This window comes from Poecilia mexicana, unplaced genomic scaffold, assembly GCF_051168715.1.
Source record: "Poecilia mexicana isolate PSO_F unplaced genomic scaffold, ASM5116871v1 scaffold_10, whole genome shotgun sequence".
NCBI lineage: Eukaryota > Metazoa > Chordata > Actinopteri > Cyprinodontiformes > Poeciliidae > Poecilia > Poecilia mexicana.
Window position 1 is genome coordinate 28,205,561 of NW_028263379.1, and position 60,948 is coordinate 28,266,508.

Sequence of the window (60,948 nt, forward strand, 5' to 3'; positions counted from 1 at the left end):
TACACATGTGTACCAAGTTTCATAATTCTAGGTTAAAGCATGGCTTGGGGCTGATCATTTAAAAATTTCTAGGGGGCGCTGTAGAGAAATTAGGCCACGCCCATCAACGACTGTTATGGATTCCTGTTCGGGGATGGATAAGGATGCATCCTAGTGAGTTTGGTGCAGCTGGGCTGAACGATGTGGAATCTAGAGCCAAACGTATGGCGGCGGCGTTACCTCTGCTTCGCCGCGGTCCCACGGCCACGCCCTCTACAGAAGACTCTTGGCGCTTTAAAGCAAGTGACACTAACATGTTATCTGTCATCCAACACAGAATCATGTTGATTAGGTGCAGTGAGCCAGAAAGGCAGCTTTCCATGGAATAAAAAGCACTTCATGTTCTGAGGGGGCGGGGCTTAGATGACGTCAGACTATGACAACATAGGATCGGCAGGCATCCCACCAGGATCAGTCATGTCAAGTTTGGTGCAGCTGGCCTCAAAATTGTGGAATCCACAGCCAAACGTAAGGACACGGCGTTTAGGGTCACTTCGCCACGCCGCCACGCCCACCTGCTGGATTCAAATGAGCTTGGCTTGGAATCCTCAACACACCAACATGTTTTCTGTCTGTGGACACAGTTTCACCTCGATTAGGTCAAAGGGGTCAGATAGCGACCGTTCAGCGTAAAAAATGACACTTCCTGTTCTCAGGGGGCGTGGCCTAAGTAACGTCATCATTTGACCGTTGGGTATTGTAGAGCATCCCATGATGATCAATCACTGAAAGTTTGGTGCTTCTATGAGTTTTTTTCAAAGAGTTATAACAGTTTGATGTTTCATGGCGAATCGGTGACCTTTGACCCCCAGAAAGACCCCTTCAGCAAGCCCGAAAACGCAAACCTACGATAACTTTGGATCGGCCATGCCTTTTGAACGATCTGACCGAGTTTCAAGCCGATCGATCGAAATCCCTAGGAGGAGTTAGATCAAATGCGAACCCTGTAAACGGCCAAAATCGGGTCAAAATCGGAGCTTCAATCCAAAATGGCCGACATTCTGTGATACTTGCACTATGACATTAATTGTAAATTCAGAGTGTCTTGGGGAGCTCTACAAGTGTACCAAGTTTCAAGTCTCTACGATAAAGTAAGTGAATAGGAAAGGGTCCTTTGAAAGTTGGTAGGTGGCGCCATTGAGACGTTTCTCTTGCGATTTTTCCGGGGACCTTAAAATACGTAATTTTCACGCAGACCTGATGCGTCCGCCAAGTTTGGTGAGTTTTTGAATATGATAAAGCCCCCTAAAAGCCAATTTATTTGGCGGAAGCATAATAATAATAATAATTAAAGCTCCGCGGAGCCTCAAGCGGCCCTCGCAGCCAAGCGCCGCTCAAGCCTAGCCACCGCGGATGTTCCAGCACCGCCTCCCCCCAGCCACCGCCTCCCCTCAGCACCACCTCCCCCCAGCCACTGCCTCCCCTCAGCACCATGTCACCCCAGCCACCGCCTACCCCCAGCCACTTCCTTGCTCTCACGGAGCTGCCAAACCCGCCCTGAAGATAGTCACCCTGTCATGTTCGACATTGCTCCCAGACAATGCACAAAAATCTGGTGTAGATCAGCTAATATCGCAAGGAGACACAGGTGTTTGATTAACCTTGGTGCGCAGTGGAGTCAAATCGCAATTAAACTCTATTGGGCTCCTTAGAGGTTCACAAGTGTCACTCATACAATGTCTGGTGCAAATCGGATGATGCGTTTGTGAATACGAGACGAACGTATGCATATTACGAGGGACAGCCATTTTGCCACGCCCCCACGGGTCAGTAGAGTACATCATCAATGAGTTCATCATCAATAAGTTCATCATCATTTCATTTTATGTCAGTCAGGACAGGATGAAACCCATAAGAATTAGAGAGAAAAAGTAAGACATACAGTAGAAAAAACAGGTGACTTCCTGTCGGAAGTGGGCGGGGCTAATGTTATGTCATCAATCGACCACCTAACTGTCATGATGGCTGGTCTATAATGACACATAGAAAGTCTGATGCAGCTGTGACCTGGCATTAGGAAGTAATTTCACATTCATGTTTCATGATGTATATTCAAAGTTTGGGACTTAGCCACGCCCCCACGGGTCAGTAGAGTTCATCACGGCAGAGTTCATCATCATTTCATTTCATGTCAGCCTGCACAGGATGAAACCCATAAGAATTAGAGAGTAAAAGTAAGACATACAATTGAAGAAAGAGGTTAGTTCCTGTCGGAAGTGGGCGGGGCTAGGGTGATGTCATCAATCGACCACCTAACTATGATGAAGGCTGGTCTATAATGAGACATAGGAAGTCTGATGCAGCTGTGACCTTCTATGTGGAAGTTATTGCATCTTGATGTTTCATGGCGAATAGTCAAAGTTTGGGACTTAGCCACGCCCACATGCTTTGACATAGAAAAATTCCTACGATAACTTTTCATCTTTAATGTCTCAAGTCTCTGCTGACTGAGTTTGAAGTCTCTATCTCAAAAGCTGCAGGAGGAGATAGATCAGATGCGATGTCTATGAAAAAGAGGAAATGGCTGATTTTGATCCAAAATGGCCGACTTCCTGTTGGGTTTGCACCATGGCTCCAAGAGACTTTTTTGTAGGTCCTGATATGATACACATGTGTACCAAGTTTCATAATTCTAGGTTAAAGCATGGCTTGGGGCTGATCATTTAAAAATTTCTAGGGGGCGCTGTAGAGAAATTAGGCCACGCCCATCAACGACTGTTATGGATTCCTGTTCGGGGATGGATAAGGATGCATCCTAGTGAGTTTGGTGCAGCTGGGCTGAACGATGTGGAATCTAGAGCCAAACGTATGGCGGCGGCGTTACCTCTGCTTCGCCGCGGTCCCACGGCCACGCCCTCTACAGAAGACTCTTGGCGCTTTAAAGCAAGTGAGACTAACATGTTATCTGTCATCCAACACAGAATCATGTTGATTAGGTGCAGTGAGCCAGAAAGGCAGCTTTCCATGGAAAAAAAAGCACTTCCTGTTCTGAGGGGGCGGGGCTTAGATGACGTCAGACTATGACAACATAGGATCGTAGGGGACCCTACCAGGATCACTCATGTCAAGTTTGGTGCAGCTGGCCTCAAAATTGTGGAATCCACAGCCAAACGTAAGGACACGGCGTTTAGGGTCACTTCGCCACGCCGCCACGCCCACCTGCTGGATTCAAATGAGCTTGGCTTGGAATCCTCAACACACCAACATGTTTTCTGTCTGTGGACACAGTTTCACCTCGATTAGGTCAAAGGGGTCAGATAGCGACCGTTCAGCGTAAAAAATGACACTTCCTGTTCTCAGGGGGCGTGGCCTAAGTGACGTCATCATTTGACCGTTGGGTATTGTAGAGCATCCCATGATGATCAATCACTGAAAGTTTGGTGCTTCTATGAGTTTTTTTCAAAGAGTTATAACAGTTTGATGTTTCATGGCGAATCGGTGACCTTTGACCCCCGGAAAGACCCCTTCAGCAAGCCCGAAAACGCAAACCTACGATAACTTTGGATCGGCCATGCCTTTTGAACGATCTGACCGAGTTTCAAGCCGATCGATCGAAATCCCTAGGTCAAGTTCGATCAAATGCGAACCCTGTAAACGCCCAAAATCGGGTCAAAATCGGAACTTTAATCCAAAATGGCCGACAATCTGTGATACTTGCACTATGACATTAATTGTAAATTCAGAGTGTTTTGGGGAGCTGTACAAGTGTACCAAGTTTCAAGTCTCTACGATAAAGTAAGTGAATAGGAAAGGGTCTTTTGAAAGTTGCTAGGTGGCGCCCTTGAGCCGTTTCTTTTGCGATTTTTTCAACGACCATAAAATACGAAATTTTTCACCGGGCTCTATGCCCCCGCCACGTTTGGTGAGTTTTTGAATATGATAAAGCCCCCAAAAAGCCCCCTAAAAAGGGTGGCAGAATCGTAATAATAATTAAAGCTCCGCGGAGCCTCAAGCGGCCCTCGCAGCCAAGCGCCGCTCAAGCCTATAGCCACCGCGTATGTTCCAGCACCACCTCCCCCCAGCCACCGCCTCCCCTCAGCACCACCTCCCCCCAGCCACTGCCTCCCCTCAGCACCATGTCACCCCAGCCACCGCCTACCCCCAGCCACCGCCTTGCTCTCAAGGAGCTGCCAAACCCGCCCTGAAGATAGTCACCTGTCATGTTCGACATTGCTCCCAGACAATGCACAAAAATCTGGTGTAGATCAGCTGATATCGCAAGGAGACACAGGTGTTTGATTAACCTGGGTGCGCAGTGGAGTCAAATTGCAATTAAACTCTATTGGGCTCCTTAGAGGTTCACAAGTGTCACTCATAAAAAGTCTGGAGCAAATGGGATGATGCGTGTGTGAATAAGAGATGATCGTTTGCATATGGCGAGGGACTGCCATCTGGCCACGCCTCCACGGGTCAGTAGGCATTTACAGAGTTCATCTTCATGTCATTTTATGTCAGTCTGCAAAGCATGAAACCCATATGACTTAGAGAGTAAAAGTCAGACATACAGTAGAAAAAACAGGTGACTTCCTGTCGGAAGTGGGCGTGGCTAAGGTGATGTCATCAATCGACCACCTAACTGTGATGAGGTCTGGTCTATAATGAGACATAGAAAGTCTGATGCAGCTCTGACCTGGCATTTGGAAGTTATTTCACATTCATGTTTCATGGTGTATAGTCAAAGTTTGGGACTTAGCCACGCCCCCACGGGTCAGTAGAGTTCATCATGGGAGAGTTCATCATCATGTCATTTCATGTCAGCCTGCACAGGATGAAACCCATAAGAATTAGAGAGTAAAAGTAAGACATACAATTGAAGAAAGAGGTTACTTCCTGTCGGAAGTGGGCGGGGCTAGGGTGATGTCATCAATCGACCACCTAACTATGATGAAGGCTGGTCTATAATGAGACATAGAAAGTCTGATGCAGCTGTGACCTGGCATTTGGAAGTTATTTCACATTCATGTTTCATGCTGTATAGTCAAAGTTTGGGACTTAGCCACGCCCCCACGGGTCAGTCGAGTTCATCATGGGAGAGTTCATCATCATATCATGTCATGTCAGCCTACACCGGATGAAACCCATATGACTTAGAGAGTAAAAGTAAGACATACAATAGAAAAAACAGGTGACTTCCTGTCGGAAGTGGGCGGGGTTAAGGTGATGTCATCAACTGACCATCTCAATGTGATGAGGGGTGGTCTGTAGTCAGATATAGGAAGTCTGATGCAGCTGTGACCTTCTATGTGGAAGTTATTGCATCTTGATGTTTCATGGCGAATAGTCAAAGTTTGGGACTTAGCCACGCCCACATGCTTTGACATAGAAAAATTCCTACGATAACTTTTCATCTTTAATGTCTCAAGTCTCTGCTGACTGAGTTTGAAGTCTCTATCTCAAAAGCTGCAGGAGGAGATAGATCAGATGCGATGTCTATGAAAAAGAGGAAATGGCTGATTTTGATCCAAAATGGCCGACTTCCTGTTGGGTTTGCACCATGGCTCCAAGAGACTTTTTTGTAGGTCCTGACATGATACACATGTGTACCAAGTTTCATAATTCTAGGTTAAAGCATGGCTTGGGGCTGATCATTTAAAAATTTCTAGGGGGCGCTGTAGAGAAATTAGGCCACGCCCATCAACGACTGTTATGGATTCCTGTTCGTGGATGAATAAGGATGCATCCTAGTGAGTTTGGTGCAGCTGGTCTGAATGATGTGGAATCTAGAGCCAAACGTATGGCGGCGGCGTTCCCTCTGCTTCGCCGCGCTGCCACGGCCACGCCCTCTACTGAAAACTCTTGGCGCTTTAAAGCAAGTGAGACCAACATGTTATCTGTCATCCAACACAGAATCATCTTGATTAGGTCGAGAGAGCCAGAGATGGAGCTGTACAAGTCAATAAAAGGCACTTCCTGTTCTGAGGGGGCGGGGCTTAGATGACGTCAGACTATGACGACATAGGATCGTCAGGCATCCCACCAGGATCACTCATGTCAAGTTTGGTGCAGCTGGGCACAAGATTGAGGAATCTACAGCCAAACGTATGGCGACGGCGTTACAGGTCACTTCGCCATGCCGCCACGCCCACCTGGTCCATCAAAGCCAAACAGGGTTGGAATCCATGACACACCAACATGTTTTCTGTCTGTGGACACAGTTTCATGTTTATTAGGTCAAAGGGGTCAGATAAGGACCGTTCACAGTAAAACATGACACTTCCTGTTGTCAGGGGGCGTGGCCTAAGTGATGTCATCATTTGACCATTGGGTGTTGTAGGGGACCCGTTGATGATCAATCACTGAAAGTTTGGTGCTGCTGTGAGTTTTGTTGTAAAAGTTATAACCCTTTTATTTTTCATGGCGACAAGGTGAACTTTGACCCCAGGTAACTCCATTTAGAAGAAAAAAAAACGCAAAACTCTGATAACTTTGGATCGGCCATGCCTTATGAACGATCTGACTGAGTTTGAAGCCGATCGATCGAAGTCCCTAGGACTAGTTCGAAAAAATGCGAACCCTGTGAACGGCCAAAATCGGAACTTCAATCCAAAATGGCCGACATTCTGTGATACTTGCACTATGACATTAATTGTAAATTCTGAGTGTCTTGGGGAGCTGTACAAGTGTACCAAGTTTCAAGTCTGTACGATAAAGTAAGTGAATAGGAAAGGGTCTTTTGAAATTTGCTAGGTGGCGCCCTTGAGCCGTTTCTTGTGCGATTTTTCTGGGGACCTTAAAATACGTAAATTTTCACCGGGCTCTATGCCCCCGCCAAGTTTGGTGAGTTTTTGAATATGATAAAGCCCCCAAAAAGCCAATTTATTTTACGGAAGAATAAGAATAATAATAATAATAATAATTTACAGCACAGTTTCAATAGGCTCTCGCAGCGCTTAGCTGCTCGGGCCTAATAAGAAACAGTACAGGAACAATAGGCTCTCGCAGCGCTTAGCTGCTCGGGCCTAATTAAAGCTCCGCGGAGCCTCAAGCGGCCCTCGCAGCTAGCGCTGCTCCGGCCTATAGCCACCGCGGGGGTACCAGCACCGCCACCCGCCCGCCACCGCCGACGCTCGCGCGCCCTCATCCACGCTATCCGCTTTTACGGCTTCGGCAGAGCTCCCTGGCGATGAACCAAAAATCTGGAGCACATCGGGCCATGTAGAGAGGAGATACAGCTGTTTGATTAACCTAGGGGGCGCAGTGGAGTCAAATCACAATTAAACTCTATTGGGCTCCTTAGAGGTTCACAAGTGTCAGTCATACAATGTCTGGTGCAAATCGGATGATGCGTTTGTGAATACGAGACGAACGTATGCATATTACGAGGGACAGCCATTTTGCCACGCCCCCACGGGTCAGTAGAGTTCATCATCAATGAGTTCATCATCAATAAGTTCATCATCATTTCATTTTATGTCAGTCTGCACAGGATTAAACCCATATGAATTAGACTGTAAGACATACATTTGAAAAAACATGTTACTTCCTTTCGGAAGTGTGCGGGGCAAAGGTGACGTCATCAATCGACCACCTAACTGTGATGAGGGCTTATCTATAATGAGACATAGAAAGTCTGATGCAGCTGTGACCTGGCATTTGGAAGTTATTTCACATTCATGTTTCATGGTGTATAGTCAAAGTTTGGGACTTAGCCACGCCCCCACGGGTCAGTAGAGTTCATCACGGCAGAGTTCATCATCATTTAATTTCATGTCAGTCTGCACAGGATGAAACCCATAAGAATTAGAGAGAAAAAGTAAGACATACAGTAGAAAAAACAGGTCACTTCCTGTCGGAAGTGGGCGGGGCAAGGGTGATGTCATCAATCGACCACATAACTGTGATGAGGGCTTATCTATAATGAGACATAGAAAGTCTGATGCAGCTCTGACCTTCTATGTGGAAGTTATTGCATCTTGATGTTTCATGGCGAATAGTCAAAGTTTGGGACTTAGCCACGCCCACATGCTTTGACATAGAAAAATTCCTACGATAACTTTTCATCTTTAATGTCTCAAGTCTCTGCTGACTGAGTTTGAAGTCTCTATGTCAAAAGCTGCAGGAGGAGATAGATCAGATGCGATGTCTATGAAAAAGAGGAAATGGCTGATTTTGATCCAAAATGGCCGACTTCCTGTTGGGTTTGCACCATGGCTCCAAGAGACTTTTTTGTAGGTCCTGACATGATACACATGTGTACCAAGTTTCATAATTCTAGGTTAAAGCATGGCTTGGGGCTGATCATTTAAAAATTTCTAGGGGGCGCTGTAGAGAAATTAGGCCACGCCCATCAACGACTGTTATGGATTCCTGTTCGGGGATGGATAAGGATGCATCCTAGTGAGTTTGGTGCAGCTGGGCTGAACGATGTGGAATCTAGAGCCAAACGTATGGCGGCGGCGTTACCTCTGCTTCGCCGCGGTCCCACGGCCACGCCCTCTACAGAAGACTCTTGGCGCTTTAAAGCAAGTGACACTAACATGTTATCTGTCATCCAACACAGAATCATGTTGATTAGGTGCAGTGAGCCAGAAAGGCAGCTTTCCATGGAATAAAAAGCACTTCCTGTTCTGAGGGGGCGGGGCTTAGATGACGTGAGACTATGACAACATAGGATCGTAGGGGACCCTACCAGGATCACTCATGTCAAGTTTGGTGCAGCTGGCCTCAAAATTGTGGAATCCACAGCCAAACGTAAGGACACGGCGTTTAGGGTCACTTCGCCACGCCGCCACGCCCACCTGCTGGATTCAAATGAGCTTGGCTTGGAATCCTCAACACACCAACATGTTTTCTGTCTGTGGACACAGTTTCACCTCGATTAGGTCAAAGGGGTCAGATAGTGACCGTTCAGCGTAAAAAATGACACTTCCTGTTCTCAGGGGGCGTGGCCTAAGTGATGTCATCATTTGACCGTTGGGTATTGTAGAGCATCCCATGATGATCAATCACTGAAAGTTTGGTGCTTCTATGAGTTTTTTTCAAAGAGTTATAACAGTTTGATGTTTCATGGCGAATCGGTGACCTTTGACCCCCGGAAAGACCCCTTCAGCAAGCCCGAAAACGCAAACCTACGATAACTTTGGATCGGCCATGCCTTTTGAACGATCTGACCGATTTTCAAGCCGATCGATCGAAATCCCTAGGTCAAGTTCGATCAAATGCGAACCCTGTAAACGCCCAAAATCGGGTCAAAATCGGAACTTTAATCCAAAATGGCCGACAATCTGTGATACTTGCACTATGACATTAATTGTAAATTCAGAGTGTTTTGGGGAGCTGTACAAGTGTACCAAGTTTCAAGTCTCTACGATAAAGTAAGTGAATAGGAAAGGGTCTTTTGAAAGTTGCTAGGTGGCGCCCTTGAGCCGTTTCTTTTGCGATTTTTTCAACGACCATAAAATACGAAATTTTTCACCGGGCTCTATGCCCCCGCCACGTTTGGTGAGTTTTTGAATATGATAAAGCCCCCAAAAAGCCCCCTAAAAAGGGTGGCAGAATCGTAATAATAATTAAAGCTCCGCGGAGCCTCAAGCGGCCCTCGCAGCCAAGCGCCGCTCAAGCCTATAGCCACCGCGGATGTTCCAGCACCGCCTCCCCTCAGCCACCGCCTCCCCTCAGCACCACCTCCCCCCAGCCACTGCCTCCCCTCAGCACCATGTCACCCCAGCCACCGCCTACCCCCAGCCACCGCCTTGCTCTCACGGAGCTGCCAAACCCGCCCTGAAGATAGTCACCCTTTCATGTTCGACATTGCTCCCAGTCAATGCACAAAAATCTGGTGTAGATCAGCTGATATCGCAAGGAGACACAGGTGTTTGATTAACCTGGGTGCGCAGTAGAGTCAAATTGCAATTAAACTCTATTGGGCTCCTTAGAGGTTCACAAGTGTCACTCATAAAAAGTCTGGAGCAAATGGGATGATGCGTTTGTCAATAAGAGACGATCGTATGCATATGGCGAGGGACAGCCATTTTTGCCACACCCACAAGGGTCAGATGCCATTGACAGAGTTCATCTTCATGGCATTTTATGTCAGTCTGCACAGGATGAAACCCATATGACTTAGAGAGTAAAAGTCAGACATACAGTAGAAAAAACAGGTGACTTCCTGTCGGAAGTGGGCGGGGCTAAGGTGATGTCATCAATCGACCACCTAACTGTGATGAGGACTGGTCTATAATGAGACATAGAAAGTCTGATGCAGCTGTGACCTGGCATTAGGAAGTTATTTCACATTCATGTTTCATGGTGAATAGTCAAAGTTTGGGACTAAGCCACGCTTAGTCCCAAACTTAGCAGTAGGCATTTACAGAGTTCATCATCATCTCATTTTATGTCAGCCTGCACAGGGTTGGAATCCATGACACACCAACATTACTTAGAGAGTAAAAGTCAGACATACAGTAGAAAATAGGGGTGACTTCCTGTCGGAAGTGGGCGGGGCAAGGGTGATGTCATCAATCGACCACATAACTGTGATGAGGGCTTATCTATAATGAGACATAGAAAGTCTGATGAAGCTGTGACCTGGCATTTGGAAGTTATTTCACATTCATGTTTCATGGTGTATAGTCAAAGTTTGGGACTTAGCCACGCCCCCACGGGTCAGTAGAGTTCATCATGGGAGAGTTCATCATCATGTCATTTCATGTCAGCCTGCACAGGATGAAACCCATAAGAATTAGAGAGTAAAAGTAAGACATACAATTGAAGAAAGAGGTTACTTCCTGTCGGAAGTGGGCGGGGCTAGGGTGATGTCATCAATCGACCACCTAACTATGATGAAGGCTGGTCTATAATGAGACATAGAAAGTGTGATGCAGCTGTGACCTGGCATTTGGAAGTTATTTCACATTCATGTTTCATGCTGTATAGTCAAAGTTTGGGACTTAGCCACGCCCACATGCTTTGACATAGAAAAATTCCTACGATAACTTTTCATCTTTAATGTCTCAAGTCACTGCTGACTGAGTTTGAAGTCTCTATCTCAAAAGCTGCAGGAGGAGATAGATCAGATGCGATGTCTATGAAAAAGAGGAAATGGCTGATTTTGATCCAAAATGGCCGACTTCCTGTTGGGTTTGCACCATGGCTCCAAGAGACTTTTTTGTAGGTCCTGACATCATACACATGTGTACCAAGTTTCATAATTCTAGGTTAAAGCATGGCTTGGGGCTGATCATTTAAAAATTTCTAGGGGGCGCTGTAGAGAAATTAGGCCACGCCCATCAACGACTGTTATGGATTCCTGTTCGGGGATGGATAAGGATGCATCCTAGTGAGTTTGGTGCAGCTGGGCTGAACGATGTGGAATCTAGAGCCAAACGTATGGCGGCGGCGTTACCTCTGCTTCGCCGCGGTCCCACGGCCACGCCCTCTACAGAAGACTCTTGGCGCTTTAAAGCAAGTGACACTAACATGTTATCTGTCATCCAACACAGAATCATGTTGATTAGGTGCAGTGAGCCAGAAAGGCAGCTTTCCATGGAAAAAAAAGCACTTCCTGTTCTGAGGGGGCGGGGCTTAGATGACGTCAGACTATGACAACATAGGATCGTAGGGGACCCTACCAGGATCACTCATGTCAAGTTTGGTGCAGCTGGCCTCAAAATTGTGGAATCCACAGCCAAACGTAAGGACACGGCGTTTAGGGTCACTTCGCCACGCCGCCACGCCCACCTGCTGGATTCAAATGAGCTTGGCTTGGAATCCTCAACACACCAACATGTTTTCTGTCTGTGGACACAGTTTCACCTCGATTAGGTGAAAGGGGTCAGATAGCGACCGTTCAGCGTAAAAAATGACACTTCCTGTTCTCAGGGGGCGTGGCCTAAGTGACGTCATCATTTGACCGTTGGGTATTGTAGAGCATCCCATGATGATCAATCACTGAAAGTTTGGTGCTTCTATGAGTTTTTTTCAAAGAGTTATAACAGTTTGATGTTTCATGGCGAATCGGTGACCTTTGACCCCCGGAAAGACCCCTTCAGCAAGCCCGAAAACGCAAACCTACGATAACTTTGGATCGGCCATGCCTTATGAACGATCTGACCGAGTTTGAAGCCGATCGATCGAAATCCCTAGGACAAGTTCGATCAAATGCGAACCCTGCAAACGCCCAAAATCGGGTCAAAATCGGAACTTTAATCCAAAATGGCCGACAATCTGTGATACTTGCACTATGACATTAATTGTAAATTCTGAGTGTCTTGGGGAGCTCTACAAGTGTACCAAATTTCAAGTCTCTACTATAAAGTAAGTGAATAGGAAAGGGTCTTTCGAAAGTTGCTAGGTGGCGCCCTTGAGCCGTTTCTTGTGCGATTTTTGCAGGTACCTTAAAATACGTAAATTTTACACGGGCTCTATGCCCCCGCCAAGTTTGGTGAGTTTTTGAATATGATAAAGCCCCCAAAAAGCCAATTCATTTGGCTGAAGAACTATAATAATAAGAAACAGCAAGGTTTCAATAGGCTCTCGCAGCGCTTAGCTGCTCGGGCCTAATTAAAGCTCCGCGGAGCCTCAAGCGGCCCTCGCAGCCAAGCGCCGCTCAAGCCTATAGCCACCGCGGATGTTCCAGCACCGCCTCCCGCCGGCCACCGCCGACGCTCGCGCGCCGTCCTCCATGCGATCCGCTTCGATGTCTTCGGCAGCGTTCACTGGCCATGCACCCAAAATCTGGAGCAGATTGGGCCATGTGGCAAGGAGATACAGCTGTTTGATTAACCTAGGGGGCGCAGTGGAGTCAAATTGCAATTAAACTGTATTGGGCTCCTCAGAGGTTCACAAGTTTCACTCATAAAAAGTCTGGTGCAAATAGGATGATGCGTTTGTGAATAAGAGACGATCGTATGCATATGGCGAGGGACAGCCATTTTGCCACTCCCCCACGGGTCTGTAGGCATTGACAGAGTTCATCATCATCTCATGTTATGTCAGTGTGCACAGGGTTGGAATCCATGACACACCAACATGTTTTAGAGTGTAAAAGTAAGACATACAGTATAAAAAACAGGTGACTTCCTGTCGGAAGTGGGCGGGGCTAAGGTGATGTCATCAATCGACCACCTAACTGTGATGAGGTCTGGTCTATAATGAGACATAGAAAGTCTGTTGCAGCTGTGACCTCGTATCTCCCTGTTATCTCACTTTCATGATTTATGGCGAATACTCAAAGTTTGGGATGATCATATGCATATGGCGAGGGACAGGGGACAGCCATTTTGCCACGCCCCCAAGGGTCAGTAGAGTTCATCATGACAGAGGTCATTATCATTTCATTTTATGTCAGTCTGCAAAGGATGAAACCCATATGACTTAGAGAGTAAAAGTAAGACATACAGTAGAAAAAACAGGTGACTTCCTGTCGGAAGTGTGCGGGGCTAGGGTGACGTCATCAATCGACCACCTAACTGTGATGATTGCTGATCTATAATGAGACACAGAAAGTCTGATGCAGCTGTGACCTGGCATTTGGAAGTTATTTCACATTCATGTTTCATGGTGTATAGTCAAAGTTTGGGACTTAGCCACGCCCCCACGGGTCAGTCGAGTTCATCATGGGAGAGTTCATCATCATTTAATTTCATGTCAGTCAGGACAGGATGAAACCCATAAGAATTAGAGAGAAAAAGTAAGACATACAGTAGAAAAAACAGGTGACTTCCTGTCGGAAGTGGGCGGGGTTAAGGTGATGTCATCAACTGACCATCTCAATGTGATGAGGGGTGGTCTGTAGTCAGATATAGGAAGTCTGATGCAGCTGTGACCTTCTATGTGGAAGTTATTGCATCTTGATGTTTCATGGCGAATAGTCAAAGTTTGGGACTTAGCCACGCCCACATGCTTTGACATAGAAAAATTCCTACGATAACTTTTCATCTTTAATGTCTCAAGTCTCTGCTGACTGAGTTTGAAGTCTCTATCTCAAAAGCTGCAGGAGGAGATAGATCAGATGTGATGTCTATGAAAAAGAGGAAATGGCGGATTTTGATCCAAAATGGCCGACTTCCTGTTGGGTTTGCACCATGGCTCCAAGAGACTTTTTTGTAGGTCCTGACATTATACACATGTGTACCAAGTTTCATAATTGTAAGTTAAAGAATGGCTTGGGGCAGCTTATTTAAAATATTCTAGGGGGCGCTGTAGAGAAATTAGGCCACGCCCATCAACGACTGTTATGGATTCCTGTTCGGGGATGGATAAGGATGCATCCTAGTGAGTTTGGTACAGCTGGGCTGAACCATGTGGAATCTAGAGCCAAACGTATGGCGGCGGCGTTCCCTCTGCTTCGCCGCGCTGCCACGTCCACGCCCTCTACTGAAAACTCTTTGCGCTTTAAAGCGAGTGAGACCAACATGTTATCTGTCATCCAACACAGAATCATCTTGATTAGGTTGAGAGAGCCATAGATGGAGCTTTACAAGTCAAAAAAAGGCACTTCCTGTTCTGAGGGGGCGGGGCTTAGATGACGTCAGACTATGACGACATAGGATCGTCAGGCATCCCACCAGGATCAGTCATGTCAAGTTTGGTGCAGCTGGCCTCAAAATTGTGGAATCTGCAGCCAAACGTATGGACACGGCGTTACAGGTCACTTTGCCTCGCCGCCACGCCCACCTGCTCCATCAAAACCAAGCAGGGGTGGAATCCATGACACACCAACATGTTTTCTGTCTGTGGACACTGTTTCATGTTGATTAGGTCAAAGGGGTCAGATAGCGACCGTTCACAGTAAAAAATGACACTTCCTGTTCTCAGGGGGCGTGGCCTAAGTGACGTCATCATTTGACCGTTGGGTATTGTAGAGCATCCCATGATGATCAATCACTGAAAGTTTGGTGCTTCTATGAGTTTTTTTCAAAGAGTTATAACAGTTTGATGTTTCATGGCGAATCGGTGACCTTTGACCCCCGGAAAGACCCCTTCAGCAAGCCCGAAAACGCAAACCTACGATAACTTTGGATCGGCCATGCCTTTTGAACGATCTGACCGAGTTTCAAGCCGATCGATCGAAATCCCTAGGACAAGTTCGATCAAATGCGAACCCTGTAAACGGCCAAAATCGGGTCAAAATCGGAACTTCAATCCAAAATGGCCGACAATCTGTGATACTTGCACTATGACATTAATTGTAAATTCAGAGTGTCTTGGGGAGCTCTACAAGTGTACCGAATTTCAAGTCTGTACGATGAAGGAAGTGAATAGGAAAGGGTCTTTTGAAATTTGCTAGGTGGCGCCCTTGAGCCGTTTCTTGTGCGATTTTTCCAGGTACCTTAAAATACGTAAATTTTACACGTGCTCTATGCCCCCGCCCAGTATGGTGAGTTTTTGAATATGATAAAGCCCCCAAAAAGCCAATTCATTTGGGAAGATAAAAAAAATAATAATAATTAAAGCTCCGCGGAGCCTCAAGCGGCCCTCGCAGCCAAGCGCCGCTCAAGCCTATAGCCACCGCGGATGTTCCAGCACCGCCTCCCGCCGGCCACCGCCGACGCTCGCGCGCCGTCCTCCATGCGATCCGCTTCGATGTCTTCGGCAGCGTTCACTGGCCATGCACCCAAAATCTGGAGCAGATTGGGCCATGTGGCAAGGAGATACAGCTAGTGGAGTGAAATTGCAATTAAACTGTATTGGCCTCCTCAGAGGTTCACAAGTGTCACTCATAAAAAGTCTGGTGCAAATAGGATGATGCGTTTGTGAATAAGAGACGATCGTATGCATATGGCGAGGGACAGCCATTTTGCCACTCCCCCACGGGTCAGTAGGCATTGACAGAGTTCATCATCATCTCATGTTATGTCAGTCTGCACAGGGTTGGAATCCATGACACACCAACATGTTTTAGAGTGTAAAAGTAAGACATACAGTAGAAAAAACAGGTGACTTCCTGTCGGAAGTGGGCGGGGCTAAGGTGATGTCATCAATCGACCACCTAACTGTGATGAGGTCTGGTCTATAATGAGACATAGAAAGTCTGATGCAGCTGTGACCTTATATGTGCATGTTATGTCACTTTGATGCTTAATGGTGAATAGTCAAAGTTTGGGACTTAGCCACGCCCACATGCTTTTACATACAAAAATTCCTGTGATAACTTTGGACCTTTAATGTCTCAACTCTCTGCTCACTAAGTTTGAAGTCTGTATGTCAAAAGCTGTAGGAGGAGATAGATCAGATGTGACGTCTATGAAAAGGAGGAAATGGCGGATTTTAATCCAAAATGGCCGACTTCCTGTTGGGTTTGTACCATGGCTCCAAGAGACTTTTTTGTAGGTCCTGACATCATACACATGTGTACCAAGTTTCATAATTCTAGGTTAAAGCATGGCTTGGGGCTGATTATTTAAAAACTTCTAGGGGGCGCTGTAGAGAAATTAGGCCACGCCCATCAACGAGTGTTATGGATTCCTGTTCGGGGATGAATAAGGATGCATCCTAGTGAGTTTGGTGCAGCTGGGCAGAACGATGTGGAATCTAGAGCCAAACGTATGGCGGCGGCGTTCCCTCTGCTTTGCCGCGCTGCCATGGCCACGCCCATTACTGAAAACTCTTGGCGCTTTAAAGCAAGTGAGACCAACATGTTATCTGTCATCCAACACAGAATCATCTTGATTAGGTGGAGAGAGCCATAGATGGAGCTTTACAAGTCAAAAAAAGGCACTTCCTGTTCTGAGGGGGCGGGGCTTAGATGACGTCAGACTATGACGATATAGGATCGTCAGGCATCCCACCAGGATCAATCATTTGAAGTTTGGTGCAGCTGGGCTCAAAATTGTGGAATCTACAGCCAAACGTATGGCGACGGCGTTACAGGTCACTTCGCCACGCTGCCACGCCCACCTGCTCCATCAAAGCGAAACAGGGTTGGAATCCATGACACACCAACATGTTTTCTGTCTGTGGGCACAGTTTCATGTTGATTAGGTCAAAGGGGTCAGATAGCGACCGTTCACAGTAAAAAATGACACTTCCTGTTCTCAGGGGGCGTGGCCTAAGTGATTTCATCATTTGACCATTGGGTATTGTAGGGGACCCGATGATGATCAATCACTGATAGTTTGGTGCCTCTGTGAGTTTTTTTGTAAAAGTTATAATCGTTTCATTTTTCATGGCGACTAGGTGAACTTTGACCCCAGGTAACTCCATTTAGAAGAAAAAAAAACGCAAAACTCTGATAACTTTGGATCGGCCATGCCTTATGAACGATCTGACCGAGTTTGAAGCCGATCGATCGAAATCCCTAGGACTAGTTTGAAAAAATGCGAACCCTGTGAACGGCAAAAATCGGAAATTCAATCCAAAATGGCCGACATTCTGTGATACTTGCACTATGACATTAATTGTAAATTCTGAGTGTCTTGGGGAGCTCTACAAGTGTACCAAGTTTCAAGTCTCTACGATAAAGTAAGTGAATAGGAAAGGGTCTTTTGAAATTTGCTAGGTGGCGCCCTTGAGCCGTTTCTTGTGCGATTTTTCTGGGGACCTTAAAATACGTAAATTTTCACCGGGCTCTATGCCCCCGCCAAGTTTGGTGAGTTTTTGAATATGATAAAGCCCCCAAAAAGCCAATTTATTTTACGGAAGAATAAGAATAATAATAATAATAATAATTTACAGCACAGTTTCAATAGGCTCTCGCAGCGCTTAGCTGCTCGGGCCTAATAAGAAACAGTACAGGAACAATAGGCTCTCGCAGCGCTTAGCTGCTCGGGCCTAATTAACAGCACGATTACAATAGGCCTTCGCAGCGCTTAGCTGCTCGGGCCTAATAAACAGCACGAAAACAATAGGCTCTCGCAGCGCTTAGCTGCTCGGGCCTAATTAAACTTTATAGCTATTTATATCTGAACTGTTCCACTGTGGCTCTGGCTGTGTGGTTCTGGTTGTCCTGCCAGAAGACAAGCCTCCGACCCAGTCTCGTGGATTTGGTATGCTTTGATTCAGAGACAAAATTAAGATTTTTGTCCTGTCTGACCTGCAGGGCTTCTGGCAAACTGCAAACAGAAGTTCTTATGTTTATTTTTCTGGTTATTTCTCTAAATAATCTCATCAGCTTTGTTTTCAGATGACGGCTTGAACAAAGCTCTGTGTTCAAAGCCTGTTTTATAACCTTATTCTCCTCTTTCTCCCCGACCGGTCTGCAGTGTTTCTTGATGCTGCTTGTTCGCTAATGTTATTTAACAAACATTGGAGGCCTTCAGTAGTTGGGTTACTTATAAATACAACCAGCTGAATTTCAGGGGGGCAGCCAGAAATTTGTTTCTAAGAACAAATTTCTTAGAAATTTGTTGTTTCTTCTTAGTTTAATAACTAAAAAGAAACAACAAATATCTGAAAATAAACTGTCTCAGTCTATATTAAAACATTTTTCTAATTTTATTTTGGATTTTATAAAGCTATTTATTGAGTCTTACATCTCTGTCTTGATTGAAGAAATTGACTCTAAGACCTCTTATGAGCTAAACATGACTCTCTGGGAGGAGCGTTGTGGTTGAAGAGAGGGCCGTGGCCTCTCCAGGCCCCCCACTTGGGGTTGCCCCTGCTGTTCTGGATTGTTTTACATCAGAATTAAAATGGACCTTTTTTTTTTTTTTTCCAGATTTTTTCCTTCATAATTACCAGTACATACTAACTACTTTGTGTTGGTCCTTTGTCTGAAATCTCAATGAAACACACTGAACTTTGTCATATATTCTACTTTGACTGCTGGTGTTTAGATTACCGCTTCAATTGTTGGAACATTTCACTTCTTTTTATCTCCTCTATTTTCAGTAGCATGTGTTGCTGTATGTGAAAAATGAAAAAAAAGAAATCTTCTCCAAAGACAGATGATATGACACGATGTCCTTCTCTAATAAGTTCGCTGTTGTATCAGTCGTTGTCGTGTTGTACAGGCTGCAACCACTTCCACACACACGCACACACACACACACACACACACACACACACACGGTCCTCAGTGTCTCCCTCCTGCTATCAGCATCATGAGCGTGTAAGTGATCCTGTCTTTGTGAGGTTAATTGAAGGCAGGAGCGCTGACTGTCTCAGACATAATCTGTCTGCGTGAACTGTGTGTGTTTGCCAGAGTGTGTGTGTGTGAGAGAAAGGAAGGAATGTGTTCAATGTGACTATATATATATATATATATATATATATATATATATATATATATATATATATATATATATATATGTGTGTGTGTGTGTGTGTGTGTGTGTGTATATATATATATATATATATATATATATATATATATATATATATATATATATATATATATATATATATATATATATATACATATATATAAAAAGAAGAAACCCACACAGCGACTCTTCTTTATCCCTCCACCTGCTCCTTCTCCACCTCAACTATAACCCCCAACAGAGATTAGCTCTCTCTCTCTGTCTGTCTTTCTGTGTGTGTGTGTTTGGTAAGAAGGGTGGGTGTGTTCCTGGGGATTTGGGGTTTACAAAAGAAACAAAAAAAGCAAGAGTGATGCCATAAGGCTTGCTTTTCTCCCATATCAGCTCTTATCAGGGCAGTCATTTTTGACAGGAGAAAAGGCTTTTATCTGCAAGAAACTGTGTCCGTCTGGCCTCAGCACGCAAACACACACACACACACGCACACGGGGTCTGACAGACTGGAACTCAAACACACGCACACACACAGAGCAGGTAATCGGCTCACTAGTGGAGTTAGGGGGTCAGAGAATGGGAAGAAAGTGCTCTCGCCGAGTGTATCCCCCCCTTTGACTGGATTAGAGCCCACCAGTATTCAGTCCAGGTGCTCTGGAGGGCCACAGGGCCCACGCAGGGTTAACTTTCCCTGCAGAGGGAGTCCACATCCTGCTGCTTTGCTGTCTGACAGAGGAGGGAACTTCAAACCCCAACCTGAAGGAAAAAGCATTAAAACACAAGCTACTTATATATATAAAATTAAAATAAAACAATTTGTGTTTTTTTTAATTGTTTGTCTTTTGTTCATCAGACAGGTGGACAAAGTGCAATTCTGACATTTATTTTTAATGTAATGTGCAGTCTTTTTTTTTTTTAACGTCTGTTCACGCCACTGTGTTGCCATAATCGCTCCCACTTCAGACGCAGGATCCCGTCTTCCTCAAATGAAGGGAGTTTTACGTCAGCGTGTTTCTGTCGCTCAGGATGACAGAGGAGAGTTCATCAGCCGTGATTAGTAAAAGCCACAGTGAGTGAACAGAAAACCGCCTCGCTCTGTAATCACTTGCTCTTCCTCTTCCCTTTCCGCGCTGCCGTTCACCTCACTCTCCTTGCAGAGAGCGGGAGCGCCCTCTACTGGTTGGTCAGGGGCAGTGAATGAACAGATACTTGTTTGTGGAGTGATTCTATATCACTTTAACAGAAAATATCTGTGGCGATCATTTCTGTTGATGTGTTTCTTTCAAACTTATAAAAATTGTTTTAAAGAAACGTTTTTATGCGTTTCTTGAAAACAATTTTTATTGCCGAAGCAAAATGGACCTCTGATTTTGTGAAACAGATCATGCTTTCAAAGTTTCATGTATTTTAAAGAACTAATCTGTGGAGATAAATGCTAAAATCCTCAAATATGTGATAAATAAATAAATAAATAAATAAATATGGCATACAGATTATTCATAGCCTCTGCATTTTTAGGTGTGTTTTAATATTTTAATTTTACCAACGTGTTTCTTCTAACTGGAAATTTTTAAAAATATTTTTGCGTGACCCTGACTGTTAATCTGATAGAAAATCTGTGCAAGAAGTTAAAGATTAGGGTGTTGGAAGGAGGCCTTCCGGCCCCCATAAGATAGAGATAAACATGCAAAAATAAAAAAAAATAAATAAAAAATGCCAATCATCAATTTAATGAAAGATTATGTTTCTGTAATATTGCTACTAGAATTTTGATATTGATTATTGAGAGTATAAATAATTTCCAATCTAACCCTTTTTATTAAAATGTAAATCAAAACAAATATAGAAACACCCTCCTTTGATTTAATGAAAGAAACTCTAAATTCTTTATTGTCGTGAAAACCTTTGAGCTTAGTGTCATGATAAAGTCTGTTGGTTGCTGTTGTACAAACACCAAGAGGAAGGAGTGTATTGTCAACATTTTGCCACCTTGAAATTATTGTACTGTAGCACAGTAAATTTCTTTTAAAAAGCATCTGGCATTTTGCCTCACCTCTGGTTTAATCTGGATTACCGTCTGTTCCCATTGTCTCATAGACGTGCAAACAGAAACCACTGCTGACAAAACAGTGAGTGGTTTCCCTGGGATTTCTCTTCCTTTGTTTGTTTTCCATCTGTCTTGCTGTCACTCTGAGCCTTCAGATCAGGCTTGGTGAGTTTTCTTGCAGCTGAAATGTTTTCTGAATCAAACATAGCTCAGCTGTCAAGCAGTTTTTCTGTAAAACCCTCTTTTCTGTCGGTAAAGTCAAATAAGACAAAAAAAAAGCACATTGAATGATGATGTTGCAGTCAAAGATGATTTTATTGACAAAAAATAGGCTTAAAACATACATAAACTTTACACAGTTTATAAGGAGCAAGCTAAGAAGATCAAGGTAGCCAAGAAAAACTAAAGCAAGAACATAAAAAACGTATCTAAGTAACAGAGCTCTATGCCAGGGTGCCGAAGCCCAGTCCTTGAGGTCTACCACCGTCTTCATATCTGCATAATGAGAACATGGCAGCAGTTTAAAGGTTGTTGTTTTTTTCAAATGATGTTTGCATGAATCACTGTGACTCTACTGAGATTGGAGAGTAGAGACACCCTGCGGTTTTCTCCCCTTAGCTTGAGCATTTCAGGAAACGTAATCTGTATTTATATTAAACACCAAGAGAGTTTTCCACTGCAGGTAGGAAACTTACTGCTTATCAACTCATCCACACTTTGAAAATCCTGACCCATCCCTTTAAGAACAAGATTTCACCACATTTATAACAATGTAGTAACTCAAGCAACTAAAATGTAAGCTGCATTTATCTTCATTGTTTTCTGTTTTTTTTTTACTCTGACAGGAAAAAAATTCTGAACAAGAAAACAAAAAAATGTAAATAATTACAAAATAGATTATATCGCACCACATATTACATTTCTACTGAGATTTAATTTGCACACACTTATTATGAATTAAGTCACTTCTGGATGAAAGTAGTTACAGTGGATTTTGTTGACAGACTGGCACTTATTTGTAAAACATTAACAAATATAAAACCGTATATCATCTCCTTTCCACTACCTGAGAAACGTTGACCCCAAGCCCCCCAAGCCCCTGTCACCTTCATCAAAATAAACAAAACTGGTTTGTGTTGCTATGATTTTAACAATATTTATAAACATTTCCAGAGATCATAAAATATAATACGGCGCCAACCAGCTGTGCTGCATTTGTGCAGCAAAAAATTTCATTTATGACATTATAGCTTTAAAGATTTCAAAGCAAAAAGTTTCCGGAGGTCACAAGAGATCAACCTGCTCTAGTCACACACACACATGTTTGTGTGACTTTCTTTGTGGGGACTTTCTTTTGTCCCCACAAAGAAAGTCCCCTATCTTTGTGGGGACTTTCCATTGACTTCCATTCATTTCTACAGCCTAAACCTTACCTTTATCCTAACCCTAACCAAAATTCAATTCACACCTTAGTCCTAAGTCTGACCCCTGACCCAAAAACAGTGTTTTCCTTTGTGGGGACCAGAGTTTGGTCCCACAAGAAGCAGTGTGTCCCCACAACGTAGTGTCAGGAAAACAGTCCCCACAAGGTATTACAAACTCACACACGCACGCACACGCACCCACCCACCCACCCACACACACACACACACACACACACACACACACACATTAAAAATGTGATTCATTCAATCAGTTGCTTTTAATCTGTTTTGTAATTTGTTTTAAACTTTTCCGCATGTTTTCATTTGCTTTACTTTGTAACCAGGTTGTTGTGTGTTGCAGATTTCTGCCCAGTTCTCTGTTAAAAATGAGATTTTTATCTCAGTGGGGTTTTTACCCAGTTAAATAAAGGAAATAAAATAAATTAGCAAACAAAACTGATAAATTTAATTGTGTTATATTTGTAAAAAATGTTGCAGTACAGCTGATTGACACCAAATTTCCTTGATTCTGTAGAGGGGGGGAGTATGGGGGGGGGACTCGTTGACCTTGGATGACCTCTCTGGAAACACTGAATAATATCTATAAAATTACAAAATACTTAACACCAATTTCACTTCATTTGAAGAAGGTGAAGGTCCAGAAGACTTGCAGCTAAATCAAAAAATAGTTCCCAAATCCCAAATGACATACATTGATGTTTGTGGCTGTAATGTGGAAAAAAAATAAAATAAAAAAAAATAAAAAAGTGAAAAAGTGTGAAAACTTTTGCATGGCACTGCGTGTTCCACAATAAAGTGTGTCCCTTCTCGGCTCATCTGCCGGCGCTCAGCGTGCGGCCCACCAGCAGGAACAGCAGCCCGGACAGGACCTCTAGGGGAACACCGGCGGCGGCCGCCATGAAGGAGAGCCCGTAGTGTACGGAGACCGTGGCGTCCGGACAATCTTCCCTCGCCTTCTGCAGGACGTAGCTGCTCACGTCCACCGCCTCCATCCAGAGCACGAAGAGCAGCAGCAGGAGCAGGAGCAGGACGGCTGCAGAGAGCAGGAGGAGGAGACAGAAAGAGAGACGATCATCACCGTCTGCGACTGCAGAGAAACGTCTGCCCAGACAGGCAGCGGTGTTTACCGCCTGCTGTTGTCACGGAGACGACAAAAGCAGAGAGACGTCTGCTGCTCTTAGTGTTTGGGTATGTTTTTTTTTTTTATGTCACGTGACTCAAATGAACAGCTGACTGCAGGCAAAGCAGTAAGATGTGGAACATGTCGAACATATGCGCAGGCGGCTTGGCTGCCTGTGTTTTACCGGCAGCGATGAGGAACGACCCGCCCAGCCGGTACAGTTTGCTGCTGATGAAAGGAACGCCGCAGACCAGCAGTAGGCCTCCGGTCAGAGCGGAGAGCAGCCCGACTACGATCAGGACGGTCCAGAACCCTCGGAACACTGCGGGAACACAAACCCAAAGATTTTAAAAACAAGGTTCCTCTCTTAAACATTTACGCTGTGTTTGTCTCGTGTTAGATTATCAAACAAACACTAGGTTTGGATTTAATTTGTAAAAGAAAGAAAGAAAAAACTATTTGGGGTGAAACGATTAATCGGATTAATCGTCAAGAATCGATTACTGAAATAATTGTCAGCTGATGATGGTTAATTGATAACTGGAGTGCACAGACTCAAATACAGGTCATTTGTTAAAACAACATCATTACATCACTAATTAAGCCAAAACTGTACAAAAACGTGTAGACATTGCATTTAAGATTAAAAACAAAACTCTTGGTCTGTAAATATGTTACAGTAACTTCACCTGCCTCAAGTTTTGTTAAAGTTCTGAAATAATTTATCCTACTAAGCACCTTTTGCTATCCAATTTTTAATTGGCTAATCAAAAAATAATTATCCATTAGATCAGCTCTACATTGTATTGATTTTAAGTGGAGCAGAAATGGCTGAGCTTTTCACATGTTGATGTTAAAAGTATTTTGTTCTTTAGCTGCGGCTGTATCCTTTGCTACAAATGATCAAGCATTCACCGAAGGAATGCTAAGTCATTGCATTTTAAGTATTTTTTTTCTTGTTTAAGAATGAATTGAATTATTGGTTTATGTGCATCTTTTAATGTATTTATAAAATAGGATCAATTGGTAGAGCGGAAAACCTTTACAATGTTTTTATCAGACTAATTATAAAATATCAGATAAATCATCAAAAATAATCAATTGAATAATCAATTATTAGAAATAATTGTTAGTTGCAGCCCTAAAAGATATCCATGCTACCCTGTCTCTATTGCTGAAAAATCATGAATGAAGTGTGAAAAAGTCATTTTTTTCCCCCTTTCTTTCTTTCTGGTTCACTTGCACTTGCCACACCCAGACCTCACCACTGCCTGCCCTGCATAATCAAGAAATCACAAACAGAACCAGTCTGACAACAGGAAACAAACTTAAAAAGCAACATTTTATACCCAAATTTGAAAGAAACTCAAGAACAATGGAGAAACAAAGTGAGTGAGCTGGGCTGAACAGACGCTGTTACACTCCTGACTCAACAAACTAGGAAGTCACAGCCCACCATCAGCCGGCTTCTGAAACTGCTGCAGCTCAAATCGATGTTTTACACCTCAAGAGTTTGAGGTAGTGAAAACAGCTGGCAAGGAAGAGTCAGCAGACGGGATATAGGCTGCGTTTACACGAGTCCGCTGCCTGGAAACTGCCGGCATTTTACGATGTTGATTGGGAAAATGCTCCTCGTTCAGACGGCGCCGCCGAGACACGTTGAGTCAGCTGAAGCCAGCATGCCAGGCCACTAGATGGCGCTGTGATTGTAGCGTTTCATGAAATGCGCATGAGCTTTTGACGTAGGATGATTTGAAGAATGATTCAGAAGTACATACCTTCTAGGGATAAGATAAGATAAGATAAGATAAGATAAGATAAGATAAGATAAGATAAGATAAGATAAGATAAGGCTTTTATGACCAGAGTGCAGAACAAACAAGTGGAGGCGGGGAAAAAAGTACAAAAATAAAAGACAGAGAAATTTGTAATTGCACACAAGGTGCCAGAATGGCACATTAGAAATGTCTGCATGGACTTTTATCAACCAATACCTTTCTATAATTTATTAGCGTCATTTTTTGGGAGATGTAATTTAGTACAGGAAATTTCCAGAATCTGTATTGTGGATTGCAACGTTCACGGATAATCCACATCAGAAAATGTATTCTATTAGATTTTTTTTTTTTTTTTTACATTTTGCACTACATATGTATTTACTCTCACTCCATAATAGCAATGTTGTTTTCTTTTTAGACCTCTAGAGTATTCTCCGGAGTGTTACCTTTATTTTGATACCAGAGCCATTCAAATACACCTTGTAGGTCCTGATATATTTCAAATTCAAATCTAAAAAAAAGTAAATAAATAAAAGAAAATCTAGGGAACAAAGGGTTAAGTTTGGGGTCCAGTTATGTTTTTGTTTTTCTGTTACCTGCAGTAGCATCATAAACCGTCTCAGGCACGTGTCCAAGTGCGACTGGCAGCGGGAAGAGGTAACCACGGAAACACACCTTAGCCCCCAGCGAGTTTGCTGCAGTTTGAACAGGCGAGGCAAAGAGTCAACAAGTTTCTCTTCACTCGGCTGTCCTGGGGGCATGTCATCGCAACCCCCAAATAAAAGAAAAAAAAAAGTTAAATATATTTTAGTGGAAAAAAGCCCATAAATTTCAACATACTGATGAATGAGGCCAGGAGCGCCGGCGTCGAGGGCTCCACTGGAAACATACAGCGCCTGAAAAACCCCTCGTGGTGCAGAATGAGCCACGAAGGAGCAACAGTTGCGGCTTCGTGTGGCTGGATCTGAGAGAGGAACAGGGACAGACATCACACAAACAGACACTTGAATGTCTTTCTTTTATTGTTTTTCTGTCAGCTTTTGTCAACAGACATCTAGGAAAGCAGCTCTGCGTCGCTCTTTGTCTCTTGGCATCAAACGTGGTCCTGATTATGGCCCGCTGTAGCCTCTGTGAGGCTTCCTGGAGGGAACTCATGAACGAGTGAAAACTCTCCACTCGCTTGACAGGAGCGTGATTGATGGTGCTGCGTAACACAACAACTTTAATCATCGTCCTTTATTGAAAATGAAAGACTCTGTCGCCATGATGAGTTCACAGGGGGATTAGCTTTCATAAATATATCCATCTCAGTGTGCTCTGTGAATTTTCTTTCTTTCTTTTTTTCCACATATGCTGCATGGAAGAATAAACTGGAAGATTAAAGGAGTGCTTTAATGATTTTTACTAAGGAGATCAGTTGATTTGATTCCTCTAGAGCCATGAAATCAGCTGTGGATTGGCTTTTGATTTTTGTAAAGTGTGATCTGGTGCGCAAAGAGAAGAACATCACATTTAAATTGACTTTCATGAGTTAAACGTAACTGCATTCAGTTTCTTCGACAATAACAAGTCAGTCGATATTGATTATTCTGACGATTAATCGATTGCTCTGGTCAACAGCCACAAAAACTGTCTGGGGTTTTTCAGCTGTTTTAGGGTCATTTTGATGAGCTGAATCCAAATATCACATTGGTTTTGCTCAATCAGGTCATCTTTCTGAACTATGGAGCAACATCAGCATCAAAAAGCGTCACTTATTCTGACATCTGGATTGGTTTCCTGAGAATCCAGATCAGTGAGTGAAGAGCAGGAGGAGAGACTCCATCAGGACAGAAAAGAGGCGGAGACGTAATGTTCAGTTCACGTGTTCTTATCCTTATCAGTATCAATTTACAGAAATACAAGTTTGTAACATTTAATTAATACACTCTGTTAGAAAACTTTTTTTTTTCCTCCTAAAACCTTTTTTGGATGAGAAACATCAAGGGAAACGAAGTGGTAATGTCACAAAATGTCATCAATTTAGTCAGAAGATCAGATTTCTATAAATCAAATTAGATTAACAACCTGACCTGAGTGAGAAAACTGGATGTCATTTTTTTGATTCAGCCGTGCAAAAATAGTCCTAATTCAGTTGAAAAAACACAAACAACTTCCAAAAAATATTTTTCTGTAACCCAGCGTTAATCGGATAAAAAAGGCACATTCTGCAGATTTTCTTTATTTAAGTTTTTTAAACAACATTGGAATTTGATGTAAATAAATAACTAAATTCATTGAGACAAACGTGGGTTTCCAAATTTCTCAACTGGACTTTGTCTAGGCCATCGCAACCCAGCCCATTGTAGTTCCTGCCACGTCTTTAATGTCATGTTTTATGTCTCTCACATCACTGCACTGTTTTTCCCTTCCTCCCGTTGACCTGATCAGCTTCCCGATGGTAGGGGCTGTAACTTCAGGGCAATGCAGAGCGTCAGTTTTACCAGTTTTCAGAGTAAAAAGGCCTGAAATATGTCTGCCATACTTTCCAGATTTTTATTTATCAAAAACTTAAAAACGTGTTGCTGTTTTTTGTTCATAGTCAACACACAACACTGAGTTGTTCTATCCCATAAAAATTCCAACTCAATCTCCAGAAGTTTGTTTTTCAGACACGTCAAGACGACTCAACACCACCTGCTGTGGGGTTGGGAGTCCAGCGCTACATAACTTCGGCGTGTCTTTAAATATCCTAAGAGACGTATCCTGTTTACAAAACATCTGACTAGCTTCCATAGTAGTCTGTTTGTGGACGTCACGTAATCATAATGAAAGCCGGCCGCGTCTTTCTTTCGTGGCAGAGATCTTGAGCTTGCCGTAGCAGAAAGAAGGTGGCCTACCGTTGTCCTGTTAGCGTCTTTGCCCCATGTTGGGTGGGGTTTGGCGTCCTCATCTGAGTTACAGTCTGCTACGGCCACCAGCCAGTAGTCGGTACTGAAGGCCACGAGGAAACACAGGGTGCCCACCACCCCAAAAGTCCCCCCAGCCAAAGCTGCAGCTCCTATTTTCATGTTCCTAGATCTTCTTTGTCCCTCGTCCTGGAGCCTGAAGTCCTCAGGTCCTCACCAGCAACCGCCTAAAAAGTCCTGTCAGGCTGTTCCAGCGAGAGGAGGGTTATGGGGGGGTACACGAGTTATTTTGGGACGTAGTAATGTCTGTCCTTGTCAGATTACCAGTGAGTGTGCGAAGATGAGGGTCCATGGGCGAGGGGAATGTGGACAGAGTGTTAGTGTTTATGACGAAGAGGCGTTGGAAATAAATGAGCCTGAAAGCTCCACCTGATGTCATCAAGAATGAGTAGAGCTTTATTGTTTGCTTGCGACACTCAAGAATATGCAACCATTTCGTTCATTTCAAGATATTTGTGTGGAACGTGTCCATAAACTCCTTACAGCAGCTCTACATAGAGCCGCCGCTGTGACTGGTTCTTTATTAACTCTCCTTTTTCTTCCTCAGGAGCTGCGTTTCCATCGACCACATCATGTTGCAATTTGACATTTCAAAAATAAATGTGCTTATTGGAAACATGACAATTTGGAAAAAAAAAAACATTTTTCAATAAAAAAGTTGGTGGGTTTTCTTGTGAAATTAGTGTGTTTCACAAAACTGCAATGGAAACATTATTTTTGCATCTCAGGAATCATGAGCAACAACAGGACGTTACAACTAGTGGAAAAGACGAAGGGGAAGGCCACAGGAAGTGGTTGGTGCGGCGTGTTTTTTAATGACTTATTGCGTGAACAAACAATTCACCTGTGATTTTCATTGGGTTTCTTATTTAATGGAAACACGGCAATTGAGAAATTGTGTTGTTTTTTTTTTTTTTGGACAATTGCCGAGTTCTGCGTACATTTGTAATGGAAACGCTGCCACTCTCTCCCTTTATTGACGTGTCTCACTTTCCAGAACAAAGCTGAGTTGTTTCTTTGTTGCTGTCTCTATCGGCGCCCTGTGCAGCGGAGAACGCTGCTCCTCCGCAGGTTCAGGATCCGATGGCTGAGTCGGGTTCAGAGCAGTCGGGTCTACAGAGTCAGGGGGTTCGGACCGCCTTGGGCTTGCTGAGCACACTGCAAGAAGGGGAGAAATCACAGTTATTTTTCACAAGGACAATTGAGCAGACACTGGGACAACTGGAGGAACTTTAATGAATCCAGACTGGATCAAAATTGAATCAACATTTGTTCCGTTTTCAGCAGGTGCGGTTCTCTTTCACACTTAACCATGTCAAATGATTCAAACCTTTCGCAAAACCTGTCTTCCCTCTCCTGGCCTGTGGTGGCGCTGCACCAAGAACCACTGAAGAAAATGACATAAAAACCTCAGAAGAAGAAACTGAGTGCGACTTCCTTCTTCTCGAAATGTAATCTAAAATGGAGTGGCATCAGATTTCGCTGGATGTAGGATTTCTCTTTAGTCTTTGGTAAAAGATCATGAGCCATTTCTACCACTATAGCCAGACTGTTGTGTTTGTTTTGGTTGTAATTACCCAGAATGCCTTGCATTATAGTTCACTTCCTGCTTTTGAAGGGGTCTCCAGTCTGCTCGCATCCACACATACACTGGAACATTGGAATTGAGCCGAGTCGTAAGTTTTTAGGCGGACCAGACTTAGCTTTTTGTTTTGGTCTGCATCAGAGTTTGGTTTTGCACTCACACCTCGACCGACCTGGACCTTCCAGGCAAACAAACTGGAGTTTGACCAAAGCTGGACTAAACAGCAGATGTGAATGCACCCTCGCAGAAAAGGAAATAATCTCATGCTTTTGTTTTAACAAATCCACGCTGTGTTTTAAAGGCCCTGAAATCACCATTGTATAACTCAGAACAAATTTCCGTGCCTATCTCAGTCGCTTGATTATCGGGCAGAGTAAAAATGTCCTAAATAATCCAGACTCGTCCAGGAGTTTTAGATTCATTTTCAAACCAGATTCTGAACTTCTGAAATGCCAGCTGGATGATTTAAATCTTCACAGGAGTCATACTTCTCTTAACTTTGAAGGTTTTACTTTGCCACAGAGTTTCTCAGTCTTTGTCTCTCTGGACCTTAGGACGTGTCTCCCCAGGCGTCCGGCTTGTTGATGTGGAACGCTGTTATCTTCAGCAGAGCTTGAAGGTGTCGATTCTGGAGCATGAAATTCTTTCTAGGTCAGCTCTCTTCCGGTCCATGTTGGTGTTAAATTTGCCTCTCTGCGGACAGAGTTGCTGGTCTTCCAGCAGCTCTCAGGTTACAAGCTTCAATCTTGGTGATTCATTGACATTTCCTGGCCTTTCTGAGGAATTAGCTTTCAGTAAATATTATTTGATTAAAACTTCCCAAACTTACATGAAGCTTTCTGAATGGCTTTAACAAAGCCTCCCAGGTCTGACGAAAACCTAAAAAAACTAGTCAACTTGAATGAAGTGGAGTGGCCAAATATCCAGCCAGATTTATGCAAAAAAAAAAAAAAGTTTTAGAGCTACAAAAATATGTACTTGAGCTGAAACTCATTATTATATGTTTATTTATAATCACTCTGAAGAAAACCGGCATCCTGTGCAACAATTCAGATAGAAGTAGAAGAAGGATCAACACTTTTTGATGCATTAAGCATCTGTTTCTGACCGCCACGTCGTCAGCACCTACCTGTGTGTGATCTGCTGAGTCGCGCTCTCCCTCTATAAGACTTGGAGAACTCTCCTTCCGCCCGCTGACATTGGAAATAACAGAGAAAGGAAGTAAAGATGGAGCTTACATCCCCAGAAAAAGAACCAGAACCAAACGTGGAGAAGCAGCATTCAGATTATAAAGCACCAGAAATCTGGAATAAACTTTCAGAAAACTCCAAAACAGCTGAAAAACACAGAATTCCTTTAAATAAAGACTAAAACCTTTTTACATTTGCATTTGAGCCACAATACATGGATTGTTGACCAACATATTGGAAGTGTACTGATGATTTTGATGAAGGCATTTGTCAGAATGTAATGTTAGTTACTTGGTTTCTGTTGTTCAAATTGTGTTGTTTTTATGACTTTATTTTTGTGTTTTTATGGTGTAAAGCACTTTGAACTGCCTTGTTACACATAAACCGATTGATTTTCAAATTCTCCTAATTTCTAAATAAAATGCCATCACAAATTATTTCAAATTAAATCAAAAGAATTTTGATTTAATTCAAAAGAATTAAATCAAACTTTAATTCTTGAGACCATTAAATTGATGGTCTAATTTAATCGTGTTTAAATGTAATTTTTACACATAAACAGATATATAAAGCACTCTGAAACTGAAACGGCTTCTCTTAGAAACCTCTCTGGATGTGTTTTTTTTTTTTTTTTCTGGTTACCTGTGGGCAGAGCGTGCTTCTGTTGCAGGTGTGTCTCTCTGGAAGACTCTGATGTCTGTGCAGGGCCGTCTTCGCTGTGGCGTCTTGGTGCAAGGTGTGTCTACTGTAGGCTGGAGTCTGCTGCGGTCAGATTTCACACACTGTCACGTTTATTCCCTCTACTGGCTGGACACAACGAGGAACCTCAGAGGAGGGTTTGTGATCTACCTTCTTGTTAAAGTTTTGAAGGTTTCTGGACAGAATACGTCTGATGCTGTCCATTTCCTCCGGCAGGAGGGGACGGCCGCCAGGGCGGGGGTCCACTCTGAAAAGAAAGGCGTGAACATTCACAAGGTGTTTTCTTTCAGGCACAATTAGGGTTTTATGTGAAAATGGGGATGTTTGGTTTCTGTTAGATGATAACACCAATGATGCCCATGAATACCATAGTGATTGTAAATTTGCCTCATGAGGGTAAAATTTAAACTTGTTCAGTGAAATACTTGAAAACCAGAAAAGTTGTTCAGATGTTAGCAGTTCAAATGTATCCTAATAGGGTCCACAGTGTCAGACCAGGTCAGTTTAAAGAAAAGGTTTGGATCAGTTTTTTTTTTTTTTTTTGTTAGATTTTTCTCCTAAATCTTGGTTTACACCAGGATTCCTTAATAGATCAGTTTCCTGATCTCCTGTAGGAGTATTGGGTGGGTTCTGCAGTTCTGTCCTCTTACGGCGGTGGCGCCTCCTCGTCCCCCTGCTGCTCCCTCCTCTCCAGCTCCTGGTAGACTCTCAGGATGCTGGAGCGAGCCTGGTGATGCTCACCGATGAGGAAACGTCGAAGGTACTTCTTGTTGAATTGCTCAAACCTTACAAACACAAACCACAGATGGAAAAAGTTCCATGTTATGAATTATTTGCTGCCACCTAGTGGTTGTTTTGCGTCACATGATAAAAAATAAACAGCTCTCCAGGGTAAAAAAAAAAAAAGGCGGGGGGAGGAATGAGATAAACTAACCTGTCTTTCCAGTAATGTTGCCCCCAATAGCCAACCACATCTTCTATTCCTGACAGCAGATGGTCTAAGAGCTAAAAGCAGACATTTTATCTTCATTTCCATACATCATACTTATTATTATTAAAATCTGCCTTTGCTCAAACTTTCACACACTCATCTTAACGTTTGACTAAATATGGTTTTCCTGGTCAGTTGACAAGCATTTTAATTAGTTTAATTAATTTCCTTTGAATTATATTGTACTTATTCAAAACAAAGGCAATCTTAAAGTACAGTTTAAGACAAAAAATAATAATTTTATATTCAGAAATATGATAAAATATTTGTCTAATGAAGACAAATCAGTTTCATAGAGACACTGACTATGCAGAAATCTTTCCTCTTGGGTGAGCAATACGTGATAGCATGAATGAATGATTCTTTTTTACCAGGAACAAACATCCAGCTAAATCTGTCTCAGAGGGTAGAGCAGACACACACAACACACAGACGGGTCTATGAGTACTTTCTGTTAACGGAAAAGTAGTGTGTCATGAAGTTACCGCTAGCAACAGAGAGAAAAATAGCTAGACATTAAGCTCTGAGTAGTAAAATCTATGAGGTGAAGAACATGTGCTGTAAGATGATGGCAACAATAGCATCATTAAACTTATGAAGGAGAGAGTCAGGGTTAAACGCAAAAAGACAGGGCCAAGTGTATCGTCAAACAGAACATGAAGCTGTTGTGATTTCCACAAAGAGAGAAAAGTAGAAAGAATTAAGTTAACGGCAGCGAAAAGTACAGATAATCCATCGTTTCAGAGTAGTAGGAAATAGTAGCACAATAATAAAAAGGGCTCATCCTGCATCCCAAATATCCAGTAAAGTCTAACCCCCAGCCGCTTAACCCAAACCCTAAAAGAACTGCTACCTGTTAAAGGCAAAGACAGGACAACAAGAGACACAGTCAGCTGGCCCATGGTAACTCTGGAAGAGCCACAGAGATCTATAGCTCAGGTGGGACAATCTGTTGACAGGGCTGCTATCACTCATATGCTAAACAAATACCACCGTTATAGAAAAGTGGCATGAAGGAAGGCATTGATAAGAAGCCAAAATTAAAGTTTTTGGCAGATGTGAACAAAATACTCCATGGTAAAACAAGGAGACGGCAGCATCGTGCTGTGAGGATGCTTTGCGTCAGCTGATACAGATGGAACTGATCAGAACTGTGAAGACGGAAGAAGCCAAGTAAGGAACTGTATTGAAAGGAAACCTGTTAAAGCAGTGGTTCCCAAAGTGGGTCCTTGAGGGCCGACATCCTGCATGTTTTATTTCTCTCCCAGGTTTATCGCACCTGGATCCAATGATAGCTCAGAGGCCTTAGAAGAACATTGAAAAGATTCTTACTACCACCAGGGAGAGAACTAAAACATGCAGGATGTCGGCCCTCAAGGACCCACTTTGGGCACCCCTGTGTTAAAGACTGCAATAGATTTGAGTTAGGGAGAAGGTTTTTCTCCGGTTGTTGCAATGAGCTTTAACAACCAGAGTTGCAATGGAGTGGATTAGGTCAAAGGACATTCATGTGTTGTGCATCTGAGAATCTGTGTAAGGTGTGAAAATGGCTGCAGATGGAAACTGCAGCTAAGCAGCTAAGAAGTCTCACCCTGCTGTGGATCTCCTCGCTGACTGTAGGCAGAGCTCTCTTCTTCCTCTTCACGTCCAGCAGCTCCACCAGAGGCTTGATGGTCATCCCCTAATGGGTGGGTAAAAATCTAAAATCACCCCTTCTATTTCTTGAGCTGTTGTGATATACGCTACATTTATTTCTCACCTGCACAAAGACGGTAAAGAGAATCACCACGATGGTGGTCGTGATGAAGAGCCTCTTCTTTGGGAAGTCATCAATGAGGAAGACCAGAGAAAAGCAGATTGCTCCTCTCAGGCCACCATAGGCGATGATGAACTGGTCTCTGAAGGTCACTGCATTCCTCCGGAGCTTGTTCACCACAGCGGTGAGCAGGAGAACGCCTTACGCATAGGGATGATGTTTGAGCAAGAGACGTTCTTTAAAGACTGAAGTGATTTCATACGTAAGAAATACCTGTGGCCCTCCAGACGAGGCAGAGCAGCAGGGTGGAGCAGACGAAGGGCCAGCTCCACATGTGTATGTCTTGTATGGTGGACACACCGAGGAAGACAAAGATCAAGGTCTCACTCACGCTACTCCACATCTTCAGGAAGTACTGGATGCTGGTGTTGCTGCGCTCTGACACGTTAGCCTCCACGTACTGTTTCATGGTCACAGCACAGGTCACAATGCTGGAGGATTGGGGAAAAACAATACTATTAACTACTAGTTAATATGGCAGGTTCAGGAGCAGGACCAAACCTCAAACTCCCCTCTAGTCACTCGTCTATAACTCAATTCACCAGTACACTCAATCCACTCCACTGCCATAATGCTCTTTCAACACCTGCCCTCACTCACCCGACCTGAGTGGGTGAGTCAGGGCCCCCTCATTACCCCCTCATTCCTCAATCCTTCATCCCTTCCTCTGTCTTCTGCCCTTCCTCAATCCTTCATCCCTTCGTCTATCTTCTGCCCTTGCTCTACCCTTCATCCCTTGATCCATCACCTTATCCCTTGTGTCATACTTTGGTCCCTCCTTCATCCCTTGCTCCATCCTTTCATCTCTTCCTCCATCACCTTGTCCCTTGCCTTCAACCTCATCCCTTCCTCCAGATTGCCTCCTAACCTCTCTCTGTTTCAGGTTCCATCTTGGAGGTCCTTAACAGGGTCTGGAGAGGATATTTTCTGAAGACTGTACCCCACACTGAGTCTCCATTCATGTCTCTCTACAGATGACTCATCAATCATCCAATTCATCCAGCCCGTCCATCCCTTCCTTCAGCCAACATCCCGTCTAAAAAAAAATCCTTAAATTCGCATCATGATACAGTATAGCCTTTAGAAAGGGTTGGGATAACAGACATCAATACTCACGCTGTGATTCCTGAGAAATGAAGCATTTCTGAAGTCAGGTAGGACAGGTAGGAATACAGGAAGACAAAGAGGGGAGCGATGACCTGGGCTCTGGAGGTGAACCGTGAGGTGAGAGCTGCCACCAAGCCAAAGAACAGTCCCACAAAGAAGCCTCCCAAACCCACCACTATCAGCCTGCAACCTCCCACCAGTACATCCAGTCCAGTCACTGAAGGCAGCCGCAGAAAGGACTCAAAGAGCTTGTAGAGCACCTAAGAGGTGGAGAAGTGCACTTCAGTAGGTTCTACATGTAGAAAAAAAAAAACGTGTCTGGAAACACCACTGACCACTGTGACAGCGTCGTTGAGCAGCGACTCTCCAAACACCAAGATGTGCAGCTGTTCATTGACGTGCATCTCTTGGAAGACGGAGAGCACGGCCACGGGGTCGACGGCAGCGATCAATGAGCCAAACAGCAGGCAGTGGAGCAGAGAGATGTCACCCAGAGAGTCTGGAACCAGCAGGCAAACACCGTACAGAGACAGGCCAATGCCCACCACGTTCCATAGGGTTCCCAGCACCGCATACCTGCAGGTGGAGCAACAGGAAGGTCTTCTTCTCTCCTGTTCGTGGCCTTTGTAAGTTACATCTTGGGTCACATGTTAACAATTTTATTCAAATCTAATCACAAGCTTACGTGTGATTAGTAAGCTTGTGATTACTAATCACAAGCTAAGCAGTCGAGGTACGAACCAGAGGATGGTACCAAGGTTTTCAAAGAACAGCCTCCCAGGCAGGAAGTAACCTGCATCTAGAACAATGGGTGGGAGCAGGAAGAGGAAGAACGCGTCGGCACTGAGAGTAGGGGGAGCAGAGTGGCGGACCCCGTAGATCACCCCTCCCACAAGCAGGCCCACCATGATGAGGACGCAACTCTCTGGGACAACAGCTGGGACTCGACCAGACCAGTGGAAACCTGAGAAGATGACACCAAGAGGGGAAAGTCAGATGGGTCAGCAGATTACTCTGACTTTCTATATCACCAATAGCAAAGTTATTGTGTGGTTTAGTTGTAAAATAACAATAAAACTGTGAAGTTTAAAAAGTTTGATTTACTCAGAGGATTTGTTAAACTACACTTTGACTGATTTGGGCTATCAAGTCACAAGGTCTCATGTGACAGGGTACGGTTTTGTAATGAAAGGTTGGGATAGACTGACTTAAGTTAATCCTAGTTATCAGCTCAGTTTATTATTCAAATTAATAAAAAAAATTCTATCTAGGGAAACCAGGGGACACAGACAGAAAAAAGAAGGAATGTCGGCGATACTCTGGTAAATCTATCCACAAGATTGTTGAGGGAGAATAATTTGTGACTTTTATCAGGTTTTATCCAAAAACAGAAAGTCCGCCTCTAAATGGCTGAAACTAACAAAGAAACCACCTAAATGAATGTTTTTGAGTGGACTAGTTAAATCCAATTGTGACCTGAAACAGGCAATACGTTTCGGAGGTAACTTAACATTTTCCATTTCAGGTGTGGTTGGCTTGGATAGCTTTCTCCTTCTTGTTTTTACTTTGGTTATTTCCATCTGGCATTAAAATTTAGATGTAACATTTAAGGGATAAAAACGGAGGAAATCTGCCAGGTTCCAAACATGCTTTCTCAGCAGTCTGTGCTGTAGGTCTATAGATTCTTCATTTGGCCGTAAACACTGTACCGCTCCTTTTTTCCTTTATCTGAAACCTGGAGAGACTCTGGCCTGATTTTACTGTAGTTCTTGATGAATGTTGTGAAATTTTAACAGAATTTCAGTAATTTGGCTGCTTTGGCCAAATTGCCAAAGTTTTTCAGTTATACAATGCTCTGATGACTAATCAATAAATAAATCAAGTTTATTTGCATAGCACATTTCAGGAACAAGGCCGTTCAAAGTCCTTTAAATGCACTCTTGATCAAATACCCAATATTTACCAAAATAATGTTAAATTGTTGTTTCTATGTGAGTTTTAAATGTTTTGTTGTTTAACTGGGATCAATTGGAATGTACAGATGAACTGAAATGATTGGAGATGACATTTGTTGTGAATTGGCACCATACATCCAAATCTGCCATCTTATGGACATTTGATAATATTCCCCACATTTCACATTTCTCACCTTGAATTTGAGAGTTTTTCTTTTGTTTTTCCCCCCTCACCCCGTTTTCAACAGTCCGTCACAGAGGCGCTGCTGTCAGCCTTACCCAGCTTGGCCAGTGAGGCCAGCATTATCCACAGCACAATCTCAAAGGGGGCCTGCACGTGGTGGTAGTCCAAGCTGAACACCCTCAGAGCACCGGGCAGATCCACAGATGGGCCGACGTGGCTGGCGTCGAAGCCCACCGACGGGGGCCCGTCGTGAGGCTCATCCGGGAGGGTCAGGGCCAAACAGGCCCAGAGATGCTGGGAGAGCAGCAGAAGGAGAGGCCAAAGTGCAGCCATCCTGCAGCCATGCTGGAACAACAGGAGAGAGGCAGAGAATAGGACAGGGATCAGAGAGACAGAGGGTGGGCCAGCGGCTCGTGTACTTTCACCAAAACTGCAGACGCTAATGTGCACAGGAATCCCTGAGCTGGCAGCGACGTCGGTCCAACAGCTCAGAGCGCAGGTGCTGCTTCTGCTGTGTGCACAGTCTCTCTGTTTTGTTTCTGTCCCATCGGTGCAGTTTTAACTGTGTTCTCTGCAGTCACAGCCTGTTGATTAGCAAAAGCTTCGCCTGAGTTACAACAGCAAATGATTCAGAGGACAGGGACGTTATTTCCCCAAAAAAGCCAAAACCCAAACACTGGGATTTCATCCGACAGGGATGGTGACGTCTTATGTAGAAATAATTATTTTATTTTATTTTATTATTTTATTTTTAAACATGTTCTACCCAGCAGTCTGAATCTTTGTCAGTGTCAAGGTGCTGAGATTCAACAAGTGAAGATACTCCACTTGATATTTACTAGAAAAAAAATAAACATTCATTTAAAAGCAGGACAGTGAGATGGAAAGTTGCATATATTTTAGCTGTAATTTACAAAAAGTGGTACATAATTGTGGAGTGGAGAGAAGAGCATTTGGGGTTTTTATTTACATTGACCATGAAATGTTAGCACAGTATTTTGTGGTATTTATTGGGATAACAATAAAAGTGATAAGAAAGTATTTATAACTTCTTTTCTAAGCTACTGTGTGCCATTGAAAACATTCCTGCGAGCACAAGTTGATGAAAACAGCAGCCAAGTGAGCTTATGCTAAATTCAAACCAGTTCCTCGTGTTCTCACTGTTCTATAAAACTTGTTTTGCTCTTGCTTGATTTCCTCCCTCTTGTCCCCCAGGGGGGAACATTATCTCACTCTTTGTCTTTGAATTTAATTTTTAGATTACCACAGATTTACCTGCCACAATCTCTGGAGAGACGTTGCACGATTAGACACGTCTAATCCACTAATTACAGGCGAAACCTTGTCGAATCTCTGTTTTCCATCTCTGAGCGCAGTGGAGTAAAGCGCCTCAGGCTTTAATAGTGTAGCTGCATGCTAATGGATCGCCGTCTCCTTGACTGCAGAGAACCTGGCTGTGAGGATTTTAGGCTTCGCGGGTTACAAATCTAACTTAAGCAGTCGAATCCGCGGTAAGTCTTGGTATAATTGCTCTCCTGGTTGTGCGGCGTGCCTCCCGGTCCTCTGCAGGTAGTTTTGATTCAAGCTGGCTGGGTGGAAGTGGAGCCCGCCAGGTTTCAGTGAACACAACTCCCTTTTTTTTCTGTAGCCCACTCTAATCATGCACCGTTCGAGGCTTCGGAGAGATTTAGTTTGATTTCATGAGAAGAGCTTTGCATTTACAATTTCAAACCAGCTGATTGGAGCTGTTGGTGTGGTTCAGATTTGGATGTTTCTGATGAGCAGGAAGATACCAGGAGAAACCCAAAAAGCCACTTATGTTGCATCACACAATAGAGAGAAAACACACTGAAGTGGATATAAAAGGAGCAATTTGATAACTTTACTCTTTAGAACCAGCTTTTTACTGGTTTTAATTAGTTTTCAACCTCTTTTTTTCATAATTTTTGAATATCCCTGAGTCAACACTGTGAAGTTTGTCTCTACCAGTTTGTCTATACATTTTTATAACACAATCAAGTAACTATGGCAATTTCAGTTGTTATAAAAAATACTATTTATATAAAACATGACTTAAAAGAAATTTTACTTCGATATTTAACGCCTTGAAGTTGGGCCTCTGTCTCTTTAAGAAGCTTCTGCTCTTTCTGAAACTCCGCCTTCAGGAAGTCATCACAACATGGCTCCTCTATTAACCCTTTAATGACGTTTTCACCAGCGTTGCTCTGAGAAGTAGGTCCAAAATGAGCTCTGCTGGTGTCTGCTGATTGCTGGTAGCTAGTCTGAAGGAGCACTTTAACATGATGAGAAGCAAGTTGATTTTACATCACGCCGCCCCTTTAACTTCTGGAAATTGAGTTTTTCACTCATTCCTCTTTGTGAGCTCAGTCAGATTGGGTGAAGCTGTAAAAAAGGCATGCTGTACTTTACATGTACTTTTTGAAGTTTGTAATAATAATGTGATCCCACATGTAAACATGAGCTCAGTGTGTTGATCTATGATATTGAATTAGTGAGCGGCTCCCTTTATACTTTCTTGTTCTCAACCACAATTTTTCCCCAAATAGCCATCTTTTGGTGTATAAATAATTTTAGTCAGCAAAATATGTGCGGCTACTAAGATAAAGTTGAAAAAAGTGATGATTTATTCATGTATAAAAACAGCAAGCAACAACTGACTGAAATATCTCCTAATTTAATTTAGCAATGCCTGTGAAATTCAATTCATTCAATGTCTTGTAAGTTGACATAGATGTAATACCAGAATCAAACAGCAGATGGCGTATGGAAGCTGCTCTGATCCAGGCGTCATTTCAGTGGGCAAGAAAAAGGCTTTGCATCATAAAACACACTGATACAATCCCTTTACATACAGCGTAGGGGTTTAAAAAATTGAATGTCAGGCACAAATATTAAAAAGAAATTGTGTATCATGACTTTTATTACTTTGATGGATTGTTCCCTTGAAGCTGAGGATTGTCCACCTCTGAAATCCTCAGCATAGGAGAGCTGAAGGTAGATGAGCAGGGCACTAAGTTGTGGGTGTTCAGATAGCTAATTTTATCGCCACTGTCCCCCCTGGATCCTTCCTCCAGACTGGCCTCCAGTGAGTACGGCCCGTGCGACTGGCATCCGGGCTGCGGTGGCGGACCCAGGCCGTGCAGAAGGCTGTGTCCGAAGTGGGAGTCGCATCGGGCTAAGTTGTCGGTCAGGTGTTGCATGTAAACCTCCTCCAGTTGTTTCTCCAGCAGCCCATTCAACACAGAGTTGGACATGGGCTCCAAGCCAGGCAGATCCAAGCTGATGTTTTCGCTCGCCCCCATCACCAGGTACCCCTGGTCTGGGATGGACTCCTGTTTGGCCTCCGTTTGGAGATACGCCTCTGGTACGTTAGGCTGAAAATGAAAGTCCTCTTGGTTGGCTACGGTTCTGGGGAGGTTGTGTGAGATGCGGCCCGAGTCGGCCACCTGCAGGTCTGGGTAATGCTCCAGGAGGCTGCAGTCTTCGACGCAGATGGGTGGCAGGGCGGCTGCCGGTGAACACCCAGGAATCAGGAGGCCTGGAGGCTCGGAGACCACTCTCAGTCCCTGGGGTTTGTTGGGGTCCAGCTCTTCCTGGTTTGACTCTGATCACAGAAAACACAGTGAATGATTCCAGTGTAGCATTCACTTTCCCTTAACCTGTACTTACCAAATTTCAAATGTTAAGCTTTAGATGCCTTAAATTTAGAGAGATGTGCAGTGTAAAAGTAAGGAGGCCATGGATATTGCCAGAAACAACTTAAAACCGCTAGTGTGTGTTGGGAAGATCTTATCTGGCAAAAGAGGAAGCACCACAGACCTACTGAAGCAGTGCAACTAGAAGATAAAGTAACACAAGATGAAAGCGGTGTAGTCTGTTTTTAGATTGCTGGATTCTTCTTCCAACAATGCTGCTAGAAAACCGTAGTAACGACTCTACTCACCTTCTTCGGCCAAATGTATCTGTGGGTTGACAAAGTTCGGCTCAGAGACAGCACAGCTGAGCGGGTCGGCGCATCGCGTGCTCGTCTGATATCCTTTCCTTTTGGAAGCTGTGGCGAACTTCCTCTCCTCCCTGTAGCATATTAATCTGAGAAAACCTTCAGCCAGCATGACTCCAGGAATATCCTCTCCTCTGCACCGTCCTTTTGGCTTATTTCGAGCGACAATTTCAAATCTTAATGGCGGTGTTACGTCGCAAGTGTAATGATACAGCTCTTTTGCCCTGTTTCACTTCTGCAATTGAGAACAGTCAGTCCCCACCTCTCACTTCCTTTATTAATATCTCGCCAAACATCACAGAGTAAAAAAATGAAATAAAATAAAATAAGATCAGTACATTTGCACTTAAGCAGGAATGGAGGCAAAAATTGCTAGTTTTTGTCCTCTTCAAGAGAGATTCCCTGCTCTGTACAGGAACTGACTTCTTTCTTGGCTTAAAGCTTCAGCTCCATCTTCAGTCAGCTGAAGACTGGGAGGTCACCCCATGATCTCAATGAACTTCTTCTTTGCCCAATGGTTTGCTGCCTTAGTGCTGCTCCTCGGATCACTGAAATGCTAGAAGTCTTTTCCACAAACCTTTAACATTCTGACTGAGAGAAGAAGGTTCTCGCTCAAGGTTTGATGGCACATTGGCCCATCAGTATGGTAAAACTATCCTCTACTCGTCGCAGAAAACCTGTTTCAAATGTAAATCTTACACCTCCGTGTTTTACTGGAGATATTTACCTGCCAAAGAGCTTGGTGCCGCTTCCTTAAGGCCAGGGCATCGGTGGCGACAGCAGTAGGAGTTTGTCCTGTTATCAGTGGGTCACCGGTTTGATCCCATCCATCTTTGTCGTTGTGTCTTTGATGCTGGTGGTGAGAGGGACTGGAGGCGAGATATGGTGTCCTTGCTTTTAACAGACTGATTTTGAGCTGATGTCTCAACTCCAGTCCTTGATGTCCTAAAACTTTAATAGCATCCCACGTCCAACACATCTCAATAAATTGGCTGAATTACCTCCTAAAGACATGATCAAGATCTGCAGACACCTCTAAGTTAAGTGTGTGTCATAGGTTTAGGCACCATTTTCATGATTATCTTTACCCCATGAGGCAATTTCTCACAAGTCCGTTATATGTCATGCTTTTCAAAGTCATCACAAAACAGCTGTTAGCTGTAGCTAGAAGTCTTTAGATCACTGCAGTTCTATTAGATCACCACTATTTAGTCACCGACATACTTTGAATGGTTTTTTTTTTATTATTACTCAGAAACAAAGAAGAGGTTGGAGTTGAAAAGATGATTCACACATGATGAGTGGAAAGGAGAAGTATCTTTCATTGGTAAATTAATCTGTGTGCCACGTTGTTGACATGGGAGACAAATACTTATTTAATTCAGTGACATGAAAACTAGTTTATATATTTGCAATGCAAGAATTTATTTTTGATTATTTTGTATGTAGATTCTTAATTTTAGCCAAAGAAATAAAATATGAGATTGATTTTTATTTATTTTTTGTATGTGAGGAAACTTAAAGATTCATCAGGGGATCCGATAATTATTTCCCCACTGTAAAGGTACATTTTAGCTTTGTTTCAAATGTCAAAATTAAGGTTTTTGGATTTGGTTCCCATTCTTCATTTTTCAAAGAACGTGTCTCATGTAAATCTCTCTGCTGTTTCCACTAATTATTGTCACAAGACCTCAGCTGGATACAGCTGATTAGTCAGTCTTCCTCCTGACTAGCTTTTCTTGGATGATGTACTTGTTAGAGCAGTTTGTTCAATTACATTAAGCTGAAGCAGATTACAATGTCTTGGAAAAGTATCCATTTTTGTCACATTATAACCACAAACTTTAGTGTTTTATTGTCGGTTTTTGTCGTAGTCCAACACAAATTAGTACGAAACTGTAAAGAAAAAAAAACGTAAGCACAATTTTGAATTTTCTTATAAACGTCTAAAAATGTAGCAAGAATTCAGCTCTCTTTACTCTTTGTTTTCTTCCTTTAAATCATTAAGAATTAGCCTTATGTGTAATTCCTTAACCTAATATGTTGATCACCACTCATAGGACGCAGTGTAATGGCTCAAAAAATAACAAATACTGTGATGCTCAGGGCAAGAGTTGCTTTTCTACATGATCATTGTGTGTTGCATCTTCAGTGCGCTTCTAGAATTAACACTTCTAGAACTAAACCTAACCCTGCTGCTATGAAATATAATCTCTGCTGCCCAGATTTAGCATGTTATGACATTCATATACTGTCTTCAGTCAGAGGTTCTTTCCCATTTGTTGCAAGACTGACTGCTTCAGAGATCCTTCCTTCAACACCCAGAACGACTCTTTGAAGATATTTGGATGATATGAGTTACAGCTGATGTTTATGTACTCAAATGAAAGGTCAGATTTCTCAAAATGCCTTTAGTGTAATTTTATCCCATAAAAATGCTTGAATGTTCTGTAGCTTACTTTTTGAATTTGCATAACATTTACAAAAATGTATTTTCATTTAGTCACTGAAGGATATACATTTAGATTGCTAGAGAGGATATTCATTGAGAATTTATGATGTGAGAAACAAAATAATTTTAGTAAAAACAAAAAATACATTCTAAACCCCTGGAAATTATTTGTTGTGCGCAAAATATAGAAAAGTGTCAGAAAAAAGTTGAAAATATACATTACTGATTGACCAACAGTCGTCTTCGTGTTTTATTTAAGTTCGGGGGCATTATACAGAAATAAGAAACACAACGGGAAATATGATTCCAACTGCAGCTTTCTTAAAAATACAGACACATAATATAATAAAAAAAACAATCCCTCATTTGGCCATTTGGCAGGTATCCTTAAACATTGAAATAATAATAATAATAAAAAAGATTGCTAATAACCTAGCATTAAGACAATACCAAGTAAGTAAAAATAGAGGCTAACAGACCATTTGTCCAGAAAGCAGCTGATGTTTTAATGACTGTCGAGTGCTAAATATTGGATTAGGTGTTTCCAGGATTGGTGGTGTAAATGATTATTATGTGCTAATATTTAACGATGACATTGGTGACACCCTGGATCTCAGTTACATTACTTTCAGACCTTCGTTTGTGCCTGGTGATGTGGTTTTCATATTCATACTGATGGTAGATGGGCATTAGGCTAACAGGTTTAGCAGGCTGAGGCTAACCGGAGTGCTCCGTGCTTTTACCTGCTGCTGGGAAGGCACGGCGGAAATATAAGAAAACACACTGAGTAAAGGTAAGAATGAACGATCGGTCCGTGCGTTTATAAACCGAGTGGTGAGTTGTTTCTCTTTGTTTTTTGTTTAGTTTTTTTCTTCCGGGTTGGTTCTGGGTCAGTCCGGGTCTTGGGAAGGCCTGAGGTTTAAGGTAGAAACGGTGATAGAAATGCTACTGCTGCGCCTTCTTCGCTTGAGCCTCTGCTTCCTGGTGACAAACAAAGAGGGAGACAGAAGAAGAGGAAGGGTATGTTACACTAAAATGGAGGATATCGGTTTAAAGATCTGCTGTAGAGGACGGCTCTGTTTCTACGGCAACCGGCACGCCTGCAGTTCCTGCTGCGGCCGACAGGAGGTGTCAGTGAGCAAGAGAGAAGATACTGTGGGGTGAGGATGCGGTTTGTTGGACAGATGAATTGTGTGGTAATTATAAACGTGTTTTCTGAGCCGAAATTAACACAGTTTTATTTAGAGGTGTTCTGTGTGGTTATACTGCAGCACTGCCTATTCGCAGAAAGATGTGTTTTTGTTTTATGAGCTCACCTTCGAACCTGGAGGAGCAGTCAGGCCCAGAAATGCATACACAGCGTTGTCCTCTCTGGCGTCGAAGAAGGCCTCATAGTTCTGGAGTAAAAAAAAAAAAAGAGAGAAGCAGCAACAGTTCAGTCGGTTCAGGGTTATGGTTATCAACTCATCTACATCTAAACAGCATCCTCTAAAATGGAATGTTTCAAAATGCACAGCGCCTTGAAAGGGTATTCATTTTATTGAGATTGTATGTGGTCAGCTAACACAAAGTAGCATATAAATGGGGAAAAACAAAAATCTGAAATGTGTGGCATGTTTCTGTTCAGCCAACACTATGTAGAAGGACATTTTGGCGCAGTTATAGCTACAAGTAGTTAAGTGTATATGAAGGTTTTGCTCATTCTTTTCCAAAAGCAGCTTTGTTGGAGAGTGTATGACTAGTACTTTGACTAGGCCATGCTAACATGCTTTTAAACTGAGCTGATCCAATGTCTCTCAGGCAGTCATGTTAAATACTAATAATTTATCTAACATAAATTATTTACATTATTTTTATGTTAAATAAATTAACATAAAGAGTTTATGTTAATTTATTTCACATCTAAAAATCTGGGAGACTTTTAAATTCTGAATTTAAAAGTCTCCCTATTTGATTTCATTCACATTTTATCTGTAGGTCTCAGATCTCTAGGTACAGTTATATTTTATCACAATAAGGTTTGATTATATTTTCTTTTATGAGTTTGAGGCAGCTGGAATTCCTTGGAGAGATGTTTTAGAAGAATATATAGGGAACATTCTGATATTTTTGACTTGATAATTTACTGTATGAATTAAAAAAAACTGAAGGCATAATAAGCTAAATGCTCCTACTTACACTTCTTTCAGTCTACACAATGCCTGGTTTTAGTTGTTTTAGTTTTCTTTTCTTGACCGTAATACATGGAAAAATTTTACACATCATTTTGCAGCACACTGTAAGCGACTGCCACGCCACTGTGGTTTGATGAATGATGTTGCGTAAGTTTTCACAGCCAATCTAATCGCTGAGGTTAGAGAACAGCTGACATGAGCAAGACGCCCGTACTCCCCCACGTCCCGTTTGGTCGGACAGAGTCGCTCACATTCCTGGTTCCTCACTCCGTCTCGGTCCTTTTATATTCCCTCCTTTTTCTCCCACGCACTCAAACACGCCCTCCAGCTGCAGATGTTCTGGGAAATCGCTCCGCTCTTTTGTCTGTGACATTTAATACAACCTGCAAGTGCAGTTTCACCTTCAGCCACGCAGGACTCCTGCAAACAGTCAGCATGCTTTTAGCGGCAGCGTTCACGCCGTGCTGACATGCTGTGTCGCTAAACAGCATCCCTGAGCGGAGCAAAAGAATAAAGAAATGAAAAAACTGAATTTAATATTTTGTTTCAGAAGATAACTTATGTGTGCATTTGTTTTTGTTTTGGCCTGGTTATGTAAGCATTTTACTAATAGAAAAATGAGCAAAAACGTCACAGAACTGGTCTCTGGTTAATGTGGTTAAGTTAACTATTCACTATTTACTTTCATTACCTGGTGATGTGACTTAATTGAAGCTCTGTTCATGTCCATGAATATATTTTCCTTCTGCTCAGACGGTCAGATAATGATGTCACAGAATCTGTTTGCAGTCTAATGCTGACTGAGTAATATGCAAAACTTTATGGAAATGTTTTCGCTAAAAAAGACTATCTTTTATTAGGTACCAGTACACAAAAATCCCAGTTTGGTACGTACATATAAACAAAAAAAATTCAATATGCTTCAGTGCTACAAACCTGACCAGAGATTTGCTTTTAGTACCTGCGTTCCCATTGACCATATATTTGTTGAAAACATGGCAATTTCGGAAATGAATGTAATTTTTTTCTACGTAAAGCTTTTGCGCCAGGATGAGGTAGTTTTTGAAATCAATATATTTCGCGACACTGCAATGGAATCGCATCCGTGATCAACAACCGGATGTTCCTACTGGTGGAAAAGACAAAGAAGACGACAGGAAGTGGAAATAAGAGCCTGACGGCGCTCCGTGTTTTTTAATGATGTCGTATGAACAGCTTTATTCACGTGTGATTTTAATCGTGTTTCTTATTTAATGGAAAGACCGCAATTGCACTTTTTTTCTTTTCGACATTAGCCGAATTTTGACAAAAATAATTTGCGCACATTTGTAACGGAAACACAGCTATTTTATCGGTTAATAAAATCACTTCATAACACTAAAATCCCTAATTATGATGTAATTGTGGGTTCTTTTAAGAAGTTTTTACGGATATTTGCCAACAGAAATCGCTTAGATCACTTGAGAGTTTGTCTAATAAACAAACTGCGACATGTAAAATATGTACTTGAATGCATCGTAGCAGCACAGCTGGTCATAAAAGACGGCGGTTCTATTTTCAGGCTCTTTACACATAATTACTGAGAGTCCCAACAAGTATGGAGGTACCAAAAAGAACCCCTCCTCACAAATGATTTCTTCCTTAATATCTTCACTAATAAGCAAAAATGAAAATATGAGTTGGAGTTTAAGATAAATTTGTCTTCACATTTATCTTAAACATAGGAAAGGTGGTTTTAACGTCTCCAGTCGGCCTCACCCCGCAGTATTTTTCTTCATTAAAGATCTGAGGGGGCAGAGGGTTCCCCGTGGCAGGTCGTGACTCCTCCGGTACGTTCTCCCTCATCCACTTCCTGTTGGCCTCGTTGGCCGCAATGTCGCACTCCTCGTACTCGATTTTATTGGCCGCCAGGAAGCCCATCACGTCCTGCTGCTGCTTTTTAATCTGCGTTTAGGGGCGGAGATGGAAAAAAAAGAGAGAGAGAAAGAAGGAAGCTGTCAGTTATTAGTTGTAAAATTAGGAGGAAGCGCAGGGTTCACCGCTCTGTCACCAGTCTGCTGCAGAGAGGAGGAAACGTCTACGATGAGATAAACAGAGCTAAGGAAGTTGCTCTGTTGCTAGGTTACCACGTTGTTCCTGAAAAGTGGGTGAAGATAAGTAAGCATTACTAGCGGTAGGTAGACACACTGGATTTTATTTGCAAAGAAAACCAAAAAAGGGAAATTAATCTACCTACAGTCAAAATGTCACTAAGGAATGTAATTAAAACACAAGAAATAAAGTTTTTAGTATTTTCCACATAGTTGTTAGCAACAAAGAAAACGTTGCACTATTTTCTTTGTGACTGAAGTCACATATGTTAATATTTAGTGATGAACTCTGACCTGAACCTTCAGAGTCACATAAGGACAGTTACAAAGTCGGCCTTCTGTCACCTGAAGAACATTCCCAGGATTAAAGAATCAAAGTTCCAACAAGATCTTGAGAAAGAAAATGTGGCACCATGCGTTTATCTTTAGTCGCATCTATTACTGCAACAGTGTCCTCAAAAAAACAAATCAAATCAATCCTCCAGCTGCAGCTGATCCAGAACGCAGCTGCTGCTGGAGTTCTGACTAAAACCAGGAAGATGGAGCACATCAACCCGGTTCTAAAGTCCATACACTCTCCCATAGCTCAGAGAATAGACTTTAAAATAGTGTTGTTTATAAATCACCTTATAAACTTAGCAATAAATTATATTAAGGACCTGCTGCTGTTGTATCAACCTTCCAGGCCTCTTAGTTTCTGCGGTTCTGGTCTGCTCCGCGTACCCAGAACCAGAACCAAACGTAAAGGAGCAGCATTATGTTTTTATGCATCACTAATCTGGAACAAGCCTTTAAAACCATTTATAAGGCTAAAAAAAAGGCTAGAATCGATCTTCTTAGTTGACCTTGAGCAATAATAACTGGAGCATTGCTTACGTCTAGTCTTCATTTCAATATTCTGCTGTACTTTTTGGATGATTTTGATGATGATGTTTTAGATAATGTAATATTTGTTGGTTTTGTGTTTGTTTTACGTCCTCATCACGTTTATTAATTGTGTTATGCTTGTACCATGTACAGCACTTTGCTGCTGAAACGTGCTTTACAAATACATCTGATTTAGCTTGACTCCGGAAAGGTAATTTGAAAAAATAACCCGCACACATTTCCTTAATGTGGAGGCAGTTGAATATTTCTCTTCCTGTCTGGGTTTTTCGTGTAGGTGTGAACCTTTTCGACAGGCATTTCTGCCAACAGCCTGTCTGTTCCATCCACTCATCCCGTTTGCCTCTTCTGCTAAATATCTGTCCTGTTACAATAAAGACAGCAGGCCTCTCCTAACCCTAACTCTAACCTGAAAGGAGGAACAAAGTGCAACTCTTCAGCCAAAAGAAAGTGAAACTGTCTCCGGATTGACATGGCTTCAGATCGAATCTCTTCTAAAGCAAATCATTGTGTTTTGTTTTACGTTTTAGCACAAAGGATCCTAAGAAGACAGACACAGAGGCTGAAAATTAAGACTTTAATTCTTGCGGTTTTTCTTCTCAAGATGTCGATATGTGAGAGAGAGTGTGTGTGTGTCAGGGCAGTCCAATAGGCTCCCAGTGGGTGTGTGTAAGAAGGGAGGATGGCCCTACAAGGCCAGACGGAAACAAGAGCTCCTCTGGGACTCGAGAGGAGGTAACTGGTCAAACATGAGCCAAATAAGGCCTTCTGCGAGGAGAAACCCACACATATCCCACTCTCGGCTGCACACGCTGCATTCACACACATAAACGCAGCTTCGCCACAAAACCAACACCTGGGGATCAAGCCACCACCGCCGGCGTCGCCCCGGCAGCTCCGACTGCCCCCTCCGTTACGTGGGCTCCTCCCAGTGTTTTATGGCATCCAGATGAAGACAGGTAGATTATCTGACAACCGTCTGCTGAGAAAACAGCGAGGCATATAAACCGGTGCTGGCAGATTAGCAGCGGCACAGTGTGAATTAATGACCGGGCTGGAAAAGGGGGCAAAGTCCCAAAAGCCAGCATGCTACAGGAACCGGCATGGGGCTAAAGCAGCCGAGCAGAAAGCCACACACTCACACGTTTGACAGAGCCTGTCTCCACAAACACACACACACACACACACACACACACACACACACACACACACACACACACACACACACACACACACACACATTTGTACTTCGTATAACTCAATTCTGCGTCGCCTCCAACAGACTGACCTGGTCCTAAATCCCAATGATGGCACATTTGTCTTTTCTCCTACATGTTAGCTAACTCTGGGCTCAAAAAGCATGCGCATTGTGCCGTTGCCAAGCAAAATTAATTTGTGGGACAAACTGGCCACATGCCATCTGCCTCTTGCTCTAATTGCTCAGTGGGAACTCCCTGCTCTACCCATTGGAAATGCTCTCTGCTGTCCTCTGCCCTGACTCGAGCCTCTGGCGATTTTGGCAAGGAGGGAAACAAACCATCCTTGTCTTCAGGAATGGTGATAGGCAGGAATTTTCCTCCTTGTCCCTCGTGCTGTGTCAGGTCTATTTCTTCTAAAGATTATTTTCTGTTCTGTTGGTTTGTTTTGAAGGGATGGAGAGTGTTTGGGCCTCGTCTGGAACTGCCAAGCTTTCTAGCATTTGCTTGAACGTCTGTAATGCTGACTAAAAACAGCCTTCACATCTCCAAATCCGACTTTTCTTTCTTCGAATAATTGGGTTGATTGCTCCGAAAATTTGAGAAGGTTTTCACACTATGATCAGTTTTATAGGCTAATTTATTTATTTACTTTTTTTTTTTTTTGAAAATTTAATTTTTGGTAAATCTGAGTTCTTTTTTTTTCCACCAATGCACTTCCTGGGTTTGTTTCATAGCCGCCATCTTGTTTGACGAGTGTATTTTACAACTTATGTTTATTTGGACTTTGAATTCAGGCAAACTTTATGAGACAATATTAGGGTCAGGCTTTGATTTTTGTTTTCTAATTTAAGAGAATAAATTCATAATATCACGAGAATGGAATCTTAATATGAGGAGAACGAAGCAGAAGTTTTGTGAGAACGACACAAAAATGAGGACCATCTTGTGAAGTTGTACTTTGAAGCAAGTTTTAAAGATGATACTTAGTAGAAATATTTAGAGTTTTGCCACATCAGCATCAAGTCATCCCTCAGCAGCTGGACTTGGAAACAATTGTTCAAACAACTGTGTCTGTTTGGAAGAAAGAACCAGAGAAACTGAGCTGGTTAGTCTGATCCTGATAACTCAATCCAATCGGTTTTCTCATTTAAAAAGTCTCTTTTCTCGTCATCATATGACTATTTTTTTTTCCTGCTAGAGTCACGTCTCTATTCTGGTAATAACATGACTGTATTCTTGTAATTAAACAAAAATTCCCTTAGCCCGGCCCCAATGCGCCGTCGTGCAACTCACATAATCAAAACAGGGATGATTGAAATAAAACCACTCTTTGAAAATATCTCTCCTTTTGAATTTCTCCTTTAGAGAAGAAAGCAAGAAAAACAAATCGATAAAAAAAACAAACGGTAACCTGATCTGGTATGAAAATAGTCAGTGATTTTATTTTTAAGCCACGTCGCCCCGTTGTAACATCTAATTGACTTTGGTTATCCGAATGTTTTGAGGTGCTTTCAGCAAACACCGCTTCTCTTTATCCCTTCAAATATCCCAAATATTTAGCTGGACTGCCAAGAGAACGCTTTGCCACCGAGGTGTCCGACATTTCTCCTGAGTCAGAACATCAGAACAAACATTTTCTGTTTATGTTTTTTCTTTAATATGTTAGGAAAGGTCTTGGTCGTTTAGTTGAAACCGACACGTGAACATTTCATAATTAAAATCAGAATATTTAAAGGGATCTCTTTAATTTTTCAAATATGTCTCTCCTCTTTCCTTGTGCAGTTCAGGTGCAATCTATTTCTCTAGAATGGTACGAAATGACAGCGCGGCAGTGGGGTTTTTTCTGTAACAGACAGAGACTGTTACACCACTGCTGTGTGGCTTCCAGGCTGCAAACCTGCAGCGTTTTTAAAGCCTGATTTGCCTGACCCAGCCTTTGTGTTGGAGCATCTCAGGTTGCAAAGAAAACAGGATGCAAATATCCTGATAGATCAACAGAAATGCAAACAAGGAACAGAAAAGAAAAACGATCATCCCAGTGTTGATTCTCTGGTGGAGATGGTTGTGTGCAGTTTGAAACAGATCCTGTTGCTGGAAGGACAGCGCAGTGTAAGGACAATGGCGCTTTATCGATACATTATCGTCGTGTAAACAAGGATAGAGATTGCAATCAACACATATTTTCCTCTTTATGTCCCATCATCGTGTTGTCTCCATGGCGGCCAGGAGCTTAACCACCCCGGTCACTGAGATCTCAATTGGGTGTTGGCAGCTTGGCAGCTGACCTAACATTTCTTTAACATGCAGTTTGAATTCATTACCCATAAAATATAGGAGTTTACCAAGTATTGCCTTTGCGAGTCAGACCTTTCTGAACCGTGTTACTGTGACCATTGTTTTCATAAATCACTCCAGTTGCTGGAGAGGTACGGAAACGTACTGACAATTATTTGGCAATGATCTATTTGACGTTATACATTTGAATTTTTCTAATTTTTACAACTCTAAAGACATGATTGATTGTTTTTGATAACTTTGATAAAACATGGCATGCTTTCACATCTGGATGACCAGTTTAGTTTCTCGTGGTGTATTCAACAACTACAATTTTCACATGTCCTATCAAATATCAAAAATCTTCAGAAAGAGTAGGAGCTTCTTAAAAAGACAGAGGCCCAATTTCAAGGCGATAAACTGCAAAGTCAAATAGCTTCTTAAGTTATGTTTGACATATGCATTTTTATAACAACTGAAGGTAACATAGTTACTTCACTGTGCTATATGTGTCTGGAAAATACATAACACTGCCCCTTTAACTTGTTGTAGAGGTCCATCAATATATCAGTGCCACATTACTTGGTGGAAAGGCAACATGACTGCTGAGGATTAGTTGATCATTGATATAAAAAACACAAGCAATGTGGAAATAAATCTGACAAATCAGAGTTTAATTACAAAGATTTGAACGCATTGAAAAAGTTAACGAAATTAATAATTTTTTTTTCTTTCCTTACAAAAGTTCCAGACAGAACCTTGAATTAATGCCTTGTTTCTGGCATGCCCCTTAATCTGACGCACAAGCGACATCCACAAACAACAATGACAGATGATAAAGTTGCTTCTCTTGACTGGCCAGTGGTTAATTTTTGCTTAAAAATTGCCTGAATACATGCTGGGAAATATTATTGTTACATTCAAGATGCACTAAAAGGAGTTAGCCTATTAGTGAAACTATTCAAGCCTAAAATAGCATCTTGATGCTAAACATGTAGCATCAGCACAGACATAGCGCTAACGTCAGCATCCACACTCCACATATCTAAAGACTTTTCTTTTTAAAAAGTGACATAAATAATCAGGAGTTCCTGATACATTTGAAAGCTGGATGGGTGTAGTACCATTTCTGCACCAATCTGAGGGTTGAATGACCTAAATAACAAATTAAAAACAATAAATGTCTTCGGTGTTGAGCTGATATGTCTATATGTTCAATAATTTGACAGAAAAGAGGGTTTTTAAATTGAAAACACTGCGTATTTTGTCAATGTATGGTGTTTGATTAAAATGATTATTAATTACAGACCCGGCAATTAACTGTGTTAGAAATTTCAACCGAGTCCCACCACTAGTAAATTAATAGAACTACTACAGGGAAAATACAGTGCATAAGTTTTTCTCAGAAAACTTTCTAACAGGATTTCATCGTACCAAGATAACCCTGATTGCCTTTTGAATTGCATGCGTTTTCACAAGACAAACACAATTATTCCCCAGGATATAACAAGATATATTAAGATACAGTTTTGGATCAACATTTCCTTCATTTTACATCAAAATATCCTGATGTGCTAATATTTCTTCAACAGATCCAATACAGACGAAATCCGTTGTTTATTTCTGGATATGGAAAAGTTGGGCCCGTCTGACATTGCTGCAGATATTTAACATTTTTAAGGAGGACTGTGCTCATCTAAAGGTGTAGGACGTGGAATGTGCAGCATCATGCACCATGGTTTGCATTCCACCACATCTCCCCCAGGGAGCTTTGGTCCGGCGTGAGATCAGATCCAGGCCTGATCAATCCCAGAAAAAGGTCAGCTGTTAACTCACGGCGTAGACAACTGCTAGACAATAGCGGCCATTGATTGGATGAACTGTGTCCAACAACGCGGGCTTAGATCAATGAGGCTGAGACTGATTTTCTGCTGACCCAGAACCGGCGTCGGTTTGTGTTTGGTTCAATCAGGTAGAAAAGAAAACACACTGAAACACCGTGACCTTTCTAATCCAACGCAGGCCCAATTTTTAAACCTGCCCTCTGAGCTAAAGGAAACAAGAAATAACCCCGGCCCCATGTGTTTCTAATGGATAAAGGTTTGTTGCAATTAGATGTAGCCTGATTTCCACCATAAACAACCACTTACTGGAATGTGGTGACTAGTAGCCGCCCCCACCCAGTCCTCAGCTCAGTCAGCACTGCCACAAGAGGGTCTTACGTCGACATCCTGTACGGGTTCCCTGCCACCACCCAAAGGTACGATGAAAAGGAATAGTTTCTACCGCAAACTGCCTGGCTAGCCACAGCAGTCATTAATCACAAAGCTAATTTAGAACCAACAGGGCGCCAAGTGTGGCGTACCTGACACAAGCAAGGTACGACAAGGTACTCGTGAACATGTTCATGAGTTATATTACTCATTTATTGAGGCAATGAGGAAGCAGTTCAACTGTGCGACTGTTGAGCATAAATGGAAATAAGAGCAGGAAAGGTTCCTTAGTTGTGGCTAATGTTTTGCTTTGTTCCTTCAGTAAAATTTCCCTTTCAGGTTGCCCTTGTTTGTCTACAGACTAGTAGGACTCGTGCAGGTGTGCAAAACATTTGCATCTGTAGATTTGGGTAAAACTACACCTTTTGCTTTCCAAATGCGACTTCATCGTGACCTCGAGAATGCAGGGTAATATCCAAAAGATAATGCCTGTGCTATTCCAGGAAGACTGCTGGCATTGTGACCTAATAAGCTGTACCTTTTGTGAACTCATTTTTATATACTCCTTTGGAAGAAGCACTGGAAGAACTTCCTAGAGAACTTCCTAGAAGACAAGGCAACGTACTTCCTGAAGTGATTCAAACTGTAGCTGGAAATACAACAAAGGACGTTCTCCTCAGGTTGGAAAGTCGTATACTAAATGAGACTAACACATATCAAGATTTCCCCTCACCTCCTGCCTTTATTACGTCCTACAACTTTTTCATCTTTGGGTTACAACAGGGAATAGAGACAAAAGCAGAGATGTGAGAGTCTATCAAACATCCAAGAGAGGCATGCAACACTTGGCTATCTTTCAAAATAAGTGGCCCATAGTGAGTTTGACTTACGACTGAGTCATGGACAATATTTCAGACATGAGGAATGCACCTGTAACAAAAGTCTTCCAACTATAAAAATAAGCTTAATCTCCGTGATAATCAATCAAAAAATATGACAAAAGCTAAGGGTCTGGACCTCTCTAAAAGGTGCATCTCTAATTTTAACATGCCTTACGCTGTTGTAGGTTCTTAGTCGTCGAGGACACGGCAATCCTAAGTACCTAAACACAAAGCAGATGGACTTCTTCTCTTGCCTCACCTCTGACTCAAAAGGCGTCTTCAGTTCTAATCATGGATTAAGAGCTTCAGGTGTATCAGTGGTAGCCAGAACCATCTGATCATTCCACCAATCCCTTTAAATTCATATAGAAGAAAACAGGAAGAAAGCCGTCACTTGTTATGGAGATTAAAACCCGTCGGTGAGAACTACGATGATTGGAAGAGTTTACACGCAAAGCATAGGCTCAAGATGGTATTTTGGAAATAATCCTACTCATCTCCTTGCTCTTAACTGTTCTGTCGTTCTGTGACACAGAGTGCACCACAGGAAAGAGATGGTATAAAATACATTTTCAGTCATGCATTTGGTCAAACCTTTGACTAAATCAGCAAGAATGTAGTTTCATGGCAGAATAGGTCAAGATAACTAGATAGAAGTAACGTTATGATACCGTTTGACCCATCAAGCAGTGCAGGGTGTGTGTGTATGTTTGTGCACACAGAGCATAAGGTCGTCCACTTGTTCCAGCAGACGGTACTGTAGACGGATCAATGAGAGGAAATGCTGCAGCCCAGACTTACAACAACATACTGAAGGCAATCTGGACTCCAAACTCTGCCCACCCTGACTCCACAGGAAGTTCCGGTCCTGCAATTCTCCTTATCCATAGAGCCAATGCAAATGTCATTTGCTGTAATAGCCTCCCAGGACAGTCCAAATGAAAGAGGCTCTGTGTTTGATGGGTTTGTCTGTTTGGACCACAAACCTGGGTGTATTTTTAGGACTTTACAGATACCATAATATGAAGTAGGGACATACTTTCGAAGAGGAAGGGAAATTATACGTCCTTCAAAGACTGAATTATAAACTAGAATTTGCCTGAGCTGTGCATTGGTATTCAGCCACCTGAATCAAACTTCTTTTTTTTTTTTACAGGGGATTTATCTCCACCAACAGTGAAAGTTGTTGCCTTTCAAAATAGTTCAAATTTAGACATATTGGTTGTAGAGTCAACATAAAATTTCATTGATTGTTTCTTATCCTACTGCAAGTTCTCATTTGGATATAGGTAGGTTAGGAGTTTTATGCCATCCTAACCCATGAATATGCCTCAATCTAAACCATTCCACTGTAGCTTTGGCTGTATGTTTAGGGTCATTCTCCAGCTGTAGAGGTGAGCCTCCACCCCCAGACTCTAAACCTTTTCAAAGTACCGTGAACGCAACATTTGTGGTCGATGTGCGTTAGAAGTAACACGTCTTTGTCAGAATTCAACAGTAAACTAGTACGTAATGAGGACAAGAAGAAGTTGTGGTTTTCAGAAAGTCCTAAACTCTTCTCCTGGGCTGCAGCTGCTACTCTGAAAGTGAGGCCCTGGAGAATTGCATCACCATCATTCCAATCCACTCTGAAAGAAAGTTGCAAATCCGAAGCAAACACTCCTCAATGCTGCACAACCCTGAAGAGAATGTCTAACCTCTCTGCTTTCTGGAGCGAGCCAGACCCAAGCAGCGCTGGCTGGCATCAGGTGACACGGCGCTGAATCTCAAGACCGTTATTGATTTCCAGTTGTTTTTTTTTTTGTTTTTTGTTTTGTTTTTTTAAGTGATTGTTTTGCTTGTCATTTGGGGCGTTTCAGCTGAATAAAAAGGTCTGAATTGTCACATCCGGAAGCTGTGACTGTTACAAACCGCAGCTTAGAGAGAAGTGAGGTCTTGTCATGCCATATGCACTTCCTCTGTGTTTCTGCCTCTGTGGCAAAGTTAGCAAAAATCAAGAGTCGAGCCCCCCATGTGATTGCCCTAAACTTCTAGAAGAAAGCAGTCAAAATCTTTACTGATGATTCAGATGATTCTTTAAACAGCAAAATGTCAGTCTGGTGGAAACCAATCCAATCAAAGTTCACCTAACCCCTCCAGAAAAAAGAAAAAAAAATCCCTGGATCTTCTGAATAAATCATGCTTAAAGAAAAAAACAACAAACCTCCTGCAAACAAGTCATGCCATTGTTGTGTCCCTTACCGAGGTGGATCCGGAGGACGTTGCTATGTACACTTTGATCACCATCTTATATCCCTGATGCAGTCTATTATCACAGGCTGGCTGCTGTCGATGCGTGCTCCGTCGCAGGCCGATGGAGCAGCAGAGGCGCAATAACAGTAATGATAATTATTTTTTAAAAAAACTGGAAACTTCCAAGGCTGGGAAACCGAGAGAGTGTTCTTGCAGCGCAGACTATCTGCGCAAATGCTTCTGCTCTTAGCTCTGGATGGAGCTTGGCATTCCTCCTCCTCCAGTTCTCCGCCCCTTCTCTCTCTCTCTATTTCTCTCTCTCTCTCTCTCTCTCTCTCTCTCTCTCTCTCTCTGTAAGCCTCCGTCGAGCTCGAGGAGCACGCACGCGCAAACGCGCACGTGCAAAGGGCGATAGGGCTGTCAAGATGGCATCACTGCGAGGTTATGTTGTCTGAGAATATTTAAGCGTGGAGCCCTTTGTCTGAGCCAGACTCCATTTTTTTTCTTGAGCCCTGCGGCGCGTGTCAGAGAATGCTCCGGCGTGCACGCGCGTGGATCGTGAATAAAAAGTGAGGATATATGCTGTGATTTTTTTAAAGCCGTCTTTGTGTAGCAGTGCAGCTTGTGGAGGCAGCCACTTTTCATTAGACGGGCTTTGCAGGCCCCCTGCAGGCCTCAGCTGCGGGAATGTATGGAGAGCCAGAAGTGTCACAATTTAGTACATCAATAAATGACTGAAGTTAAAATCAATATATTGGATCATTTCAATAGAACTAAACATACATATTTTAAATAAAGAAATAAAAATACATTCTCATTTTACATTGATACCATACCTATCATACATGAGTATTTTTCTTAATTTTACATACAGTATATAGTTTTTTTTATTTCCTGGTGTCAAAATGCAGTACTCCAACAACTAAATGATTTGTCTAACAAAGATGTATCCATGTCTATCATTTTAAAATACGTATAAAAAATTAAAACAATTAATTGCAGTGATAATTATTTACATTTTTGAATAATTTACAAAACACATAATTGAGTGTGAGCACAGCTCACTAGGTTTGTATTCATCACATTAAATTAAACATACAGAAAGCATATCTAACTGTTATGTGTGATGTTAGCATGGCATTACATCAAATTTCCAAATTAATTAGACAAGAAGAATAGCTTATCAACTAAAAATACAAAAATTAATTTAATAAAAATGCAGTGTAGTAAAGAGTTAGTTACACCAAGACACTCATGTTAATAAAGTATAACAGATGATAAAATTAAAAAAGCACAAATACATGCTAATGTACAACGAGTACACTAACAAGACATCATGCTGTGCGCTCTGTGTCGTTCTCTCTTGAGATGCGGTGAGACATCTTTTGGCCTGAATGGGATGAGAACAGAAAAATTGGAGTTCCAAGATATTTCAATTTAATATTTTAATTTTGAGGGTCCTGAGCCCTCATTTTATATTCTTAGAGATAACACTAAACAGAGCCAAAACTGAACACAGACTAGTCAAGTTAGAGAGACTCAGATCTACATGACCAACACACACAGGGGCAACAAAAACTGTTCGTATGTGTGCGTCAGCTGGACTTTATTTCTGCTACCCACATGCGCTCACACCCAAAGAAATCACTGAGCACTTCAGAGAGGTAAAAATAAAATAAAATAAAGTCCTACAGTTCCTTCTGCAAGAAATATTCAGTTTGACCCTGGAAAAGACAATATAGGTCATTTGTTCACCCCTGAGCAGAAGTTCAGAGCAAGCAGCGCTCACTTCAACCTGCAGTGTAAAAAACAACATTATAATTTAAAACTTCTCAGAAGTGTGAGCACCTCTCCTAAATGTGTCCATGCACAACATCTTCACTGAGTAGCACACATTCTGTGCTGAAAGACCAGGATTTGAGGTGAGGACCTTCATGCTACAAGGCAACAGTGCTACCAATGCTTCCACCATGCAGCCCAGCTTGAAACCAAATGTCATCTATTATGCCATTAAATTAATAAAATATATTTCAAAAAAGGAGAATGTCCAATTTGCCTCATTTTGCTAAGGAAGTCTGCCTGACATAGTAAAGCAGGCGGACCCATGATGCTGGTTTCTAAGCTGTCAGAACAAAACATTTGGAAAAAAGGAGAAAAAATATCAAACTTTGTTCTTTTCAATGTTAGCATCTACATTTTAAATTTTAAATTTAAATAGAGCAGATTATTCAGGTCGGAAGTCAATTGGCATATATCATCAGGTAGAGTGATGCTTTCTAGAGATAGTCTTATAATCAGTCACCTGACTGAAACATCTCATAAAAGATTAATCATAAAGGCTACAAAGAGTCCAAAACTGACAACCGCTATGCATTAAGGGTAGATACTCCACTTGAGCCTTTTATATATTTATTACAAACAAAGTTGTTGTGTTTTTTTGTTTTTGTTTTTTTTTTTTTTTGCTTTAAGCACTTTAAGGTTTTG

The 60,948-nt window shown here is 42.4% G+C and overlaps 4 protein-coding genes across 4 annotated transcripts; all 4 read right to left on the minus strand.

Moving 5' to 3' along the window:
• Positions 1 to 22,884: 22,884 nt before the first annotated feature.
• Positions 22,885 to 28,652, minus strand: LOC106904375 (transmembrane protein 182-like). The gene is made up of 5 exons (XM_088009770.1): positions 28,448 to 28,652; positions 26,399 to 26,532; positions 26,165 to 26,268; positions 23,975 to 24,112; positions 22,885 to 23,703 (listed from the first exon to the last, which is right to left on the minus strand). The coding sequence occupies exons 1-5, from the start codon at positions 28,616 to 28,618 to the stop codon at positions 23,483 to 23,485; spliced, it is 768 nt and encodes a 255-aa protein (XP_087865896.1). The 5' UTR covers positions 28,619 to 28,652; the 3' UTR covers positions 22,885 to 23,482.
• A 233-nt stretch (positions 28,653 to 28,885) lies between these two features.
• Positions 28,886 to 38,395, minus strand: LOC106904374 (sodium/hydrogen exchanger 2-like). Its single transcript, XM_014968698.2, has 13 exons — positions 38,139 to 38,395; positions 36,646 to 36,868; positions 36,240 to 36,480; positions 35,914 to 36,164; positions 35,011 to 35,228; positions 34,741 to 34,937; positions 34,573 to 34,662; positions 32,925 to 32,995; positions 32,641 to 32,775; positions 32,141 to 32,237; positions 31,934 to 32,053; positions 31,231 to 31,294; positions 28,886 to 29,674 (listed from the first exon to the last, which is right to left on the minus strand). Exons 1-13 carry the CDS (start codon positions 38,374 to 38,376, stop codon positions 29,490 to 29,492), a joined length of 2,130 nt encoding a protein of 709 aa, XP_014824184.2. The 5' UTR covers positions 38,377 to 38,395; the 3' UTR covers positions 28,886 to 29,489.
• A 2,270-nt stretch (positions 38,396 to 40,665) lies between these two features.
• On the minus strand, positions 40,666 to 42,376 carry LOC106909634 (uncharacterized). Its single transcript, XM_014976034.2, has 2 exons — positions 42,008 to 42,376; positions 40,666 to 41,668 (listed from the first exon to the last, which is right to left on the minus strand). The coding sequence occupies exons 1-2, from the start codon at positions 42,174 to 42,176 to the stop codon at positions 40,986 to 40,988; spliced, it is 852 nt and encodes a 283-aa protein (XP_014831520.1). The 5' UTR covers positions 42,177 to 42,376; the 3' UTR covers positions 40,666 to 40,985.
• A 2,363-nt stretch (positions 42,377 to 44,739) lies between these two features.
• Positions 44,740 to 58,719, minus strand: sh3bgrl (SH3 domain binding glutamate-rich protein like). The gene is made up of 4 exons (XM_014978950.2): positions 58,474 to 58,719; positions 48,449 to 48,634; positions 45,833 to 45,913; positions 44,740 to 45,497 (listed from the first exon to the last, which is right to left on the minus strand). The coding sequence occupies exons 1-4, from the start codon at positions 58,516 to 58,518 to the stop codon at positions 45,462 to 45,464; spliced, it is 348 nt and encodes a 115-aa protein (XP_014834436.1). The 5' UTR covers positions 58,519 to 58,719; the 3' UTR covers positions 44,740 to 45,461.
• Positions 58,720 to 60,948: the final 2,229 nt, after the last annotated feature.

Excerpts from the sequence above, each read along its gene's own strand:
- LOC106904375 (XM_088009770.1), bottom strand. The coding sequence starts at position 28,618 with ATGAAAATAGGAGCTGCAGCTTTGGCTGGGGGGACTTTTGGGGTGGTG. Across the intron at positions 26,533-28,447 it reads AAGACGCTAACAGGACAACG|ATCCAGCCACACGAAGCCGC; the intron begins GTAGGCCACCTT and ends TTCCTCTCTCAG. Across the intron at positions 26,269-26,398 it reads TCATTCATCAGTATGTTGAA|TGCAGCAAACTCGCTGGGGG; the intron begins ATTTATGGGCTT and ends GCCTGTTCAAAC.
- LOC106904374 (XM_014968698.2), bottom strand. The coding sequence starts at position 38,376 with ATGGCTGCACTTTGGCCTCTCCTTCTGCTGCTCTCCCAGCATCTCTGG. Across the intron at positions 32,238-32,640 it reads GACGAGGAGGCGCCACCGCC|AGTGGACCCCCGCCCTGGCG; the intron begins GTAAGAGGACAG and ends CTTTCTTTTCAG. Across the intron at positions 32,054-32,140 it reads TTCAAAACTTTAACAAGAAG|CAGACTCCAGCCTACAGTAG; the intron begins GTAGATCACAAA and ends ATCTGACCGCAG.
- LOC106909634 (XM_014976034.2), bottom strand. The coding sequence starts at position 42,176 with ATGCTGGCTGAAGGTTTTCTCAGATTAATATGCTACAGGGAGGAGAGG. Across the intron at positions 41,669-42,007 it reads GATACATTTGGCCGAAGAAG|AGTCAAACCAGGAAGAGCTG; the intron begins GTGAGTAGAGTC and ends TTCTGTGATCAG.
- sh3bgrl (XM_014978950.2), bottom strand. The coding sequence starts at position 58,518 with ATGGTGATCAAAGTGTACATAGCAACGTCCTCCGGATCCACCTCG. Across the intron at positions 48,635-58,473 it reads CGTCCTCCGGATCCACCTCG|ATTAAAAAGCAGCAGCAGGA; the intron begins GTAAGGGACACA and ends CCCTAAACGCAG. Across the intron at positions 45,498-45,832 it reads CTGCTCCTCCAGGTTCGAAG|GAAGCAGAGGCTCAAGCGAA; the intron begins GTGAGCTCATAA and ends GTTTGTCACCAG.